Raw genomic sequence first — 72,089 nt, 5'->3', positions numbered from 1 at the left:
ATATTGACTAATATTCTCTGAACTATTCCTGGCTTGAATTCGACGTATATGCATGATTTCCACTGGAAACTAACGCCGGTATTAAAAATGCTAACTCGCACTGAAACTCAATGAGTGCATGTGATAGAAATCTTGCCATTATTTTTATTCAATGAGAAAGTTATTGCTTAATCGCTGGAAAAAATCGTCATGGAGACGTTTAATCGGTCATAAGTACGTACGTACATGAAGCAATAGCCTTAATTTATAAACACTTCTCAAATAAGTTAATCAGTACCATTAGAAGTAGGCTTTGAGTTGTCATAACTGTTTGTAGGATCATTCTTTAATTGAGATCTTCTATTCACATTCTCATCTATCTCATCTAGTTCTGAAACCTCTTTACCAACGTTGGTCTTTTTAGAGAGCTACAAAAGGCAGGACGGAGCTTAAAACAGGATCTTATTTGGTGCCGAGAATCTCTAAAGTGTCTTCGCATGACATGTATTAGTTCATTTGGAGTGCTCGAAGTAAAAAAAGCAAATTTTGACATTACGTACGCGTATACTGGAACTGAAACTTTATGTATTACTTTCAAACCACAAAACATTGTTGTTCAATTTTTTTATTATTGTTGTGTTGTTGCGAGTTGATGTTGAAAATTGTTAGGTGTAGCAGGAAGCGAGCCCACTTTTCGCGGCAATTTCAGATTCGCAAACCGATCCCATCAGCGGATTTCGCCTACTGGGAAACGGGCTTCAGGCCATTTTTAAATTCCCGGGCCCAATGCGCGAAATCAGCTGCACATTATCAAGGGAAATTATTGAATTAAGAGTTGTAATATATCTGCTATGATTTTGTTTTAAGATTTTATTTCGTGGTCAAAAATCATAACCGAAGGCCGCTGCTCTCGTGAAACGAAGGTTCAAACCGCCGAAATTGATCTTCAGTCGCTCCGAATAACGTTTTTTTTTGTGGTTATCTGAAGTCTAATTTTTATTCGAGATTAACATGTTTTTTGTTATGCTTTTCTAGTTTTCTTTGCTGTTTCGCTGAAGTTCTAGCTTTTCGAATTTATAGAAGATGGTTACAATACAAAAGTTTTTACAAAACAAAAAATTTCCTCAATCTGATATCCATGCATCATCATCACCATATCGAATGCATAGCTGCATACTTACTTCTGAGTCTGAGTGCGAGGAATCATCAAATGAACGACGGATATTTTCACCTTTCAGCTTAATAGGTGCTAAAAAAGACATGTTTTGTATTACACCGCGCCTCGGGCAACAACGGCGGTCCCGGGTCAACAACTACTGTTTCCCTTGGCGTCAGTAAAAAAGTAACTTATATCTAGTGTCAAATATATCTGGTGTCAGTATCTTATATCTATAGTGTCCAGTATTATATCTAGTGTTAAAATGAAAATAAACCATAGGCCAAAGAAGAGCCAATTTCTAAACATCATAGACATGTATAGACGGGAATACGAAGCAAAGTTGTATGGATCAAAATATGAAAAAACATAAAGTTAACTTAGGCCCTGTTCATATGACCCCGCTTACCGGGACGTCTCGCTTACCTATGATCTCGTCGTGTGTTACTTTTACTAGTAAAACTTACAACGTGCTCATATGAGAAAACGAATTGTCCCGCTAGCTGGGATCTCGCCTTTGAGAGGCGAGATCATAGGTAGACGGGATAAATCGATTCCCATATGAACGCGCTATCCCGCTTGGCGGGATGAAATCTAAACACTATAAATACTCGATTTTAATGCTAATTTGCACGATTTTTAGCAAATTTTACGTTTGGGTTAGTACAAATTATCAAAAATATCGCTTAACTAATGTCCTACGATGCAAAACAATCATTAAAGGCAAAAAAATCGCGTTAGCGATCGTTTTATTCTGTATCGATGAAAATTATTTCCATAAAGTTACATTGGAAACGAAAAATTTTTATCTCGGCAAGCGGGATGAAAACACCATATGAACACATGGAAATTTTCATCTCGCTAGGTGAGACATCTCAGTAAGCGGATCATATGAACAGGGCTTTAAAAAACTAGGGAAAATTTTGAAGTTTGATGACCGCACGTGTCGATTACACGTAATCATGGAGATTTGAAGCCCTCCACGCGTGGACCTCATAACAATAGCAAAGCAGAAAAGATGAATTTTTGACACTAGGTATATAACAAAAAGATTTGAAATAAAAGAACAAGAGCCTAAAGATCAATATCCCGGATTTTTACTTATTTTTAGCTAAGAGAAATAGCACGATCAGATAATCAACCCTCAGTCATTCTACATTTTTTAGCACAAACGGGAACAAACATTGCATTGAATTATTCTCATGCACAATATGGTAGCATTTCATTAGCATAGCATTAGGAGGTGCAGTGTTTGCCTAAAGGTGATTAAACCAACGCGTGCATGGTTTGGAGCGCGAATTGCCGATCAATCTGTCATTAAAATTTAGCCTCCAATTCAAATCGTCTCTATGCTACCAACTTTTTTCATTAGTATAAATTGTGATTATTGGGCTTGAACAAGAGTTTGAAAAACTCAATCTGAGTGGAATACGATACCATTGGAAGTAGGTCTTGGACAATCATCTGTGTTCGGCATATTCGAAATCTTTTCTACAATTTCAACTAGGTCGAGAGTCTGATTCCTTTCAGTACTCTCCCCATCAGCGTGCGTCCTTAGTAAAGGTGGAATCTGCATGTAAAGCAATAATATTATTAGAATTCGTGAAGTGTCGTAATTCGTCGTTTTGCAAAATCACGGCATATGAAAATTGCCGATTTGTCTAAAACGAAATTCCCTCATGTGTGCTGCAGAAAGATCAAAGATGGATGGGTGGGAATGGATGCATTCCAAGGCTCATAATTGCTTAACAAAGCTTAACCGATAGTAATATAATAACCACACCAAAAAACCCAGTCTATATTATCAGGAATTAGAGAGAAAAGTTTATATCTTAACTGTTTTGTAAGTCGTGGTAAGTTCCAATGGAACCAAGTAGCAGCGTGGCAACTCATGGCTTCGAGCCTCACGAGTTTAATTACCTGATCGTATGTGTTATCGTCGTCACGACTAGTTTTGTCATCTGTCGGCACTTTAGGACGCTCTAGATTAACTTATTTAAGATGGTTGGTTAGCGATGGTTGGTTCGCGTTTATCATTAGCATTATTCTAAAATGATTTCAAAATGAATACAATAAAGTGAAAATTGCACTTCGTGTCGTGCAATTTTGGTGTGAAATCAAACTTGTGATTACAAATCGCACTCCTGCTTCGCGGTCGTGCGATTTTGTAATCACGCGTTTGATTTGATACCAAATTGCACTTCACACTTACCATTGCAATTACCATTATTTTAAATTATATAAATTTTTTTGTAATCTGTAATCGTTACTAAATACTGTAAATCTGTAATCGATCGCAATTACTTGAGTTTCATTTCAAGAGGAGTGTGATATGAGCATTAATCCCAACCCTTGATGATTTTGGCATTAATTTCACTCATATTCGTTCTATTAACCATTTTTAATTGTATATGCCTGAAAAGTTCGCGATAAAGCGCGACAAAATGTACTGTTTATGTACAATTACAGTCCTCTCGTGTTATTTATAGTAAAAATTATAATGATTTTTCCAAATAACAAAATGGTGGAAAGTATTTTGCATCATTGCATGCAAACTAATTAAACAGCCCTAGAGGAACTAAAAAGGCCAGAAAGGTAAGCGAATGTAGATAAACGTCTGAAAGGAATTTTATAACAAGAAAATATCGGATTCCTGTTTGCGTTGAGAATTATGCCTGAAAGTTCGAGATAAAGCGCTAAAAAATCAGTTTATCATGCTTATAGTAAACAAACTTTGGTGTAAACTTTTTCTTTGAGTAACTAAATTGTAGTTCTCTAAAAAATGACAGTTTTAATTGCTTAATTCTGTCACTGATTATGAATAGTAAAACTAGTAAAAAAACTTATTAGCTATTTACTTAAGATAGAGCAGTGGCCAATGGCCTCCATGGCAGAGATGAAACTGAAAACCTCGAATACCCGTCGATAATAGGCAGGTAGAGGTATAGTGTTTACTGGATGACATTTTGTTAATGATGAAAATTTTCGATCAACTGAGTACAGCGGTCATGCAACGATGCAAATTATCCGTGTCATTCTATTATTCGTTTTGCCGCATATATAAGAAACTGAAAACCGGCCCGGCAACAGTTGAAGAAGAGCAGTGGCGTAGCCAGCTTAACGATTTTGTCCCGCTATATAATTATAATTTAACAACATAAATGTCTTTAGTTTCTTCACCATACATTGCTCATTTTCTATACTTTTTCAAATACTGTAAAAGGTAATTCAGTTTGATCATTTCACGACGTCCTGTTTTATATAAACTTTCATATAATATGGCCTGGTCGGCCTGATCTGTCCTTTTTATTTGACATTGTATTCTCAACTTTTTTAATAACTATTCTTTTAACTTCGGTCCTGACGAGAAACTTATCAAGACTAATTATCCATTGAATTCCCAAATTCAATGTTCTTGAACTTTAGACTTTCCTACCATACAGCGCATGCGTTCGAGAAGCTAATACTATATAAAACAAGTTATAACTAACCATCTTCATCTTTACTTTCGGCCATATTTCCTGCAAAGAGATTTTCACAATAAGCGTTTTAGTTTGGGAAGATAGTATCGCGATATGATTCTTTTACTCTCTTCTAGCATTATTATATACACTTAATGTATGCTCCCGAAATACGGAGTTTTATTTTCCCAAGAGTCTGAATGTTTGAAACATCGAGTCTCGCGGAAAAACAAAACTCACTATTTCCCGAGATAGTGTACATTAAGTGCTTTGTTACATAGGAACAAAGACATACATGTTACAAACCAATTTCATTTAAAAAAACGCTTTATTTTGTTATGACAATATGCGGGCAACAATTCTTCACTTGTTTCCCTGGCAAGGGAAACATTGCATTTATTTAAAGTCATGCGCATAGCCGGACAGCCCGGACTAACCATATGGCAGAAGGGGCGTCCGCTCACGGGCCCAGCGCTTTTGAGGCCCCGCGCTTTACTCTACTCTCAGTAATTTTTTTTTTCGGTGCGTGAAGGAAAAAGGGCCCCAAAGCCGCATGGCCACAAAATAAAATAACGTCACTCTAAAAAGAGAGGCCCATTAAATATAAATAAATGCCTTTAAAGCTTATATTAAGCTATCGGAGCAAAAAAAATTACGCGAGGCCAATAAGGCACCCCTGCAACCAGATTCTCCAAGAAAATTTTAGGGTAATGGGAAAATTTACTGAATTGAAGACTTGAAGTAAAGACAGGGCTGCACAGAGAGCAGGTCAAAGGGGGAATTTGTTCCGGGCCCAGGGTTGCAAGGGCCCCCAAAAACCTACAAGAACTAAAATTAAACAGTTGTTGGAAATAAATAGTCCTCTTTCAGAAAACCTTTTATTTTATTTATAGTTTAGGTAATGCAATATATATTCGATGTCACAGAAATCTCACCCCCAAAACGCAGGGAATCGCATTTGCTGCACTATAAAACGGAAAATTTTCTTCCCAGGGGAGATACCCCCAACCCCCCCTGACACTGCTATAGTTAATAGAAATTCACTTTTCTTACACCTCTCAATGTTCTGCATGGTCATGCATTATCGCCGAACGGTTAATCCGGCCCTGGTCACGTAACTACGAATGAACCAATCACATTTAAAATACACAGCACCTATATAACAATATCTAATATATCTTCAATTATACTCGTTTAAGTATGCACAGCACAAACAAGAGGAATCTTTAGCTTGAGCTAACAATCAATAACACTTGTCGATAATCAATGGCATCATTCATTGGTGATGCAAAACAGTTGCATGGGCTCATTTATACATTCAATATCAAGAAACCAACACTAAAACTAAAACTCGAGGAGGGTAAATGGAGACAGCATGCAGAACACATATTTTCAGTATTTTCTTTGAATATTATGCAAATATTGTTGAAAACGCAATAAAGATTAAGGGGATACAGGCGCAACAGAAAATTATTCAATTATGTAAATATTGAAAACGCCTTCTTTTTGTTGCTGCTACATGGGCGGAGCATGGAAACCATGCATAAACGTAGCGATGTCTAATGCGTCATTCATACATAAATTATTCAAACTTATTCGCTGCGTAATTGTCTGAACGGATAACCTTTTTGAGGGATAAAGTTTGACGTGTTAATATTTTAGAAATATTTTAATTTTATTTGTGTGATCATGAACAGATGTTTGAAGCTCACGAACAGGTTAGGACGAATATCGTTGACAATTAGAGAAATTTAGCAAACACGACGTGGCGTCTAAGACGTCGCGAAAATGGCGTGGCATTGGATATTTCACTTCCGGTTTAATCCAGGACGGCAGTCGTGTCACAGATTAGCTATATACAGATATGAAACTGAAGCCAAATCGAGTCACACGGTTTTCTGCCCAACGTGCGCATGCTTTACTTGCTTGGCAAGTGTCATGTCGAAATTTAATGAGTAAATCGATAGAAAAATCGAATTTTTGACAAACAAATGCTGATTTAAACAAAACCTTTAGGGCTATGTCCCATTTGACTTAAAATTTTTAAAAAGATGGATGAAGTGGATCTTCTGAGCTAAGAAATGGTTTCTGAAATTATTTATTGCTGGCAAAAACAGTGGAAAATATAGCTGAGGAGTGCAGGGCTTGCCGTATGGAAAGCCGTGCAATAGTTTAGCACTGGCTGAGCTATTTTTGAGTTTAGAAAACATGTAATACATGCTTTAGATGCAATATATCTCCTGGAGATAAGACGAAATGAATTAATAAATATCTAGGATTAATAGAAATGTGAAAACGAAATGATAGGAGCTTAAAAAGAACTTTGTGTACTTGAAATGAACAACAACAACATGGCATGTAAATACGACGAGCAATTCAGCGTATTTAGCGATTTTAGGCGTTTGGCTATACAAACAACTTCATCACCCTAGCCTTGGACTATTTTTCACACAAAGTTTACAAATTGCTGCTTATGTACGACTATTATGACCATACACGAGTCTTTTTGGCGGAACTCTGAAGACAAAAAATAAAGACATGGCCATATTATGTTTTGAGTTTCGGGTTTAAAATTAGCAATCAGACACTCTATGCTTTGATATTATTAAAAAAAATAGATTTAAAAGACGGTTAGCAACTTGAAAAATCCAGATAAATAATATTTACGTGTAAATATGGGATTTCGTTGCGAAGAATTCAGCCAGAGTACATATATTCCATAGTGCCAATGCAGATATCTTTCGAAATCAATTGGACCAGCTTTTTTGATTTTCAAAAGTCAATTCTGAGCTATAGATATGTTCAATTGCCTTTCCTGAATTAACAAAGGATACATATACCGATACTCTTTAAGAATTTATTCCAGAATGAGCCATAGGTAGCGTGGGTTTTTTAAAAAAGCAATTTTTCGTCTTAAAAACGGCGTTTTACTCATTAAATTCCCTCATGACACTTGCCAAGCTCGCCGGAAGTCATCACGCGCTGGCTGCGCGTGGGACACAAAACAATGAGCAAAAACACAGAAGTTTCATATCTGTATATAGCTAATCTGTGGTCGTGTTAAGTCCACGACGTGAAATCATACATTTTGACGTCGCGTCTACGACGGTGAATTGAAAGCTAATTTTTTTAAAAAAATTGAGGTAAGAAACCTTATTACTTGTTCCCGGATTACATATATTTATGTATATTTTTCTTTACCCTTAAATTGGTTAATTTTTGTCTTCTGAAAATCCCGGAAGTAAATAAAAAGGAAATGCGTAACACGGGTTGGCTCATTACGGGGGTTTTCCCGGAGTCAAAACAAAACAAGTTAAAAAGCAGTAGTGCATTACACTTTATGTGTTTTATTTTCTCGCTTAAAATAGCTAGAAAATATACAATATTTCACCTTAAGATATAATTAATATTTCTTTGCAATACTTTCAATAAAAGCTATGCCAGAAGTGATATCAAGCAGTTTATATTCAGTACATATCTATCGCAGTATCATTTTAGCTTAACTGTGCTTCGTTATTTACCTACATTTTATCACTAAATTTTAGGTGAAAATGACAGAAAACCAGGCAGTAAGCAGCGAGAAATCCCAAATTAAGTGCCGGTATGCCTTTCAACATAATTTCAATGCATCGGTTCTGCACATAAGTCTTAACTTCGTAAATCTTAACTTCAAGTCATAACAATGCACGACCCGCAAATTTGAAAATTGCCAATATTTTACATGTGTCTACACACGGACTCTAGTTCATATTCATTTAAAATTATAGCGAACCAATAATGTGTGAAATACGCTGACAGTTCGTTGCATTTCAAAAAATAAAACAAAATGTGTTCTAAATGTAAACATTTAAACGTTTGTTTACATTACGACTAGATCTCATCTTCACAAATTAAATAATCATAATAACACAATATTTTAAAATTAATATATATTTCATGTGTAAGTACAGAGCATGGAGAACGAATTGACCCCACCGAAATGAATATATGAATGCTCATTATAACAGCTATGAAAATAATCTAAATAAAAAACTTATAGAGTACAAATGGTGTGGAATAACGAAAAAGACAAAACACTCTTGAAGGAGATGGCTGCAGAAGGGGTGATGAGAAAAAAACCCAAGTCAAGGGACAGAGGAACATCATGGGAAAAGGTTGTCAGCAACTTGAATTCTTCTGCAGAGTTTGAGGTGTCACAAAAGTCACTTCGTGATCGTTATAAGCTCCTGGCAAAAAAATATAAAAATAAGATGAGAAAGGAAGAGAGTTCTACAGGTGGTGGGGGTGATGGGCCAAATGAGCTAGAAAGTTTATTGCAAGATTTAATAGAGATGGAGGAGGATGCAGAACAACGAGTGACAGATGAGAATGCAGAAAAGCAAAATACTATCGAAGCTGATAGAGCAAAGGCCATGGAGATGCGACAAAGGGCGATGGAGAGCTTTGGCGAAACAAGAGAAAGGCTTCAGGAGAATGACATACATGTACCAAAAAAGAAACGAAGATCAAACAGAGAAGGCATGCATGCTTTGGAGAAAGCCATCGAGTGGAAACAAAAAAATGATGAGGAGGAACGCAAAGCAAAGGCTGAAGAACGACAGCAGCAATTGGTTATGCAAGAGGCATTTATGCGACAGCTGGAGGCAACCCAACAACAACAAACCGTTCAGTTTAAATTAACTGAACAGCAGCTGCTCAGTACAATACATCAGCAACAGCAACAACAACAACAACAAGTACAGCAATTTGCTGCAATGCAGGAAAACATGGTACGGATGATGGAACAGCAGCAAAGACAGACTGAGCTAATTCTTGAGCTTTTCAGACAGTCAAACAACAATTAAAATAATTTTTGAAAATATCTTTGCAAAGTTCAGTTTTATTATAAGGTGTAAATTATTTTTTAAATTGTTAAATAATTGAATGATAACAACATATTCTCACTAATTCTGCATCACACTTATATGTGGATGAAATGTTTCCAATGTTATACTATTTTTAAAAGTAATTTGTAACATATTAAAATTTGTAAAATATTGCTTTAAGAAAAATTAAAGCAGAATACCACTTTTTAACAATTCATATACATCAATGTCTATAATGATATGTTCTTTTTACGAAAAATATTGTTCCAAACTTGGTGGTGAAAGCTCAAAATAACTTGAAATAATGTTTCCATATAAGCAAGTATGTGCATTTTGTAGCAATGCACACACAATATACATCTTGCCAATGGCACTCATGTTAATTTTTTGCTGTTTTTTCATGTCAATGAATGAAAAGTAATTGCTGATGCTCCCAAACATCCACTCTACTGACACACGAACAGTGCTCATGGCTTTGTTAAACATTTGCATATAGGGAGTTAGCTGTCGGTCTTTAAATGGACCTTGAAGGTGAACGCCCAAAGGATACGCTGGGTCACCATAAAGACAGAGTGGCAGATCACCATGAAATGCATGTTGATCTAGTGACTGTAGAAGTCCAGACTGGTACAACATTGTGCTGTCATGCCATCTGCCCTCATAAGGCCCAGAAAGATTGGCAATCAAGCCATTTGGCACCACAACACTCTGAAATTTCATGCCATGGGTTCGCTTGTGGCCATTATACATGCCTCGTTGATTTACAATCGGCCTAGCTATCCTTCGTACTGTTCCATCAACAAATCCGAAACAGTTTGGAAGTGGGGACCCATGGGTATGAATGCTATCAGCATAAGCAGAAAGATTTTCAGGTGATAGAAATGGTTGCTCCCAGCTTTCAAGGCGATGATGATGTGTGTTATACACAAAATTTAGTACCGTGTTGAAAATAAGGCAAATTTCAGTTGGGTTTCGTCCAAACATGCCAACCATATCTGTATACCGACAAGGATAAGCCAATCTCTTCAAAAGGATGCACAAACCTTCCAAACCAGTGCATGTTGTTCTTTGGCAGCAAACAATTTTTTCGGGGATGTTGAGGCAATTTAAGCGGATTGGGATATCACTCTTTCTGAAGCGCAATTCTGTATGACACTGTGTGTCATCTAGATTCTCCAAATTAAAGTTATTAAACTCATCAAATTTCCAATACGGATAAATTGATTTTGATTGGTTTGCGATATGCAAATAAATAAAATCGTCAAAGTCCACCAAGTCGTTAATGTAAGCAAGATTTAAGTATTCGCGAAAGCTTTGCAAACCATAGCCAGACATTTTACAAATATTAAAGCAATTTTTGACTGCGATTTTCACTGCAATAAAACATACGTGATATTCGCGAAATTTGAGTTTGAAAATTAAACAACCGTCTTTGAGCATTCGAAGTTGAAAATAATCTATTGCCTTCACCCTGAGAGCAACCTTTCTATTTCACGTCTTAATCTAGATCTAAAAAAGATGAAGAAACTCACCTGATAAATACATATTCCAAAGTTGTGAATAAAAAGTTCCAAAGGAATATTCCAAACCGACTAAACGCGTATATCAACCTCTTGCTAAATCACAAATAGTTTACGACGTGGTGGCGTCCTAGTCCCAGATCGCTCGCGCTAAAACGGCGACGTCTTAGACGCCACGTCGTGTTTGCTAAATTTCTCTAATATTAGTGCGCAACGTCGAATTCATGTATTTCATGACCAAATGTGACTTGTGCGTACATTTTGATTATATTAATTCCTTTATTTACATTGATTCCCCTTAATTGATAGTTTGCATTGGTATTGATAGTTATTTAGTAGTCACTCCATCAATTATTTTTGTTGTAGAACGTAAAAATATTTATGGAGACATTACACGCGTATAGTCTAGTAACTCGATATGTCAGTAATATACCTGATGGCAAATTTATTAGAATGATTGGATGCATATTTCTTCGTTAGTAGTTTGTGGAGTTATTGTCTAAATGCGATTAAATATTGGGTAGACCTAACTAAATTACCTGGTGGTTTAAAGCGTAGGAACTTTAAGAGCCATCGATTTTGATCGCTTGATGGCGATGATTAAAGACGATAAATATGGCAGTGGTGACCTTCAGCCTTTCTGAAAATTAAGCTTTTCATTTCGGGCCCGGGTGAATACAATAAATATGATGTATGTGAAATGCAATGGTATAGATATAGAAAGCTGCGATAAAAACAGAATTAAAGTGAACTTAACGGAGACATGCAATGACTAGCTTATTCTGTTAATTAATTTACCGACGGGCAATCTTCCTGATAGGCAAGATGAGAAATCTATGAATTACCACTTTATATTTAAGCTTTGGTTTCAACTGCGTTTTTATATAAAAAAATATTAATGCGACAAGCATATCAAGAAAAAATAACGTTCCGATAATTAAGCCGGTTAGTAACCAATCTCCACATTAGAGTTTACTGTAAGCACAGCCGTAAGGTACACATATGTAGCTAATATCAAAGACCAGTTTGAAATTATACACCTAGCCGCGAAGGACTTGTCTTGTTGAATATCATGAACCATGAAACAAGCCATATTGAGTGTACAACGTACGCCTAAGAATCAGATTAGACCTTTAGTGTAAATTAGTTCAAAGTGCAGATTATATTATTGCTCTCCTTTATGCAGGGTTTCACAATGTACTGTCTTTCACAGAATACACCAAAGCAATTAACGTCAGAGTTCATCGCTCTGAGATATGAATCCTGAAGTTTTACTCCTGTTACGTAATAGAATTTTTAACCCACTTACCCGCAGTAGGTAACGATTCACCTGAACTAGATCAAAGATGCGTGTTTTTAAACGTCTCTCCGTTTCAAACAGATAACCAAAGTTGCTGCAGATAAAGAAATTCACAAAGCAGCTTTTTACAGTGAAATTTAATTGAAGATAATTATGATCGATTTAGGTTGCAAGGCATTTCCGCATTTTTGCATTGCGCACGTTTCCTACGCATCTACCTATCCTTGGGCAATATACCTATGAAATACTTCAGTCATATAAATGGCTTGCAATTAAGACGAAATAGAACTGATTTGAAAATAAATTGTTACGCCTGTGATCTTATAAAGCTGTATGGATGAATAACTTTACAGACCTGCCTTTTTTTCACCTTACTGACTCAAAGATAAACATGTGTGTGTGTGTTTGTGTAATGCGCTGTACGGGAGAGTTGCCTCGCATGGGTCCCGTTCGCACTCTTGCCGCTTGGGTATTGTTATGCAATAAAGTTGTGACTATAAAAAAATAAAAAAATTTATCAACAAATGTATACACCTCTTTGAATTTATTCGTCAATTTCGTTGAAATTATTTTTATTGGGAAAGCATTTATTTTTAAAGGTGAATCTGTTCAAAAAGTAATTGAAATTTGGCTAAAAATTTTAGTAGTAAAACTGTTCGTAGCATAATTAATATATTATAGTTATACTTAAATTTGATAGCTCGAGTCGACTTTATAATTGTACTTGATATAGAATTTTACTTATACGCCTTCGATCATTAGCAGAAACAAGTATTACATTATTTCAATGATGGAAATATATTTTTCTTGCTTCAGTATTTGCATGCACGTGTTTCTAGTAAAATTATTTGGTATATGTGGGGCAGTACGGGGGCCTATTTGCCGGTAATCATAAAGTAAGTAAAGTAAAGTGTTAGTACCGAACTTCTATCGAGCGAGAAAAAAGTGATTTATACATTCGAAGTCAGCCTTAATCACCGGATGTTAATACCAGCATACTGTATGTAGCTATGATTACTAATAATATGACGAAAAGCTTTACAAGGAAAGTAAGCGTATAGAAAGGCTAATATTTGCAGCCGTTTTAGTCTCACGAGGCACCTGCATGTGTACAATATAAATACATGATGCATACCCTCATCTGTGAGCCGGTGATTTGCTGTCTCCGCGATTCGGTGTTTTGCTTTTAGCGATCATTAGCGTTCGTGAAAATGAAAGTCTCAGATTCTTCCATCGTAACATGCGTCGTCTTTGGAAGGACGCAATGGTTTGCAACAGGATTTTCATCCTGTGAATACGAAATGAGCCGCGTAGCAGCCATTGTCATCAATCAATGGCCTGTTAGTGATCTCAACCGTCTTATACTGAACCTGATAGCAATGGTGCACCAAATCTTCTTGTCATGACAATTCTTAAATCAACTCAACTGAAGAACAAGATTTGTTATTTTCTCATACTCATTCAATCTGTCGTTCATTTAGGAGTTGATTGTATAGGAGCACCGTTATCACTCTTTACTGCTGCGAACATTCCTTGGTCTCAGGGATTGCTTTTCGAGCTTCATAATTTCTTAATTATCGATTCTACAACTTATTGTGCTACATTACGATGCGATAATGCTATCAAATTCGTGTCCATAATAAATCCCAATAACGAATAGTACATTTTGAATTTGTTACAATGTTTGGAAACATTACTATTTACAATTTAATTAGCATAATGGGGCCATTTCTTTTGGGTTGGTTGGTTGGTGCGTATTGTTCTTGAAAGACGAGTTGTGAAAAGATGACGGTAAAACGTGGCGGTTGCCAGTTAAGATATAGTCACACTTCGCCCCTGCATGGCATGTAAAAAAATTGCCTCTAAATTCATCAAAATCGGCAAACGAATAGGTTTTAATACTATATAGGTAAATCAACATGCAGTTATATGTATGCGTAAATGTAAAACAGTATGGCTTGCCATTCGTTTATTGAAAAAAATACTCGATCCCCATGGCGGCAATTATAGAAGTCAGGCTAGACAACAAAGATTGTAGACTCAATTTATACCAATTGTTCAAGTGTTCTTTGTGTCACTTTTCTCTATAAAAGAAAATATTTACGAATTAAGATCATACCTACTCAAAAACCCATACTCAAAAATACAGAAAGCAAGAGGTCCTGCAGAGGTCCTGCAGACCCCTACAATTCCCCATCTTTAAATTACCAATTTCCAGTTAGGACCATTTTTATCATGCCTCCCCTCTCCACTATACTATTGTGATGATATGTGCAGTGATAAAAAATTCTTAAAATTAGCTATGATTAAGATTGTTCCACGGAGGGCATGCACATTTCATCTTATTAGATACAGATCGACGAGCAGGGCCGAGGGCAAAGAATGCCAAGCTAGAATTTCCGAATGGAATATTGGAAGCGAGAATCTTCCCGACAAGCAAACAAAATCTATTATTACATACCACTTGTCAAAGTTTGGTGTTTGTAGCATTTCATTGGTCGAGAGCGAATCATGCGAGAGTGACGAAATTTTGATGTCGCCAGCGCGACCCCCTGCAGAGTGAGATAACGTGTTATCTCATGGGAAATAACAACTTTAATCACGCGCGGCGCACCTGGACGTGCGACTTTTTGACTATTTATCCATTTGAAATTATGTCTTTTATGAATAGATATTTCGTTGTTCATGCACCTTAATTGTAGTTTGGTTTTTCTTTGACAAGTGGTATATAATAAAAAAACGTATTTATCGAGAACCCAGCTAGAAAACGTTATGTTTTGTGGACCCTCATTTCAGGCCTCGGGTCCACAAAACATAATGTTTCCTTCGTTAGCAGTAAATAAGTGAAATTTTGCCTATAGCAGTGCGATTAATTAGATTTTAAGGATTTAGATCTGTGAAACTAGTTTCTTGTAACGGACGTTTATGACTGGTCGGATGGTGCGAGAGAAAGCTAGATACATATTTGTCCGCATTGGTGGGTTTACGGAAAACAGCAGTTTCTGATTTCCCTTCGAATAATCTATGGAAATGCGTATCTACAGCGAGTTGGACGAGTGATGGGTAATTGCTACAAAACATCCATCCTATTCTAAGAAACAGCAGAGGACACAGAGTGACACTTATTTTACTTGGATTAAAACAACTTATAACACATCATGATCCTAAAATATTAAACGATATCTTCCACTGGCTAAGAATGATGTCTTTGTGGTAATAGGAATCTAGTCTGAATTTTTTGCAGCGACTATATATATGCTGTGAAAAAAGTGTACCGTGCGGTGATAACGGTACGAAACAGTTTGTATACGCAAGCTCGCTAGAAAGTTAAGATGAGATTTATGCAAGAGAAGTAGACGTTTATTCTTTTCTATTGTCGATTTTCCAGCGGGATAAGACGGTATAGCCATTTATATCATCTATAAAAACAACACAATTTCCTCCATCTACAGAGAGTTTCAGAACCACAAAATTAGTTGCTAACTATAAGCGCGACCATTCAAAGCCCAAACGTTATAAATGGAATAGTGACAGGCGGCAATCTTAGGAAGAAAAAAAGCCGGTATTTTCCAAAAGTTTTTTTTATATCTTTTTACTCCGAATTGCATACAGGTTGATGGAATCTCAAACCATTTTGCAATACTTAATTTATCTTACACCGTTGATTGAGATACAGAGATGTAATATCGATTACAGGTTAATGCCTTTTATATAATGATGAATGAAACCCAGATGTTGGCATAATTATGATATCTGCAATTGTCTGGGGCCGGTTGTATGAAAGCCAGATACCGCTATCCACTGCGGATAGTGATTTTTTTAACCGTTCCAAAAATGGCAATGTTATAGCAAACAACGGGCGATTTTAAAGCTATTGAAAAAACAGTATATCCTGTTTTCATCCAACTGGCCCCAGGTCTTTTAGCAACATACTGATTTCATGGCGGAGGTCGGGACGATATAAAATTACAGTTGTCATGTAAATAAGATTAGCAAGTGCGTTCGGTGGTCGGCTATAGTTATCCTTGATGTGGATCTAAATCCTCAAGGCAATGCGAATTAAAGTCTGCTGTGAAATTCTTCAAGAAGTAAACGTTGTTTACTTTGTGAACAAATAATATTCCGGATTTCTCATGGTTAAAACATCGCTAGATAGATTCCTGGGGCCGGTTGTATGCAAGCCGGATAGCGCTATCCACCGGATGGTGATTTTTTCAACCGTTCTAAAAATGCTTGAAAAGCTATAAAATCTCAGCTTTGGAACTAAATATTATTAAAGAGGATCATCGACTTAGGAATACTAAGATTTAATCAAAGTTATACCTAACAACAGGTGATTTAAAAGCGATTGAAAAAAACACTATCCGGTGGATAGCGCTATCCGGCTTTCATACAACCGGCCCCTGATGCTTCGATAAGAATCCTCACTCATATTGCAAACATATAATTCCGACAACTTCTAATAAACAGGTGAATATCAAAGCCGAAAGCCCGGTCCTAAACAAAAGCGCATTATCGCAAAATACGGAAAGCACGTGAAATTAGGAGACGGCACAAAACCCGAAAGTCGGAGCATACGCAAAAAGACGAAAGCGAGGCAAATGTTACATCCAAAAATCTCGAAATGACATAACATCAATTACATCATTGAACTCATAACATCCAGCCGTGACGTCACGATTAGGAGGCGTTCTCCTTCCTCGAATTCAATTATGAGCTAGGGTTTTTTTAATAAAAAGGAATATCCAAAAATACTTACCACGTACACGAAATGAGGCGCGAGGTAATTTTCTGTAGTGGGCCGGATACATGTATGTACCTTTAAATAATAATGTAATGGAATTATTTTACTGAAAGGAATAATAATAGGAGAATTCTTAAAAAAAATTCTATTTAAAAAGTCCCCATTACAGATTTTTTTAATCGATAAAGCATCTATAATAAACTCTGTTTCGCGGCCATTTTGAAACGTCTCTGTTGCCACGATAACGGGTGCCAGACACAAGTTCTGAATACATTTGCGCTCTAGATATGTTTCCTGCAAAGTATATTAACTTTTAGCCTTAATCCTTCTATATCAAAACATTTAGACGCTTCTTATCCCTTTCTAAAATAAGCATCTAAAAATTTCGAGAAACTGTATCGGCACACCTTAATTCAAATTTGGAAGTTACTATAAATCATAATTATTCATTTGAAAACTCATTGTTATCGCAGTCAATATACACCAAAATATTAGCATAACCATGCAGGATAGGTTTTCAGGCGATTTTACTGTGTGAATAAGACTAATTAAATGCGCCTTTTCATACATCGCGCCATGTTGTATCTAATTTTCAAGGTGTTTCTGCCAAGCAAAATTAATAAGTTAAAAAAATATTTCATCAAATGTAACCCCAGTTTCATTAAATTCGATCGAGTCAATTTCAATACCCCAGATTACATTCGTTAGATTGCTTTCGGAGTGAGTAGAATGTGCAGAATATTAAAAAGTTGCAAGGATTTTCAACGTCAGAGACCTAACATACCAAGTCTGCCAAACTAGCAGGCATTTGCTACTGACCATTGCAAACGACAATTTCGTCCCCAGTGAATCCAGAATAGTGCAATCGGGGTTAATCTTATATATAGCCGCATTTCAGAGGAAGCCCCGCGGGGAATTGTGAAATGCAGGCAGCCATCTTAATTAAGGTGGCATTTTGTTACATTTTTAGATTTAAAAGAATTATTAATTATTAGAATTTTTTAATATTTTTTTAAATCTAACCTACTTCTTCAAGAAAATAAGAACATACCATCATCAAATCTCATTTCCTTGAGACCGGTTTTCAATTCAAAAAACGTTGGTCTGTGATCTTTCTTTTTCATTGTGGACTGAATCATTTTTCGAATTGAATCAGGGATTTTTGAATCAAGTTCAATTCTATTGCCATCAAGGACCTGCAAGAAGGAGGCGTGTACGTTTTTAAGAAGTTTTTAATTAATCCTGTCGCACCCAGGGTTTTCCATTCCAGACTTAGGCGTGCAGATGAACTAGCTGTGAATTCAGTTTCAAGTTTGACAAATATATTTCTCAACTTATAATTCCACCCCTGTTTGAATGTTGGCTTATGTTTCCGAAGAAGTGTAGAGAGGTAGTTGTTGGACATCGTGCTAATATAAGGTACTTACATGTAGTCGAAAGTCCTCGTCATTATCCGAGGCCTTGCCGTCAGGCATATTGATATATGGTTCAGAACCAAATGTGAAAATCTCAAACAATAGGACACCAAAAGACCATACATCAGATGCAACGCTGAATTCGCCGTCTCCAAGTACTTCAACAGCCATCCAACGAACAGCAAATTGAATTTGAGAATCTTTATCTTGAGGCGAATCGGAAAATGCTGCAAAGCGAAAGTCGCCAAGTTTGACAAGGACGTTTCCGCTTGTTTCTTTATCAAATACAAAACAGCTTCTGGCACACAGGCCACGATGGATTATATTGTTTTCACCGAGGAAGATCATAGCTTTGCAAATATTTTGGGCAATGTGAAGCAGAACATCAACTTTAAGTGGTTGCGTGAAACCGTGAAGGTACGTCAATAGGTCGCCTTTCGTTGGTCTCTCTATTATCATGTGCATTGGAGAATCAGTGCTTAAGCCAAGCAGGCGAACTATGTTTTCGCACGGTTCTTTGACAGCATGCAAGTGATCAAGGATTTCGATTTCTTCTCGCAGAGGGGCAGCAACAGGTTTCGTTTCCAACATTTCTTCCTTTGAATGCAGGTGCAATTTCAACAGGCATTTTTGGCCACTCATCAAGGCATCATAAATACTGACGCGTTGCTCCAATTGCAGAATTCGTGATATTTGTAAAATCTCCAATATTTCATCTCTATACCTCAAACATAAATGAAGAATGGATAAGTGTTCGATGCACCTACCATCAAGAAATTCTTTGATATTCTGGGGCGTTGAGAAGAAGACCGCTCTCTCGCACAATTGCTCACAAAGGTTTGCCACAAATTCACCCAGGGGCGATGTCATTGATTTATCGCCTTCCCAGTTTCTAAAAACTCCACGGCAGCCTTGATCTCCGGTTAAGACTTGTTCAATTATTGCTGTAAAATTGAAAAAGAATACCGAGATATATAATTGGAATAAATCAGTCTAATGTATCCATCAGGCTATTGTTTTAAGGTTTCAGGTTTGTTTAAACCAATCTGCTAGGATTTTCAGAAAACGTAATAAATGCTAATACTACCTTTGCTTTTTGATGTTGTAATCAACCTAAGCATCACCCGATAAACCAACAGCTCAAACAGACAATCAGATCTTGGATTTCGTATGAAATTCTTGAATTTGCTTGAGCTGGAACGCTCGCGATAGTCTGCAACCAACATCTGCATTAAGATCACAGGTCTTGGGTTGTCTTTGAAATGATAATGCTGCATTGTAAAAAAAATACATGTCGCATATAGCCTTTATTTCAATTCGTAGCTGCTAAATAAAATTATGAATTAATCATAACCAGAAATTCAGAACATTAATTACCATAAAAGTTCATAATGGCAGGATTTCGCAATCAAAGATGGCTGCCTTTTTATAATAGAATTATATAAGCCAGGAGACAAAAATTAAAAATTAAAGCAACTTCTATTTTACATATTGCAGTTGCGGAGTTCGATTTAAGACGGACAGAAACTCAGTACTGTTATGACAATTTTTTCATTTTTAATCTTACCTTTAACAGGTTCCCCAGTAATGTCATTTCGGCAACTTGCTAACCATTATATTTCAAGGAGCTAAAGCGTTGCTGAGATGACATTACTGTGAGCTGAATATATGAAAAAATTGTCATAAAAGTACTGAGTTTCTGCCCATCATAAATCGAACTCCGCAACTGCAATATTTACGATAGAAGTTTCTTTATTTCAAATTTTGTCTCGTAATTCTATTATAACAAGGCAGCCATCTTTGATTGCAAAATCCTGGTATTATGATAATTAATGATTTAATGTCCTGAATTTCTGGTGATGTTTAGAACAATTTAAAAGGTAAATTTTCTAAATACATGGCTTTAAATGAAGATAACCTTTATTATAGAACAAATACTTTGAGAATCTTGTTTCAAAACTCAGGAAAATAAGATACGGGGCATATAAAATTTACGCGACAATTAGTGAGAAACGGTAACACATTCGTAAAATCGCATGCAGATATTGTTTTCTATAGTCGAAATTTATTTAGCTCTACGTTTATACAAGAAGTGATATATATGCCTCTTATCTATTAAGCAGAAGAAAGTAGCTAGGTTTATCAACCTATACCTTGGGTAAATCTTGCAGAAATACAAGGCATACATGAATATTCAACCAGCTGTCTGCATCATTGAGTTCTTTTCCGAGCTTCGTCACTTCATCCTTGTCTAATTTGCCCTTCAGAAGGTTCGCACACTTTGCAATGTTAAGTAAGATTAGATTCCTTCACGTTCCGTTTTGGAGAAGACTGAAGAATTCGCTTGATACTTTCTCTTGCAAGACAAATGCCATACCGGTAAAGATTTTGTTCGTTCTTGCCTGTTTGCTTCATGAGAGTAACTAAACTTTGGTCAAATATTTTTATCTTTGGTTTGAGTTTGGCAAATTCCTGTTCGTCAAACTTCAGAAGGACTAACGTGATTAGCCAAGCGTATGTCGTCATCCTATGGCACTTTGCTTTAAATCGATCCACTCTCATGAACTCTAAAAACTTCGAACGAAGAGCTTCTTCCGCTTGCAATATGTTTTTACAACGATCTACCGATAAATCTGAAATGTTTAAAAATATTTCATTTAGCAGAACATCAAGCGCCCTTTTCACTACGCGAGAGCTGTCACAGCAGGCCAACATTGCCAGCTCATCAAGTTGTCCATCCAACATTGGAGATTCAGTATCAGATTTCCTCAAAAGGTCATTTATGATGTAGGTTTCCTTTGCATCTCGTTCCTCGCATTTTAACATTGTAAATTCCTCGATTAACTTTTCTGTGCTGCTTTTACTGCTTCTGACCTCTAAAGCAAAAGATTAAGATTAGAAGTCATTTGATATCATTAAAGAGGATGTCCTTAAATTGGTCTGCTTTCCACTGTCGCGTGTTTTGCACTTACCAAAAAGCGCGTAAAAGCTTAAAACTTTCTGTGATATAATTGTTATATAATTAATTTTACGCCAGAAAAAAACACACGAAATCATCAACAGAATCCAACCCTATGCATCTATTCAATCCTTGATTTCAGAAGTATCATATGTTTTTAAATTTTTACGTGCTATAGTACGTAGAAAAAATTGTTAGCAATCCAGTTTTAATTAGATTTACATACAGCTCTGATCTTGTTTACCAAATGAAATTTTTTCCATTTTTTTTAAGCAGAGCGAAGAGGGTTCACTATATTATACAGCAAAATTATACAGCAAAATTATACAGCCTAGTTAATACCATTTCGTGCTGGAATCGAAAGCCAATAATTTATTTATTCTTTTGTATGGCGAGCATTCATTGGTGTAGAATATTAAATTTTTAAAATATAAAACACTACAACATAGGTTAATCAGTGAATCTGTGTAAAATATATATATCTACGATATGTGTAAACACCTTATGGGTTTTCGACTCACCCCTTTTTGTTTGACGCCCGCTTGTGACATAAAGGTCTAATGAACTCTCTTGCCCAACGTAGCTCCGACTTGTTTTCTACAAAAAAGCACCAATTAGGCATCTATCTATACACAGTCACCATATATTGGTCTAACAATTTTTCTGAGGGCGAATGAAGGATGTCTGACTGCCTAGTGGTACGCTTTATTATTGCAATGGATACTTAAATCAAATATAAAAATTTAAAAAAGTGACACCGGCTATGCTTTCATTGATAGCGGATTATAGTTATCCAGATGTTTGATCATTAAGGGAACTGTAACTAGGTTATAAGTCAATTCAGCCATATGTTCGTACTCTAGTATTACCAACCAAGTACTCGTGCAGTTTTTCTACATATCGTGTCATCCTCATGGATGATGTAACTAAATGAATGTAAATCTTAACTGTTTATCTTTTATGATTTTACTTAAAGACAAAGCAGAGAGAAAATCTGTGAAAACGCTCGATCTTGAAGTTTCGCATACCAGCAATACTTTAATTAGTTCAAATTCTAACAGATACACAACAATGAAAACAACGAGAATTCCTCAAATAAATTATCAAAAATTAATTTTAGATACTCTAACAACATTATTGCATAAAAAATATTTTAAGAACCAAATGAAAAGGTAGAAAAAATGTGCAAAACTTTTGCTTATTTTTGCCGAAAAATATCGTGGCACAATGCGAAAAAAGAAATGTGGTTTTGGGAACGAATCTGATTGGTAAAAAAAAATAAACAAACGGCGTGTAGGTACTTACTTCATATGTATGGTATGACGGATTATCAGAATTAGGAGTAGTATATATGTGGGGATGTCTTGATTGTGAAGTATGACGACGATCACCTACATAATAATCCAATATAGGACAAATGTTGACAGACAGTGTTTTCAAATCGGTTAGTTTTTCATTGGACGTTCAACTGGACAAGAAATGGAACAATTGCAAATTGGTCATATTCTTTAATAAACTCTTTAGTTATATTAGGTAAAATATACTGTTATCGTGCATTCTCAATTAAATCGTTACAGGAGTATTTACATTTGAGGTATAAAAATTGGTGTAATATTAATCCCTTTTGGTTTCTACTCCCCTTTAACGTTAGAGGAAAATCACCTAGCTCAACGTATCGAACTGTTAAGCCAGGGTTCGATTAGGCCAATTTACTCCCTCGACGCAAAGCCAAATCTGATATCTGGTGATGTGATTGGTTAGGGTAAAACCAATCGCGCAAAAGTAGGATAGCTTCCTACCTTTAACTCAGTTCGGGCTAAATAATTTGCTCAGTGGAAAACGGGTTTTGAATAGGAAATAAAATAGCGAACAAAATGAATGAAAGAAAAATTAACTATAAATTATCAGTTTTCAGCACATTACCTTGGCGTTGTCCTAAGTGGGAGGCTTCACACTAAAAGGCAGTATTATATATGACACTGATTAATTACTCTTATACTTTTAAAAGAACAAAGGAAACCTTAAAATACAAAACGCACTCACCTCCGCGTAGCTATTTATGTTGTGAGAAAGATGACCGGTATTGCTATCTTCAGATGCAAAATATACTGAAGGTAAAAATATACTGAAGTTTATTGTTTTCTAAGGGGTTGTTTACATGAGCCCGGTTACCCGAGATTCAACGAAGCGTGAGAGAACTTTGAGGTATTGAAATAAGTCTTTGTTACACCAAACGAGCACATGCTATTGTTGTGCTGATTATATGACTGCCAAGATCATGTTATCTGCTCATTTCAATACCTCAAAATTATCTCACGCTTCGTTGAATCCCGGGTAGCCCCGGGCTCATGTAAACAGCCCCTAAAGCTGGTTTTCCACTAGCGATATTTTTCGCGCGAAGCGACTTTATTCTTTTGTATTTGGTCAATTTGTTCCAGATGGTTGCAGTTGAGAGCTCTTAAACAAAAGTAAAATGTCGCTTCGCGCAAAAATATCGCCAGACACTTTAAATGGAGGTCTTTCCTGAAGAGCTGACAAAATCGCGTTACTGCCTGGCCAGTCAGGGAAAGTTTCGACAATAGGGAGATTTAGCATGAGGACGTAAACGTCAAAGTCTGGGAGAATATGCCGAATAAATGGCGTGGCATGCATGTCTATATAATTATAAACGCATCACGCCATTTATATTCGACATTTTTACGTCCTCTTTGACGTTCTCGTCGATCCTCGTGCTAAATCTTCGCAATGTTTTGTGCAGCGAAAGCATTTGTATTTTTTCAAATATTGTAGCGAAGGCGTCAAAGGGGACAAATCTTTTCAGTTTCAAAATAAGTATTGGCTATAGGCCTGCGGCAGATAGTTGTTTTAAATCTGAGACACAGAGTTTTGTATAAAAGCTATCAGGCAAGACATTGTACAGCATATTCGTTCATTTAATATGATAACGGGTTTAGAAACATGAACATAAATAAAATTTAGAATTGGGAGTTGTCTTTCTCCCTGTTTTGGGGATAATTGCTACGGAATACAAGACTAAATACAAGCCGAAAAAATCAGATTCCCCTAAAACTCAACAAACAAATGAAACAATAGCTTTTTTAATATATATAGTAGTATGAAGTTCTACAAAAAGACAACTAGGCCTATGTCTTATGCCATCAATCTTTCCGTAATAAACAAAAAATGCTGTATCGATCGCTGAAATCATAGCTGAAATTCGCTGCATGTGAAAATATAAATAACAAAACACGCTCTCTGCTATGAATTTTTAGTTGGTTGCAAAATGCTTTACAAGCTTGGTGCGAGATCACCTGGCTTAAGTTCTAAAAAATCTCTCCCCAAACAAATTTCAATTTGACGGGTTTCAAGGCATTTTCAGCAAAAACCGGCCCCGTTACAATGTACACGTAAAGCTTGTGCTCTTGTGAACATAATCAGGCACTTGGCATCTAAAACAGGCCTTCTGAAACATGAAAGTGGCATTTATATTTCCAATAATCACCGAAATAATTCATATAATTACCAATTGTCAAGTAAATAATTATAATAATCAGTATAGAGGGGGGGGGGGGTGAATATTCATTTATTTTTTGAAAACACGTATGCGTACAAAAGAAATTCGTCGGACAGAACAGAATAATTATATGAATATTCAATCTCTCCGAATCCTCCAATTATCGCACGAGGCTCCCCCTCTGGATCAGAAGTCAGAATAATACTTACGTGGGAGAGATTCTATAAAGGGGGAATTATGTAATTATACGGAAACGGCTTTTCATAATGACCGAAAAAGGTTATTGATTGATTATTTTTCGACTGACATAACCTGTATTAAAGTAATCGAGCTCCCTCATAGTAAAAATATATTCACCTGTTTCATTCGACTCGGCCATAATTTCTGTAAAGAAATATTAAAGTTTATACTGGTCAGTATTTCAGAGCGATACTTAAGTAGGGAGAGTAACGGTGTTCCACAATTAATATTACTGATAGTGCATCTGTGCATGCATATGCCGCAGGTGTGTCAGTTAGCAACCGTTCAAGCTTAAAAATTAGCTTGGCCACGGTAGGATTCAATCGCCCGCGATCTTTCGTTTGCTAGTCATAAGAAAAATTGTTCGAGTTACCGGGGTTTCGAGTTAACCGGGGTTGGTGTTACGTTACGTTTATATTTACGTATATTGGATTGCCGCAGTTAATGCGTTTATTTGCTAAAAAATCCAGCTTGATATAACAATGAAATACTGATTCTTTAATCAGCGACACCATAAAAGTTAACTGGACATTAAAGTTAACTGAAGTTTATGTGTGCAGAGAAACTAAAGTTTATGTGTAGAGATGTTACTGAAAAAGCTAGATCAATAACGATCGTGTCATCGTGGCACTATAGATAATCTTTCAAAATTTATAATTATGCATTTATGCAACTATACCCCGATTAAATTGTTACTATTTCGATAGTTTCTATAGTAATGTGTACGGTGTACTTTTTCTATACGGTGTATTGGCGAACATTATACTGAAGTTTGCTGTTATATTTGAAATTTGCTGATCTATGATTTGAAACCAAAGTTCAAGTTAACCGGATATATTCGATCAAGGGAAAACAAAATTTATTCGAATTAGCGAGGAGTTCGAGTTAAGCGGAGTAAATACTATAAAGAACATCACCTAATCCAAGGGGAATTGAATTAAGTTCGAGTTAGTGAGAAGTTCGATGAAGCGAGTTCGAGTTGGCGAGGGACTATTGTATTTCGGAACTTGATCTAGTACCTTCCTTATCTTAAAGTGGACGAGTGATAATGGCCATATATGTTTATGTTATGTTCACATACCGTTAAAACCATCGCTTTTAAAAGAAATCAGTAGGAAAGAACATAATAAATGCAAATGCACTCCTTCAATTTAGTATCAGTTTAGCATCTTGTTAGTTCGGTCTTGATGTTGACAAAACGGAATTGGTAACTATTTCTTTATTAAACAAAATCCTTCTAGAATTTCATGCTTAACCAAAGCCAACGAAGTTTTGCTCAAGGGCGCAAGACTTCATTATGAATTTAACTATTTTATTGACTCCCTAAAGTTTTTACAGTTAATACAGTTATTACAGTTATTACTGTTGGTACAGTATGCATGATGAGGCTGGTAGCCGTATCCTTGAATTCCTACATGAAAGCTTATGGGAAATCAAATTTCCACAGTGAAATGGCACATTTTAAGTATCTCAATCAAAAAGTCTGCGGGTCATATATTTACGTTTATTTACTTCCAGGTTTCCACTAAGGTTATCATTACACTTTTGCTGCTGCTATATGTTCTGCAGTATAATGTTCTGCTGTGAAGCCACATTCAAGTAATATTAGACTCTAGTCGGTTTTAAAGTATGTACACAGAATGATTTTTTCGTGTACATAATATTCTTATGTTCGAATTCAAATTCCTTTGAAGGTGTGCTTGAGGAACTTGCATGTATACAAAATTGAATTCTGCGTAGAATATGCATGAAACCCGTATTTTATTGTAACACAAAGTGCACGGTTTAAGTAACAGATATGGTAAAATCAGCACACTTACTTTCTCCTTGAGGCACTTCTTAAACCACAAAGAAGAGATGAAAAAGAAGTATTTTGCGAATAAGCGCTGTTAGCGACCAAAATATGACAACAATGTATAGTCCAAACAGACAGATACCGCGGAAAACAATCGCTATCACTGAGGAATACACGTACACTCACTCAAGTCGGTGTCCAACAAGTTCATGCCCCGCTAATTTTTATCATCACTGTGAAGTTAGCTGCGGATTCGGCCTCAGATTTGACCTCTTTTTTAACCTCACATTCAACTGTTTTCAATCATTCAAAAGTAGAATTTAGTTATTTAATGGGGCACGTGCCCCCCAACTTTCAAGAAGATAAGAAAAAGCAGGGGTGGATCCAGCACTAGTGCACTAATTTGAATTACAAAACAAAATGGCTATTTTGAGCAGTTTTCTTGTGTCATGCAAATTAGTGCACTAGTGCTGGATCCACCCCTGAGAAAAAGTGTCCTTTTTATAAGGCGGAAAGTGCCCTTTTTCATACCTAACTAATATGCCCTTATGAGAGTTTGTGCCTAAATTAATGAATGTAGTAAGTTTTTTTTAGGATTCCAGCATTCGCTAGCTTTTAAATATTTTTTCGAGGAACCCCGACTTGCCAATTGCGACGTTTATGTCAATAAAAATAGCACAAATACCGAAAGTTTCCAAACCGGAAAATCACGTCTTCTTGTTGCTAAGTTACCGAATACAGATTTTATATGGTCAAAGTTATAACATATTCAAAGTTGCTAAATTTTCTTGTTAAAAATTCATGTTAAAATTTTAAACTCTTCTTATATGATAAGATAGCATACAACATGGTCCAGCGCACCATGCGGCACTTTTTGAAAATACCACGAATTTCCTGTTTCAATGTAGCTTGCATTACAAATGTGAAATGCAGACCCAAACTAAATTCATATTTTTAAGACAAGACAAGAATTGCTCTGTTTGGCAACCGAAAATGAATTACTTTGAGGGTGCCCTTTTTCTATGAGGAAGTGCCCCTGAAAGCATGTGCCCCCCAACTTTAACTTGCTTCCTACGCCAGTTGCGCAAAGTTAAACTTTGCGCAACTTCCACACGCATGCATATATACGATCATCTCAAACGTTATTTAGAACAGCATTTACCCATCTATCCAAAAGTACACATCAGTTGAAGGCGCAGACGTTACACGCTGAATATTTGAGGGCAACAGCATAGACTCATTACAAAAACATCTTACCGAATATTGCATGGCGTTGACATGTATACACATGTTATCACCCTAATTGCAATTTAAACTTATGATAAAAATTCTGTTAATGAAGGTATGATTTAGGATCAGACACATTAGAGACAGACGCATTTAGACAATTATAATATATTATAGTATCAAACTATAGTGTACTTGTAGTACCAAACTGCATTTATAGCCAAATATGCTCAAAATTTAGCTAACTGAAAGGTATATTTCGATAATATTCTCGCTAATGTGATACATAGAAAATTTAATAATAGTAATGGTTTGCGGAAAAGAGGAAGAAAACGGGTGTTTTTAGCTATATGTCGGATTCAATAGAAACGAGGTCACATTATTGACATTACACATTCGCATAAAGGTCATACAATTATTAGCATCAATAATTAAACTCAATTCGATTCGATTAAACTCGATTCGATTAAACTCGATTCTGAAGCACAAATTACAAAATTGAAAGCACTTTCCAATGGAAAAGTGAATATCAAGCCAAAGCCACTTAATTAAAGAATTTTGCTTTTGAATAAATTAATTAGGAATAAATCATATCAGGAGAACATTACAAGCAATGCGGCATTAAACCAGTGCAAGCTGTTACATGTTCGTGATAATTTTTTTTTCTTTTGTTATGCACTGCTTTAATTATAGGCTCAAAGGTGAAAATATGCGATTGCGACTAACATTTTTTATCAGCCTCGTATGTGCTCATTTTTTCACCATTTGGTATTAAAAACATGTCATCCGATAGTTAAAAACCTGATCTTTCCGAATGTGAAAAAAATTCGTTCATAGACTGAGTAGTTCACGTTAAATAGCGTGTTGAAGTTGGATTACCTTTTTTTATACACCCTGTATAAGGCGCATTAATGCTAATGAGAAAAGTACAAAATGCTTATAGAGTTACAAACCAGACCTTAACAAACAGGTTCAGCATTTTAATACTATTTTTCAGTTATGATTTTTGTCTGTCATGTTGTTCTACTTATTATGCATATCTTGTATCCTGTTATGTTGTCAATCATTGTTGTAAATAATTATGTTATTCATCGAGTATCACCTCGCCTGTATCATATTTCTACTTTGTATATTTGATCATACATTTGATAAAGTAAACTAATTCATTCGCATTGAAGATGGCTAATAGTTAAGTCGAAACATGTTTGCTTTATTTCAAATGCTTGATGTATTTTATATTTGGCCGGTTGAAAAAATACGCAGGGTAAAATATTCGGATACGAAAGTGTTTCTAAACAGTTGCTCTACCGATCTAGAGGTCGGCAAACAGCGCACATACACGTTTTGTACTTTCACTCAGTGTATTTTTTAGTAGAATTCGAAGCCATTAGTGAGAAAATGAATCCATATACCATTATGTATGGTGAAATGCAAACTAGTGCACAAGCCACAGCAATTTTGTCACTATTTTCTGATGATGACAAGTAAGTTTGATTATTTTATGTTGACTTTACATTAAAGTCGCCAGCATACGTTTTAAACATCAAGATACATCAACAGAAATCAAAACTATATTTAGCATGGATAAATATAGATTAATGTTAAAAACGTACAGTAAATCCATCATCAAAGTATCATTATACATAGAAGTAAGACGAGCAAGTTTTCTATATGACCAAGTTTTTCTTTGACAAGTTTTATTTGCTCGTATGAACGTGCCACCAAGCTTACTTTGACAATTTAGCGGGGGTTTTGCCCCCCAAAAATTTCATGAAGAATGCCAGAATAGCAGAGCAAATATACAAAGTACGTTATACCATTATACCACTGCGACTTGGTTTTTCATTTATTCATGAGTGTCGTGAACATCAGAACATGTCAAGGTGGCTGTGTGTCAACAATGGCCGATTTGAATACTGAAATAAAGACAAATTTACAACCGGACTATTTCTCGCCGGTGAAAATGACTTAATCACGACAATTACGTCTACAAATGGAAATCAGGCTTTAGTGCGACTTAGGACGATTTGGGGGAATATTTGTGTAAAAATACTTACTGCAACTTAGGTGACCTACTACGACATATATTAGGCAACGTACTGCAACCTTCAGTAAGCCTCAGCTTGCGTTTTGAGTTTAGGAAAGTTTCTTTAAACCAAGTGCTCCTTTCATCTCGTGACGCTTCTTCATGCTTCTTTATTTCAAACTAATATTCAATAAACGATTTGAAAATGCTTTTGAACTTTTATCCCAAATGCATTAGCTCCTGATTAAACTACATGTTCAAACCAGATGCAGTATATTTCGGTAATGTTTATAAACATTCGGATTTCTTGCTTTCACGTGACGTAGTTTTAACAAATCAAATTCTGGAACAGATAAACTTTAAAACTTGCTATATATAATAATCTTCTTGCTAATAATCTGCTTTCTAATTGAAAAGGTTGTTTCACTTTGCATCCCCCATGCCCGTAATATTATCGAATTGCTCATATTGGCACCAAACTTATAAAATAACCTATCTCGATGCATGATTACTATAATTTATATTTAGATAAAGATATGTTGCAAACAAGGCTTCCAAGTGATCTGAAATGGGGTAAAAAACGGGAAGTTGGCTAATAAGAATCCATGATGGCATGCACGATTCGGCTAAAATATACTAATTCATTTCAGTTTTAAATTTATGTCAGAACTATAGTTCTTTTAGCTAAACATAATCTCAAAATTTCGAATAGTTTCATAAAGAATAACAAAAAATAATCGGTTAAAAGACTGCGGAATTAATGGATTTCTATCTCTTCAACCCTTTGGAACGCTGATTAGATAAAACATGAGCACGAGATCATTCAGATCAAATGATGTTGAAAGAAAAAAGGTAAAAACACTTACGCGTACAGTGGATGAGTTGTCATTAGGTATTAAAAAGAAAGTGTAAGACTTGATTCAAATCCTACATCGATCATTCAAAGCCATTTTTACTTAAAAGTACTCAATTTTAAACAAGCTAAATGATTGTTTAACGATTTGCTTCTTACTTGTCCCTCATCCGCGGAGCCACTACTCGATCGGGGGCTTTTTCCCAATCACCCCAAACTTTTACTGAAGGTCAACCATCACATATCCATCAATACCTATCCCCTATCATAAGGTTGGGCGTGATACTGAGAATTATCTTTTTATAAGTACCCATACTTTTCAGTTTCCGTCTTAAAATATTTTGATACATCATGAACATGGATTGCGTATACTGCGTATTTCCTTCGCTGTATACAAAGACAAAACAGTTAGTATTAATTTTGCATGATGAATTGATTATTAAATTATCAATTTGTAGAAAAACAGGCGTACGTGAAATAGTTTAATGCAACGATTTCTGTCTGTTAACTTGTTAACAAGTTGTTCCATGCTCAGTGTCGACAGCTTGGAACAAGCCGTGTTGACAACTTGCTTTCAGACTTGTTACAACATGTGATACACCTCCTTTACATGAGAATAAGACTTTCTAATCATTTTTCCCAATTTGTCCAATAAAAAATTTCCAAGCAAACGTTGTAGTAAATCAATTATCGTAGGATCTGGTTTTGTTAAAAGTATATTGCTATCATATAATTGATACATTTTGAATTTATGTTACTGTTACTATTACTACTACTATTATTAATGCTGTTACTGGAAACATTACTATTTACGATTTAAATTGCATAATGGGGCCATTTCTTTTGGGTTGGTTAGTTTGTGCGTATTGCTCTTATTTACGAGTTGTGAGAAACATGACGGTAAAACGTGGGGGGTGCACCCCCACTCGATCCCCCAGTTAAGATAGTCACAATACGCCCCTGCATGGCACGTAAAAAAATTGTCTCTAAATCAATCAAAATCCCTAAACGAATAAGTTTTAATACTATATAGGTAAATCAACATGCAGTAATATGTATGCGTAAATGTAAAACAGTATGGCTTGCCATTCGTTTATTGAAAAAAATACTCGATCCCCATGGCGGCAATTATAGAAGTCAGGCTAGACAACAAGGATTGTAGACTCAATTTATACCAATTGTTCAGGTGTCCTTTGTGTCACTTTTCTCTATAAAAGAAAATATTTACGAATTAAGAATTATAAGATTGTTCCACGGAGAGCATGCCGGCGCATTTCATTTTATTAGATACTCATTTCATTTTAAGCCAAGCTAAAATTTCCGAATGGAATATTGGAAGTTAGAATCTTCCCGGCAAGCAAAAAAAATCCATTATTATATACCATTTATTAAAGTTTGGTGTTCGTAGCATTTCATTGGTCGAGAGCGAGTCACGCGAGAGTGACGAAATTTTGATGTCGCCAGCGCTACCCCCCTGCAGAGTGAAATCATGTTATCGTGTTATCTAATGGGAAATAACAACTTTAATCTCGCGCGGCGCACCTGGACGTGCGACCTTTTGACTGTTTATCCATTTGAAGCTATGTCTTTTATAAATATTTCGTTGTTTACCTTGTAGTTTGGTTTTTCTTTGACGAGTGGTATGTAATAAAAAACTTATTTACCGAGAACTCAGAAAACATTATGTTTTGTGGACCCTCGACCATCGATATTTCAGGTCTCGGGTCCACAAAACATGTTTCCTTCGTTCGCAGTATATAAGTGTTAATTTTCCCTACAGCAGTGCGATTAATTTGACGTTGAGGATTCAGATCTGTGGAACTAGATTCTTGTATGTAACGGACGTTTATGACTGTTTGGAAGGTGCGAGAGAAAGCTAGATACTAAAGCTAGATATTTGTCCGCATTGGTAAAACACCATTTTTTGATTTCCTTTCGAATAATCTATGCTTATCTACAGCGAATTGAAAGAGTCATGGGTAATTGCAACAAAACATCGAGCCTATTCTCAGAAACAGAAGAAAACACAGTGGGACACTTATTTTACTTGGATCAAAAGGATTATAAAATATTAAAACGGCTTATAACACATCAGGATCCTAAAATATTAAACGATATTTTCCACTGGCTAAGAATTATGTTTTTGTGGAAAAGGAATCTAGTCTGAATCTTTTGCAGCGACTATATATGATGTGAAAAAAAAGTGTTCTGTGCGGTGATAGCGGTACGAAACAGTTTGTATACGCAAGTTCGCTAGAAAGTTAATCTTATGAGATTTAAGCAAGAGAAGTAAAAGTTTGTTCTTTTTTATTTTAGTCGATTTTCAGCGGGATAAGACAGTATAGGCATTTATGTCATCCATAAGAACAACACAATTTCCTTTATATACAGAGAATTTCAGAACCACCAAATTAGTTGCTAACTAATTGCGCGACCATTCAGAGCCCAAACGTTGTATGGAATAGTGACAGGCGCCAATACGCCATCTCAGGAAGAAAAAACCCAGTAATTTTCATAAAAAATTTTTTAATATTTTTTTACTCCGAATTGCATACAGGTTGATGGAATCTCCAAACATTTTGCAATACTTAATTCTTATACCCTTGATTGAAATACAGATATATATATATATATATATATATATATATATATATATATATATATTATATATAATATATATATATATATAATATATATATATATATATTATATATATATATATATATATATATATATATATATATATATATATATATATATATATATGGCCTTGTAGCTCAGACGGTAGAGCATCGTTCTAGAAATGCGAAGGTCGCGGGTTCGATTCCCACCGCGGTCAAGTAGAATTTTCTGCTTGCCCGGTTGGTTATACTTGTGTAGAAAGAACATATAAAACACATATTTTTCTGCTTGCCCGGTTGGTTATACTTGTGTAGAAAGAACATATAAAACACATATCATATATATATATATATATATATATATATATATATATATATATATATATATATATATATATATATATATATATTTATCACATACTTGTGCCTTTATCAGGGCGATAACAGGGTGACATAAAAACGATATCGTCACTGATATCGCTTTTTGTCACTGATATCGCTTTTTGTCACTGATATCGCTTTTTGTCCCGCTGCATTTGCCGCTGTCAAAACAAAGATGGCTGACTCGAGCAGTTCGAGGTTTGTTTCAGTCAATGTCGATTGCTTTATAGATCAAAAAGAAGTATGTGATAAACAGGTTATCACAATCGAGACGAGGTGATATCAGTTTTATCGCTTTCAGGACGATATCATAAATGTCCCTCGTTCGCTGCGCTCACTCGTGACATTTATGATATCGTCCCTCAAGCGATAAAACTGATATCACCTCGCCCCTCATGTGATAACCTATACATATACAGTAGGAGGCAAAAGTTTGAGTCCAGTCGTTGTAGAATTCCAGTATTAAATCCTGGCAGCGTATTGGAGTTAAGACATGCGTGCTAGTGTTTCAGTACTGTAAACTATATTAATTGCACACTGTTTTGGTCCTAATGATCTAAATTATAACAAAATAAAGTTCTCATTCCTTTACACTGCCCAAGATGGGTAGGAAAAAGGGCAAAGTGATGGTGCACAAGGACAAATAGTTCCATTAAGTATTGAAGGATTCTTTCCTCGTAAGATCGCAGAAGAAGTGAGAATTTAAAAAGGTGGTATGCAACTAACCTTGGAGAGGTTCGAAGAAACTAAATCCTACTCAAGCAAACTTTTAGCTGCTTTGGTCATGCTCGGTTTGGCAATATTGAAAGATATAATAGGATCCTAATTAAAGAAAAGTATCATCCAATTCTTCAAGGACATGGAATTTCATCTGGTACAAAGATGATCGCACGTCTAACTACATGATAATCACCCTAAGCACATGCACATCTTCTATGTGCCAGAAATCGTTTAGAAGCAAACTCATTCTGGTGATCTCGTTGTCATGGCTTTCCACCTCATATTCCAGATCTAAAACCTATGGAGCACTTGTAGAACCGTTTTAACCGGAAGAGGGCGAGGCACAGACCCGCCAGCCAGGCTGACTTGAGGCAAGTGGTCAACGAATGCTGGCAAGGTATTGAACGTGTGACATTAAAAAACCTATGGAATCTATGCGAGCAAGAATAAAGGTCATTTCAAGAGCAAAAAAGAGGGAACTAAGCAATGACATGTAAATGCATGTTTGCACATTAAAATACGTAAAAATGAATATCATAACATCTCATAGTTGTTGTACAGCATGTATTTTTCTGTTTACTTGTTTACTTTTTTCTAGTTCACTTATCGGTAAGGTTTTCTGTAGAATATTAATATATGCTGCTGAAACAAAGAAATACAGTCACTGGACTCAAACTTTTGCCTCCTACTGTATATATATATATATATATATATATATATCGATTAAAGGTTAATGCCTTTTATATAATGATGAATGAAACCCAGATGTTGGCATAAATCATGATATTTGCATTTGTCTGGGGCCGGTTGTAAGAAAGCCAGATACCGCTATCTACCGCGGATAGTGATTTTTTATACTAAGATTTAATGAAAGTTATAGCAAACAACGGGCGATTTTGAAGCAATTGAAAAAGTCTGCCGTTAAATTCATGCTGTTAAAAGTTGTTTACTTTGTGAGCAAATAATATTCCAGATTTCTCATGGTTAGAACATCGCGAGATAGATTCCTGATGCTTTGATAAGAATCCTGACTCATATTGCAAACATAAACTCCTACAACTTCTTAATAAACAGGCGAATATCAAAGCCAAAAGCCAAAATACGGAAAGCACGTGAAATTAGAACACGGCACAAAACCCGGAAGTCGGAGCATATGCAAAAAGACGAAAGCGAGGCAAATGTTACATCCAAAAATCTCGAAATGACACAACATCAATTACATCATTAAATGTATAACATCCAGCCGTGACGTCACGGTTCGAAAGCGTTCTCCTTCGTCGAACTCAATTAAGAGTAAGGGTTTTTTAATAAAAAGGAATATGCAAAAATACTTACCACGTACACGGAATGAGGCGCGAAGTAATTTTCTGCAGTGGGCCGGAAACATGTATGTACCTTTAAATAATAATGTATATATGTTATTTACCGGCTAGGAGGTCCGGATAGAAAAATATTTTCCCGAGGTCTCAAAAACGGCCCGAGGCTGAAGGCCGAGGGACGTTTTTGAGGCCGAGGGAAAATATTTTTCTATCCGGTCCGACTTAAACGGTAAATAACGTATTTATTTTTTTGTCAAATTGAGGGGACGTCGTGGGGATAAAACGATTGTGCGATTTTGTCCATAAAACTTTCGTCACTTTCGTCCATGTTTACGTTTTCTTCTACATTTTCGCTAACATTTTCTAGGGTATTTACAAGCTCGTCTAGATAATAAAACTCGCTTTCCGAGTGATAACTATCATCCATTGTTAAAAACCTTTTCCAAAACAAACTAGCTTGACTTTAAAATTTTGCCAGGATTCCGCGGACCGTGGTCAAGATATCGTAAAATTCCGCCCGCTGCTGCAGCCAATCAGATTGCAGGAAATGCTAGGATTCCGCCCGCTGCTGATTTACAAAAAAATAAAATGGAATTATTTTACTGAAAGGAATAATAATAGAAGAATTTTAAAAAAATTCTGTGATGCGCGAATTTTTTTATGTGGACAACGTTATTTTGCCTTGATGAGAAAAAAATCGCCATTACAGAATTTTTTTAAAACTTTTTTTATCGATAAAGCATTTATAATAAACTCTGTTTGCCGGCCATTTTGAAACGTCTCTGTTGCCACGGTAACGGGTGCCATTTGCGCTCTAGATGTGTTTCCTGCAAAGTACATTAACTTTTAGCCTTACTCCTATCGAAACATTTAGATGCTTCTTATAACTGTTTAAAATATGCATCTAAAAATTTCGAGAAACTGTATCGACACACCTTAATGCAAATTTGGAAGTTATCATAAATCATAATTATTCATTTGAAAACTCATTGTTATCGCAATGAATATATACCAAAATGTTAGCATAACCAGGATAAATGCGCCTTTTCATACATCGCGCCATGTTGTATCTAATTTTTGGTCATGAATGTGATTACAAAATATCAACCGATCAGCAAAACGTAAAGGTTTTACGAAGGGTGTTTCTGCCAAGCAAAAATAAAAGGGCAAAAAAATATTTCATCGAATGTAGCCCAAGTTTAGTCAAATTCGATTTAGTCAATTTAAATTCCCCAAATTACACTTGTTTGGATTGCTTTCGGAGTGAGTAGAATGCGCAGAATATTAAAAAGCTTTCTAAAAAGCTCTGTAAGGATTTTCACCGTCGGAGACCTAACATACTAAATCTGCCAAACTAGCAAGCATTTGCTACTGACCATTGCAAACGACAATTTCGTCCCAATGCAGTGAATCCAGAATAGTGCAATCGGGGTTAATCTTATATATAGCCGCATTTCAGAGGAAGCCCCGCGGGGAATTGTGAAACAAAAGATGCAGGCAGCCATCTTAATTATGGTGGCATTTTGTTCCATTTTTAGACTTAAAAGAATTATTAATTATTAGAATTTTTAAATATTTTTTTAAATCTAACCTACTTCTTCAAGAAAATAAGGACATACCATCATCAAATCTCATTTCCTTAAGACGGGTTTTCAATTCTAAAAACGTTGGTCTGTGATCTTTCTTTTTCATTGTGGACTGAATTATTTTTCGAATTGAATCAGGGATTTTTGAATGAAGTTCAATTCTATTGCCGTCAAGGATCTGCAAAAAGGAGGCGTGTACGTTTTTAAGAAGTTTTTTGCTTAATCCTGTCGTACCCAGGATTTTCCACTTCAGACATAGGCGTGCAGATAAACTAGCTGTGAATTACAAGTTTGACAAATATATTTCACAACTTATAATCCCACCCCTGTTTGAATGTTGGCTTATGTCTCCGAAGAAGTGTAGAGAAGTAGTTGTTGGACATCGTGCTAATATAAGGTACTTACATGTTGTCGAAAGTCCTCGTCATTATCCGAGGCCTTGCCGTCAGGCATATTGATATATGGTTCAGAACCAAATGTGAAAATCTCAAACAATAGCACATCAAAAGACCATACATCAGATGCAGTGCTGAATTCGCCGTCTCCAAGTACTTCAACAGCCATCCAACGAACAGCAAATCGATCTTGAGAATCTTGAGTCGAATCGGAAAATGCTGCAAAGTGAAAGTCGCCAAGTTTGACAAGGACGTTTCCGCTTGTTTCTTTATCAAATACAAAACAGCTTCTGGCACACAGGTCACGATGGATTATATTGTTCTCACCGAGGAAGATCATAGCTTCGCAAATATCTTGGGCAATGTGAAGCAGTACATCAACATTAAGTGGTTGCATGAAACCGTGAAGGTACGTCAATAGGTCGCCTTTCGTTGGTCTCTCTATTATCATGTGCATTGGAGAATCAGTGCTTAAGCCAAGCAGGCGAACTATGTTTTCGCATGGTTTTTTGACAGCATGTAGATGATCAAGGATTTCGATTTCTTTTCGCAGAGGGGCAGCAACAGGTTTCGTTTCCAACATCTCTTCCTTTGAATGCAGGTGCAATTTCAACAGGCATTTTTGGCCACTCATCAAGGCATCATAAATACTGACACGTTGCTCCAATTGCTGAACTCGTGATATTTGTAAAATCTCCAATATTTCATCTCTATACCTCGAACACAAATGAAGAATGGATAAGTGTTCCATGCACCTACCATCAAGAAATTCTTTGATATTCTGGGGCTTTGAGAAGAAGACCGCTCTCTCGCACAACTGCTCACAAAGGTTTGCCACAAATTCACCCAGGGGCGATATTATTGATTTATCGCCTTCCCAGTTTCTAAACACTCCACGGCAGCCTTGTTCTCCGGTTAAGACTTGTTCAATTATTGCTGTAAAATTGAAAAAAGAATACCAAGATATATAATTAGAATAAATCAGTCTATAATGTATCTATCAGGCTATTGTTGTAAGGTTTCAGGTAGGTAATGTTTGTATATGAAGTGAATTATTTAGCTCTAATGCAAATGCTATATAGTTATCAAAAAAGAGTAAACTAGCATTTTAAGTCTAATCTTGAACGAACAGGGCTGATTGTTAATACAACTAATTCAAATATTTTTTTCCATTGAGTAGTGAAACATGCCGCGAACAGTTTTGTTTAAACCAATCTGCATGCTTGGATTTTCAGAAAACGTAATAAATGTTTGTTTTGTAATAAACCTTTGCTTTTTGATGTTGTAATCAACCTTAGCATAACCCGATAAACCAACAGCTCAAACAGACAATCAGATCTTGGATTTCGAATGAAATTCTTGAATTTGCTTGAGCTGAAACGCTCGCGATAGTCTGCAACCAACATCTGCATTAAGATTACAGGTCTTGGGTTGTCTTTGAAATGATAATGCTGCATTTTGTAAAAAAAATACATGTCGCATATAGCCTTCATTTCAATTCATAGCTGCTAGATGAAATTATGAATTAATCATACCCAGAAATTCAGAACATTACTGATTACCATAAGACTTCATATTGCCAGGATTTCGCTATCAAAGATGGCTGCCTCGTTATCATAGAATTATGCAAGGCACGACACAAAATTTGAAATTCTTACATATTGCAATTGTGGAGTTGAATTTAAGACGGGCAGAAACTCAGTACTTTTATGACAATTGTTTCATATTTTTATCTTACCTTTAACAGGTTCCCCAGTAATGTCATTTCGGCAACTTGCTAACCATTATATTTCAAGGAGCTAAAGCGTTGCTGAGATGACATTACTGTGAGCTGAATATATGAAAAAATTGTCATAAAAGTACTGAGTTTCTGCCCGTCTTAAATCGAACTCCGCAACTGAAATATGTAAAACAGAAGTTGCTTTAATTTCAAATTTGGCTCTGGTCCTCGCTAAATAATTCTATTATAACAAGGCAGCCATCTTTGATTGCAAATCCTGGTATTATGATAATTAATGTCCTGAATTTCTGGTGACGTTTAGAACAACTTAAAAGGTAAATTTTCTAAATACATGGCCCTAAATGAAGAAAACCTTTATCATAGAACAAATACTTGAGAATCTTGTTTCGAAACTCATAGGAGGATATATAAGGAACGGGGCATATGAAATTTACGCGACAATTCGTGAGAAACGGTAACATATTCGTAAAATAACAGATATAGTTTTCTGTAGTCGAAATTTATTTAGCTTTACGTTTATACAAGAAGTGATATATATGCCTCTTATCTATTAAGCAGAAGAAAGTAGGTTTATCAACCTATACCTTGGGTAAATCTTGCAGAAATACAAGGCATACATGAATATTCAACCAGCTGTCTGCATCATGGAGTTCTTTTCCGAGCTTCGTCACTTCATCCTTGTCTAATTTGCCCTTCAGAAGGTTCGCACACTTTGCAATGTTAAGTAAGAGAGATTCCTTCACGTTCCGTTTTGGAGAAGACTGAAGAATTCGCTTGATACTTTCTCTTGCAAGACAAATGCCATACCGGTAAAGATTTTGTTCGTTCTTGCTTGTTTGCTTCATGAGAGTAACTAAACTTTGGTCAAATATTTTTATCTTCGGTTTGAGTTTGGCAAATTCCTGTTCGCCAAACTTCAGAAGGACTAACGTGATTAGCCAAGCGTATGTCGTCATCCTATGGCACTTTGCTTTAAATCGATCCACTCTCATGAACTCTAAAAACTTCGAGCGAAGAGCTTCTTCCGCTTGCAATATGTTTTTGCAACGATCTACCGATAAATCTGAAATGTTTAAAAATATTTCATTTAGCAGAACATCAAGCGCCCTTTTCACTACGCGAGAGCTGTCACAGCAGGCCAACATTGCCAGCTCATCAAGTTGTCCATCTAATATTGGAGATTCAGTATCAGATTTCTTCAAAAGATCATTAATGATGTGGGTTTCCTTTGCATCTCGTTCCTCGCATTTTAACTTTGCAAATTCCTCGATTAACTTTTCTGTGCTGCTTTTACTGCTTCTGACCTCTAAAACAAAAGATTAAGATTAGAAGACATTTGATATCATTAAAGAGGGCGGATGTCCTTAAATTGGGCTGCTTTCCACTGTCGCGTGTATTGCACTTACCCAAAAGCGCGTAAAAGCTTAAAACTTTCTGTTATAAAGTTTTTATATATAATTAATTTTATGCCAGAAAAAAACACATCAAATCATCAACAGAATCCAACCCTATGCATCTATTCAATCCTTGATTTCATAAGTATCATATGTTTTTAAATTTTTACGTGCTATAGTACGTAGAAAAAATTATTAGCAATCCAGATTTACACACTGTCTGATCTTGCTTACCAAAAGGATTTTTACCAGTTTTTTTTTAACCAGAGCGAAGAGGGTTTGTTATACTATACAGCAAAATAGTACAACCTAGTTAATACCATTTCGTGCCGGAATCGAAAGCCAATAATTTATCTATTCTTTTGTATGGCGAGCTTTCATTGGTGTAGAATATTAAATTTTTAAAATATAAAACACTACAACATGAGTTAATCAGTGTATCTGTGTATAATATTATCTACGATATGTGTAAACACCTTATGGGTTCTCGACTCACCCCTTTTTGTTCGACGCCCGCTTGTGACATAAAGGTCTAATGAACTCTCTTGCCCAACGTAGCTCCGACTTGTATTCTACAAAAAAGCACCAATTAGGCAATTATCTATACACAGTCACCATATTGGTGTAACAATTTTTCTGAGGGCGAATCAAGGATGTCTGACCGCCTAGTGGTACGCTTTATTGTTGCAATGGACACATAAACCAAATATAAAAATTTGAAAAAGTGACACCGGCTATGCTTTCATTGATAGCGGATTGTAGTTATCCAGATGTTTGATCATTAAGGGAACTATAACTAGGTTATAAGTCAATTCAGCCATATGTTCGTACTATATAGTATTATCAATCAAGCACTTGTGGAGTTTTTCTACATTTCGTGTCATCCTCATGGTCTATGATTTTACTTAAAGGCAAAGAAGCGAGAAAATCTGTGAAACCGCTTGATCTTGCAGTTTCGCATACAAGCAATACTTTAATTAGTTCAAATTCTAATAGACACGATGACAAGAATAGTAAACAACATGACCAAAATTGCTGGTCGTGTAAAATGGTTTAGTCCTGTTTTAGTGTTTCGAAGACAAAATGTATAGAAAGAGGGGCGTGGCGACCAAAGCGTGTGACATCCCCTGTAATTTAGAAAAAAGTGGTCAAAATAAAGTGGTAAAAGTGGTCACTCATTTCTTAGAAAAATGGAACATAAAGTTTGAAAAAAAAATGTATTGAAGGGCACACATTAAAAATAACAATGTTCAGTAAAATGCGCTCATAGTTATAATCTCTTGAAAGCTCATAGTTATAATCTCTTGAATATAAATATGGTATGAAATAAAAACTGTGAGCTAGAAAGATTTTTTGATTGTTCAAACATATTTCATACGCGGTTTTTGATTGGCTTGTGAATATGATATTGTTATGCATATTAGTGCAATTATGTAAATATTGAAACCGTAGGCGTGTACAAAAGTCAGGACATTAACTTTTAGGTGTGGTTTTTACTTTTTCGATTGATTGTGAATAGCAGACAAATATAGCTCTTTTAAACAAATTACTTGTTCCTTTGGCACAACATTTGGTGGCAGCGGTGGAATTTTATACCGAAAGATATGCCTATGGAAACGAGATCTCGAGTTGGAGTAAGCGAGGAAGAGAACATTCATTATCGAAGATACGGCTGAACGAAAACCACAACAACCTTAGATGGGTGATGCGAATTTTGCTGATTTGGCGTCAATGTTGGGGAAGCAGATGGATCTCGTGGTGGAACAGAAAGTGGTGCAAGCAGAGCTAATGCACCAAATAAGACATTTGATCGGTGGTTTGATGAGAAACTAGGTGAAATTAGCAAACGACAGGATCGCTTAGAAGTCAGACAGGAGGAATATTTCGAAGCTCGATCAGTGCACAGTTAATAGAATATACATGGTTTGGAGACCACATAGAACTACAATACAACTCATTAATTATGTTGAGGTAGATTTATGCAAAAATCGTTCCTTTCTCATCACGTGCCTATTGTATTTTACACAAATAAACCAATAGCAAACTTATAATTAACATATTTTTCAAGTCAAGGTTGAGGAACGTAGCAAGACGAATGCCATTGGTACGTTTGGCTAAAATACAATAGACACGTGACGAGAAAGGAACCTTTTTTGCATAAACCTGGACAATAACAGAGTTAATGAGTTGTATTGTACTTTTATTTAGTCTCCAAACCATGCATATTCTATTAACTGTGATCAGTGGTGTAGCCAGCCTGACGACTTTGTCTCGCTGTGTAAATTTCGAGTTATTATAATTATTCATATCTTTAGAAATTCATTGTTTTCGCACTCAATGAACATCAAAATATTAGCATAGCGGGACAAATTGTCAGGCTGGCTACGCTACTAAGCTCGATTAGACGTTCTGGAAAATCGCGTTGAAATATTTGGGAGAGGTTACGGCGAATGCAGAAAGAAATTATATAGAGTTTTACGCCACCGAGAAAAATCGCATTTAAACACACGTTAAAATACAATATTTTTAAAACTACGATATTTTTACGTGTAGAAATAATGTTATGCATATTAGTGAAATTATGTAAATATTAAAACTGTAGGCGTGTACAAAAGTCAGGACATTAACTTTTAGGTGTGGTTTTTACTTTTTCGATCGATTGTGAATAGCTAAACCATTTTCCAACGTCTGGTTGAACCGTCGTTCTACCATCCCGCCAGATTCATAGTGATACGGAGTCGTTCGTGTCTTATGAAGTGCTTCCTAGCAATCCGAAGCTACGATTCTACCCAAGGTCTACGATTCTACCCATCCGAAAGACGACGCATTCTACCCAAGATTCCTGCAGTCCAGCAAACCGAATTTGCGAGCCACCTTAGTTCAACGAACGTGCAATCACTGAACGTCGGAAACTCCAGTAAACGTGTGCAGAAACCAACTTCATTTGACGGTACGGGCTTGTGGGAGTCTCATTATGCGCAGTTCGAAATAGTGGCTACCTTAAATAACTAGAACGATAATCAAAAGGCGGCTTTTTTAGCTACCAGTTTAAAAGGCGCTGCCTTGGCTGTGTTGGGGAATTTGGTTCCGGAAGATCGCCAGTACCTTGACGTTGTACTGGTGGCTTTGAAAAATCGGTTTAGAACAAGTCATCAAACGGAACTTTCGACGAATCATTACCGGAATTGGCCGAGGACATAGAACGGTTGAGTAGGCTCTCTTACCTTGATGCTACACCAACGTTGCGTGACGTGCTTGCGCGGGATCAGTCCGTTGATGCTTTGCCTGACGAAGATACCCGGCAACAAATAAAGCAAGAGAGACCACGAACATTACGAAGAGCTCGGGGAGCTGCCCTTGAGCTTAAATCCTTTAACATCCCGGCCCGCCAACGGCAGAGAGTGGCTAGAGAGACCGAGCTTATTATAGTGCACCAAGCACCGATCTACGATCGTAGACGGCAGGCCCCACCCACAACAATTAGTCAGCTAGAGGAAAGGAATATTCCGTCCCTGGACGGAGGATTTACCCACTGCAAGGCTTTTTCGAGTAAAAAAAAGTTCGACAGCGTTTTTACAGGATGAAATTAAGATGGAAAATAGAGAACTGGTGTAGACGGTGCGAAAAATGCGCGTCCTGCAAAGGATATCCAAGAAGAGGGAGGGTCTGTTGAAATTTTATTACGTTGGTTTTCCGATGGAAAGGATGGCGATAGATGTGCTGGGTCCGCTCCCAAAAAATGATTTTGAAAATCAGTATATTCTAATAGCTCATGACTATTTTACAAAATGGCCGGAAGTATTCCTAATTCCTCACCATCGAGCCGTAACGGTCGCAGAGGTTTTGATGAATTCTTTGCTCGATTTGGAATTCCAATGGAACTACATTCTGATCAAGGGAGAAATTTTGAATCGGAAACATTTCAAGAAGTCTGCCGATTGCTAGGAAGCACTTCATAAGACACGAACGACTCCGTATCACTATGAATCTGGCGGGATGGTAGAACGACGGTTCAACCAGACGTTGGAAAATGGTTTAGCTATTCACAATCGATCGAAAAAGTAAAAACCACACCTAAAAGTTAATGTCCTGACTTTTGTACACGCCTACAGTTTTAATATTTACATAATTTCACTAATATGCATAACATTATTTCTACACGTAAAAATATCGCAGTTTCAAAAATATCGTATTTTAACGTGTGTTTAAATGCGATTTTTCTCGGTGGCGTAAAACTCTATACAACACTCATGCTCATATAATTATAAAACTTAGTCCAGTTGCGTTGTGAGTTCAGTGACGTCAGTGATCGCGAAGCATAGGATATAGTCATTGAGAAGGATGGAAAGCACTGACCTATACCAGATATCTAGTATAAGTCAGTGATGGAAACATACATACGAAATTCACTAGCAATATTTTAAATGGAAACGAAAACATACTCGAACAACATTATTGCATAAAAAATATTTTAAAAAACAAATTAAAATGTACAAAAAATGTGCAAAACTTTTGCTTATTTGCCGAAACATATCGTGGCACAATGCGGAACATGAAATGCGGTTTGAGGAACGAATCTGATTGGTCAAAAAAATAAACAAACTGCGTGTAGGTACTTACTTCATGTGCATGGCCATGGTATGAAGGATTATCAGAATTAGGAGTAGTATATATGTGGGGATGTCTTGATTGTGAAGTATGACGACGATGACCTACATAATAATCCAATATAGGACAAATGTTGACAGACAGAGATATACTGTTAACGTGTATTGTCAATTAAATTGTTAGAGGAGTATTTACATTAGAGGTTGATATTAATCCCTTTTGGTTACTACTTCCCTTTAACGTTAGGGGAAAATCACCTTACTTAACGTATGGATATGTTAAGCTAGTTTTCGACTAGGCAAATTTATTTGACGCAAAGCCAAATTTGATATCCAGTGATGTGGTTAGTTAGGGTAAAACCAATGGCACAAAAGGAGGATAGCTTCCTACCTTTAACTCAGTTCGGGCTAAATAATTTGCTGAGTGGAAAACGAGCTTTAAATAGGAGATGAAATAGCGAACAAAACGAATGAAAGAAAAATTAAATATAAATTACCAGTTTTCAGCACATTACCTTGGCGTTGTCCTAAGTGGGAGGCTTCACGCTAAAATACAGTATTATATGTGACACTAATTAACTACTCTTACTTTCAAAAGAACAAAGGAACACCTTAGAATACAAAACGCACTCACCTCCGCGTAGCTATTTATGTCGTGAGAAAAATGACCGGTGTTGCTATCTTCAGATGCTTCTGGACGCTCTAGGTAAGGGTTAAATAGAATTAGCAAAAATCCGTTGTCTCATATATTTTGCATTACAATTTGGCATTGCACCACTTTAGGTAAAATAGCGTCCGCTGCTAAAAATTAAAACAAAAAAAATATTTCATTTATCCACTAATACTTTAGCTATTTCGCGATCTGAGTCGCGCGAAGCGGCTATTCTTTTGTAATTGGTCAATTTGTTCCATAATGCATGGTTGCACTTGAGAGCTCTGAAAAAAAAGTAAAATGTCGCTTCGCGCAAAAAAGATTGCTAGACACTTTACACGGAAACTCTTTTCTGAAGAGCTGACGAAATCGCGTTACTACCTGGACAGTCATGGAAAGTTTCGACAATGTAGGGAGATTTAGCATGAGGACGTAAACGTCAAGGTCGGGGTGAATATGCCAAATAAATGGCGTGGCATGTCTATATATAATTATCAACGCATCACGCGATTTATATTCGACATTTTCACGTCCTCTTTGACGTTCACGTCCTCGTGCTAAATCTCGGTAATGATTTGGGCAGCGAAAGCATTTGTATTTTCTCAAGTATTGTAGCGAAGGCGTGACATTGTACAGCATATTCGTTCATTTAATATAATATAACGGGTTTAGAAACATGAACATAAACAAAATTTAGAATTGGTAGTTTTCTTTCTCTCACAAGCCAAATATCTGACACCAAATACAAGACGAAAAAATCAGATTCCCGTAAAACCCAACAAATGAAACAATAGCTTTTCTAGTATATAGTGAAGATCTACAAAAAGACAACTATGTCTTATCCCATCAATCTTTCACCGTAATTAACAAAAAATGCCAAAACGATCGCTGAAATTTGCTGTGAAAATATAAGTAACAAAATCCGCTCTCTGGTATGGATTTCTAGTTGGTTGCAAAATGCTTTACGAGCTTGGCGCAAGATTACCTGGCTTAAGTTCTAAAAAATATCTCCTCAACAAATTTCAATGTGACGGGTTTTAAGGCATTTTCAGCAAAAAACCCGCCACAATGTAGGCGAAAAGCTTGCGTTTCTTGAAATAATTAGGCACTTGGCATCTGAAACAGGCCTTCTGAAACATGAAGGTGGCACTTTGAAATAATTTATATTGCCAATAATTACCGAAAAAAATTATATAATCGCCAATTGACAAGTAAATAATAATACTAATCAGTATACAAGAGGGGGCTGCGAATATTCACATATATTTTTGAAAACACGTATAAGCGTACAAAAGAAATTCGTCGGACAGAACAGATATGAATATTCACCCCCCCCCTCCAATTATCGCGCGAGTCTCCCCCTCTGGATCAGAAGTCAGGATAATACTTGCGTGGGAGAGACTCTATAAAGGAAGAATTATGTAATTATACGGAAACGACTTTTCACGATGGCCTAAAAATGTTATTGATTGATTAGTTTTCGACTGACATAACCTGTATCAAAGTATTTGAGCTCTCTCATAGTAAAAAGATATTCACCTGTTTCATTCGACTCCGCCATAATTTCTGTAATGAAATAATAAATTTTATACTGGTCAGTATTTTAGAGCGATACTTAAGCAGGGAGAGTAACTGTGTACCACGATATTAGTGATAATGCAGAAGCTGAAACGGTGAGATTCCAACCCGCGATCTTCCGTTTGCAAGTCGTAAGCTCTTATATAGGTGATATTTCGGAACTTAATCTAGTACCTTCCTTATATCTGTTTCTTAAAGTGGACGAGTGATAATTGCCACATAAATTATGTTTATGTTATGTTCACATACCTTTAAAACAATCGCTTTTAAATAAGTCAGCAGGGAAGAACACGATGAATGCCAATGCAGTCCTTCAATTTAACATTTTGTTAGCTCGGTCTTGATGTTGACAAAACGGAATTGGTAACTATTTTTTATGCGGAATTGGTTAACTATGCTTCTAGGATTTCATGCTTACCAAAAGCCGCTCATGAGCGCAAGACTTCATTATTTAACTATTCTATTGACTCCCTAAAGTTTTTACAGTTAATACAGTTGGTACAGTATACATGATGCTGATAGCCGTATCCTTGAATTCCTGCATGAAAGCTTATGGGAAATCAAATTTCCACAGTGAAATGGTACATTTTAAGTATGTCCTTTAAGTATGTATCTCAATCAAGAAGTCTGCGGGTCATATATTTACGTTTATTTACTCCCAGGTTTCCACTAAGGTTATCATTACACTTTTGCTGCTGCTATACTGAGGTAATGTTCTGCTGTGATACACATTGAAGTAATATTAGACTCTTTCAAATTCCTTTGAAGGTGTGTTTGAGGTAACTTGCATGCATACAAAATTGAATTCTGCGTAGAATATGCATGAAACCCGTATTTTATTGTAACACAAAGTGCACGGTTTAGGTAACAGGTAACGTAAAATCAACACACTTACTTTCTCCTTGAGATACTTCTTAAACCACAAGGAAGAGAAGAAAAAGAAGTATTTTGCGAATAAGAGCTGTTAGCGACCAAAATATGACAACAATCTATAGTGCAAAGAGAGATACCACGGAAAACAATCGCTATCACTGAGGAATACACAGTACACCCACTCAAGTCGGTGTCTTCCAAGTTTACGCCCCGCTATTTTTATCATACATCATTGCCTGCTATTATTCTGACTAATTAGTGACATGTTAGTTGAATTCCTAACTGAAAACCGGCCTAATAGCTTAGTTTGCTATTACTCCTATACTTCAATTCAAACTAATACCTAAATTTTCGAAAAACGTTTTCTATAACTGTAATTATTAACTATTAACATACCTAAACTAGACAGGTTTAAAGGGTCTTAATTTCGAGTGGAAATTATACACACTTCAAATTCAAGCCAGGGACAGTTGATGGAAAAATGAGTCAACTAAAGGTCCTCCGGCAGGAATCGAACCTACGCTTTTGCGATGCCGGTGCAATGCTCTTGGTAGATTAGCGTAGGTTCGATTCCTGCCGGAGGACCTTTAGGTGACTCATTTTTCCATCAACTGTTCCTGGCTTGAATTTGAAGTGGGTATAATTTAAATCAGTAATAGCTACAGAAGAATAACATTTTAAACAAAGTTTTTGGTTACACGTCAATTCATCGACTATCCGAATCAAAATGTTCGTATGAATGTGAACGATTTATAAGTTCGTTGAGACAACACGGCGAAAAGGATGAGCAATGTATTTTATATTTGGCCGGTTGGAGAAATACCCATGCAGGGTAAAATATTCGGATACCATGCAAAACCTTTCTAAAAAGCTGCTCTTCCGATCTAGAGATCGTCAAACAGCGCGCAGACACGTTTTATACTTTCACTCAGAGTATTTTTTAGTAAAATTCGAAGTCCATTAGTGAAAAAATGAATCATTATGTATGGTGAAATGCAAATTAGTGCACAAGCGACAGACATTTTGTCAGTAATTTCTGATTATGACAATTAAGTAAGTTTGATTATTTTATGTTGACTTTACATTGAATCCAATTATTCAGTGATACGTTTTAAACACCAAGATACATCAATAAAAATCAGAACTATATATAAAGCATGGATACATATAGATTAATGTTATACTGTTCCTACGGTTTTCCCGAATTTCTGGGAGAAATTTTGATCTGTTGCAAGATCATGGAAAGTTTCCAGAACTCGAAACTATGTTTTAAACTTGAATCCGCAATCGTATAATCACGTAATCGTCAGTATATCGTTACTGGACGTTATCGTAACTAGACTAAAAACGTACGGTAAATCCATATAATCAAGGTATCATTATACATAGTAATAGTAAAAGTCTGGAGCCCGAAAACATCATAAATATAAGGATTCCTACTACATAATAGGCTTAATAGCTAACTCCAGACTCCAGTGTCGTCATTCTTTTTATATTATTGTTGTATTATCGAGTCAGTTATACTTATTATGATCACTGTGGTCAATCATTCCAGAAATATGACTTCCAACTTTCTATTCCGTTGTCACTATCAAATGAGAGATAAAGAACATAAGCTGAATGTCTTTTGACCTGGCCGCCGCTAAAAATTGCGCACGTCTAACCTAGCTGCGATGTATACCCTGTTTGTCGAACGTACTCTTTTTTGCATTGCTATGGAAACCCTTTGTATAATAGTGTATATGTTATACTTGGCGTCAAAAAAGCCACTTACCACGTAAACTGGACAAGCTGTGATGTAGTTTTTTGTAGTGGACCGGATCCATGTATATCTCTGTAAATTTTTTTTATAAAAGAGAAAATCGTTTAACGTAGGCCAATTGAGATTTATATCTATCGCATTATCAACGAGAAAAATTATTCTTGTTCGTAAATCTATAGGGTCTCTTCATTTCAAAGATTTCCTTAGTCTACAGGATGAACGACTGAGCTTAAATTTATACTTTCCAACTTTGCAAAAAAATTTCATTTTGTATGGCTTGTAAGCGACGTTTGTATAGATTCGATATTGATTTTTTAGAAAATGAAAATGGATTGCAAAATATGCAAATGAAACCAGCTGCTTTCGGCCCGATAGCATTATATCAGATTGCTATCTGAGCATTTAAAATAGCAGGGCTTCGTATAAAAATTATCAGATACCGAAGTAACCAAAAGAAAATGTCGTGACTGGTATAGTGTAATCATTACAGGGTTGAGTTTACAATAAATTGCACAGTCGCGCCTTGAGGGAAGTTGTTCATTATAATATGAAGTGAGAAATTAGTCGAAAGCTCTTACCTGCATAATAATTATTATATTAATTAAGAATTAAAAAACGAGTCGCGTGCCTTTATGGTGTAATAATGCACGATGGGGAATGTTGGGAGAATACGAGAGAAGCTTGTAAAACACGAGGCGTAGCCGAGTGTTTTACAAGCTTCTCGAGTAATCTTCCAACATTTCCCCGAGTGCATTATTACACCATAAAGGCACGCGACGAGCTTTTTTAATTCTTTTAATATAAGAAGAAATTATAGGGCAACAACAAAATTTATTTATTTGATCAATAATGAAATTCTCCTTACATGTTATTTAAGATGTTGCCTAGCAACAAAAACTTCAAAGCCAGAAGCGTGCATTATGGCCTCACAATGCACGCGCGGTAGCCAATCAAATTGCTCGTTATATCATACTTATATTATAATTAGTCATATTTACCCATAAGATTCTTTTTCGTAAAATACTGCACTGCAGAATTCATATGCATAGTTTGAAGTGTTAATTGGGCTATGCACCATCTCAATCATTAATTTATATCTTAATAAATTACCCTGACAAATGTGGTACTATACGGTATAGAGTGTTGTGGCCTTAACATCATCACTAATCAAGTGACGGGTCCAGCGAGGAGAGGTGGGGAGTGGCAGGGGGTAGGGGGTGACATTTGAGTTTTCTCTGTGTTTCCCAAATGCACTTGATTGAACTAATTAAAGACATACCATCATCAAAAGTAATTTCCCTCAAATGGGAGTTCAGTTCTGAAAATGTTGGTCTGTCATCTTTTTTTGTAAATGTGGACTGGATAACATTCTGAATTGAGTCAGGGATTTTTGGATGAAGTTCAAGTTTATTCCCCTCAAGGACCTACAGAAGGGAAGTGATATGTTTTTATGAAATGTTTCTTCACATAACCCAGTAATATGGATTTTAGTTGTTTTTATTCAGAATACAAAAGTTTTTTGACTGAAGTGCATGCAAGTATGACTTTAGTTCTTCAACTTCTATAATATTCAAGAGATGACAGGACAGAGATATTTAGAATTAATTGTAGTTTATTTTCATGTTTCAAAATACTTACATATTCTCGCACTTCCTCGTCAATATCCAAAGACATTCCGTTTGGCATATTGACGTATGGTTTCGAACCAAAGGTGAAAATCTCATACAATAACACACCAAATGACCATACATCAGATGCAAAACTGAATTCACCGTCTCGAAGTGCTTCAACAGCCATCCAACGCACAGCAAACTGATTTTCCGAATAACCTTTGATGGATGATCTCATAGAACTAGACTGAGAATCGGTATCAGTTTGAGACCGCGAAAGAGAAGAAGAAAGATGAAAGTTGCCAAGTTTGATGACAAGACTTCCGTTTGGATCAAAAACAAAACAGCTCTTGGCACACAGATCGCGATGGATTACATTGTTTTCACCGAGAAATATCATTGCATTGCAAATATCTAGAGCAATGTAAAGCAGCAATTCACCTTGAGGAGGTTTCGTGAAATCGTGAAGATACGTCAACAGATCATTTTTGGATGCTTTCTCTATTATCATGTGCATAGGAGCTTCAACGGTGGAACCAAGCAAGCGGACTATGTTTTGGCACGGTTCTGGAACAGCATTCAAAATACTAAGGATTTCGATTTCGTCTCGTAAAGAAGAAACACCGGGCTCTGTTTCAGGTATTTCTTCTTTTGAGTGCAGGTGCAATTTTAACAAACATTTTCTGCCACTCATCAAGGCATCATAAGTACTGACTCTCTGCTCCAAAAGCTGAATTCGCGACTCTTGTAAAATCTCCAATATTGCATATCTATATTTTGAAGATAAATGAAGAATGGACAAATCTTCGATGCATCTATCCTCAAGAAATTGCTTGATAATCTGTGGTGTTGAAATGAATACCACTCTCTCGCACAGTTTTTCATGAAGCTTTGCCACAAATTCATCCTTGCTCGGTTTCGAGGAATTATCATTCTCTAGTTGCCCGAGAACTCCTCCACAACCTTGTTCGCCTGTCAAAACTTGGTCAATTATTGCTGCAAATTGAAAAATATACAAGAAATGTGATATTATGAAATATCTTCACATCGCACTATTGTTGCAACTTTGGGGTTTGAGGTGATGAATTTTTTAATTTTAACAAACAAGAAATTTACCAAAAGCCTTATAATGACGTGAAACGCAGAAAGACTGCATGTTACACGTAGTTTTGTATATTGAATGCCGCTTTTTATAAAATTGAAATAACATTACATTATAAACACTTCAAGTCTATAGAACCTCCATAGTCTACAAAACATTAATTAAAGTATACCTTTGTGTTTTGACGTTCTAACCAGCCTAAGCATCAACCGATAGACTAACACCTCAAACAACCAACTTTCCGTTGAAACTCTTGTAAATAACCGTTTCCCACCGCAGCGCTCGCGATAATCTGCGATCAACATCTGTAGTAAAATTACCGGTCTTAGGTCGCCTTGGTACTGATAAAACTATATTAAATATAAATAAACAAGATTCTCAGAATAGGTTAGGTGGTTTAATCTAACCATGCAATCTATATCTTAGACACTTATTGAGCTCTTTCACATGGCTCTCTACTACATATATAATGGTTCAAGAATGCAAGGTGAGAGTTTATGAAAATATACAATATATACTAGGTACTCATCCAGCCTGCGAATGCAGCCGCCCTATTTTAACTTATTATATTCCTAAAAATCGGGGAAATTAACATTCGCACGTTTTTCTTAAATCAAATTGAACAGGATGTGCTTAAAAATGATTAGGCAGGGGCCACCTAACTAATATAGCTGTAGGCATAATAACAACATAATGGCGGATTATTTTTTGTATGCCGTAAAATTTCAGCTAGGGCACTAATGCATGAGCGCCCTGGGCCGGAAGAAAGTAGATAACTTTAAGTGATTATTGAGGACGTTTAGGAGGATGATTGTGGACGATAAATTTGTATCACAGTGTGATAAATTTAAATGCCTTGTTCGGAGATAGGAAATAAGATGAAAAATCGCCTCGTCACTTGCTAAAAGTAATGTATTTTGATTGGACAATTTAAATTTCAGGTGTTCTTTTCTTGATTAAAAATCAGGCGTTGTTGAAAATTTTTTCAGAGGTTTGGAGGTTTTAAAAAGAAAAACCAATTCAGTTTACAACCCAAAGAGCATAAAACCCACAATACGATGTCACTGCACACGAAAAGACACAATCTGAGATTATAATCAAATTGAAACATGCGCCATTTCGAAGTTCGCATTATTAATTTTATTGAAGAACTGACTGACTGCAGTAGTTTCTATGTATCTGGTAAATAACGTGTGGACTGATACACCTACCTTCGGCAAATCTTGCATAAAGACAAGGCATACATGAATATCTAACCAACTATTTGCATCACTGAGCTCCCTACCAAGTTTCATTACTTCATCCTTGTCCAGCTCGCCATTCAAAAAGTATTTACACTTTTTAATGTTAAGTATGAGGGATTCCTTTCTGTCCGGTTTCTTACACGATTGAATAATCCGTTCAATGCTCTCCCTGGCGAGATATAGGCCGTACCGAAACAGATTTCGGTCTTTGTTGTCCTTGCTGTTTAAGAGTGTGCTTAGCTCTCGGTCAAATTCTTTGATTTTTGATTGGATTTTCGTAAATTCCTTCTCGTCACACTTCAGAAGGAATAACGTGATTAGCCAAGCATACGTTGTCATCCTGTGGCACTTGGGCTTAAAACGGTCAACCTTTAGGAACTCGAAAAATGATGAACGAAGAATCTCTTCCGCTTCTAATATATTATGACAGCGAGTTTCTGATGAATCTGAGATGCTTAAGAATATTTCATTCAGGAGAACATCAAGCGCTCTTTTCACTACTCGAGGGCTGTTACAGCAGGCCAACATCGCCAGCTGGTCAAGTTGTCCATTCAAAACTGGAGATTTAGGATCAGAACTAGTTAAAAGATGGATAATGAGAAAGGTTTCCTCTGCTGTCCTGGTTTCGTCTTTAGTACTTTCAAATTTATCGATGAACTCTTTTGGTTTGTTATTAAATTCGTACACTTTCTTTCTCATTTCTAAAAAGATTACATTGAGATTATGTACATAATAATAAATTGTTTAGAAATAATATCGATGAACATTGTTTGACAGAGCTGAGCAAAAACCTCAAGAAAGTCTTTCGATTCTTTCTACCACAAAATACTGGGCAAGTACTAGTATTGCAGTTGAGTAGGAAATTTATCTGCAAGTAGGAAATTTACATTGCTACCTGAGCGAACAGATAATCTCATGCAATTAAAAATTCTCTATACAGACTGTTGAATGAAAATTTCCAGTGAACTGTCTAACTATACAAATTTTTCTCTTCGTTACATGCTCTTTTTTTTAATTGTACGCACGGCGAACGCGCGCATGCATTTGCGATTTAATACATAAGATGTTGGTTCAGTCACTCACAAGTATTTTTAAACTTTGGCTTGTCAATGGTTTAAGCTTAACAACCGACGTCAGACTCGAAAGTGGCGATTTAAAAGCTTTTGGAGTTGAGAAGGGGTTCCTTTCTAGCTCCCCCCCCCCTTCCTGGAAAATGTTTTGTATTTTTAACGCTTAATTAGGCCTCTGGGATTTGACTATGTTCATTTCGGAAGACCTTTTTTGATGAGTACCATCAAAACAGAGCGAGTTTGTTGCGGTGTGTAATGTTAATACGTTTTTCTGGACATGGTTATGTTTTGCTAGTATTTGTATGCACTCAAAAGGGATATTATATATCACGAAAAAAAAATGAAGCTGTAAACCGGACAATAAACTGTATATTGCTGCAATTAGGTCTTTAACATCATCCAATTAAAAAATGTTCACCCATTCTAGTGACATATAAAACAAACAAATGTTGCATTCATGCATGTAATGATAAGAAAATTTTTCATCCGTGAAAGACGAATTTACCTATCTAACTCTGTTTCGATCAAGTGCGGATCTGGGGTGTGCAGAATAAATTACACAGCTTAATTTTAAATTCAAAACAACAACGCTATTTGTTATAGATTTGAACCTATCCTTACACTCATGTATACTTGACCGTTTGCCATTTCGATTACAAACATTAGCGGTTCAACAACACATTTTTTATATAAAATCAGGACAATCGGATTTAGAAAAAACTAAAATAAGTATATAATGGATACAATACCATAGAAAGTAAGGCTTTGGACATGATCATCAGCGGCAATGTTTGGCACATCTCTCTTTACTTGATACTTGCTTTTGACATCAATTTGTTCTCTGGGAAGCTACAACGTATAACATCGAACTATTTTTAAACTATATTGACAAAATAAAGATTTAAAATTGCTACATACCTATCCAGGATTTTCACAAGACTGAATTAGATAACAAAGAGAATAGACATTAATAGGAAAGTATGAGGGTACTAATTCCGGCCTAAGATTAGGAATTACACCCGGGTATTGTGCATTGACATTTATTTACCTGGATTGCCTGCCTGGACATAACTCAAAATGGCGGCGATTATGAGAGTGTTTGCTCATGAAGTCGACCACTGACCAGTAATTTAATCTCATATTCGTCAGCATTGATGGCACTTAATCTCATATTTTTCAGCAGATATGACGTGTATATATATATATATAAATATATAAATATATATACATATATATATATATATATATATATATATATATTAATATATATATATATATATATATATATATATATATTTCAATGGCATTGTGACATAAACGTGAACATGACGGAATCTAAAGCCGTCCAAATTCTACGTTATGGACCGTGGACAATCGACGTTCGACCGTTTTGTTAGTTATGCCCATGCGCAAAATATGAAAGAGACTGTGGTAATGAACAAATTAACAGGTAACTACGAAGGAGCATGGATACAGTTCAAGACTAAGCGGTGAAACAATTTAACATCTGTCTTAAAAGTACTTTGTGTGTTTACTTTGGTTATTGCATATTTGCTACCCGGTAAGGATCGATGCATTTAATTTGTACAGTTTTTAGCTTAGAAGGACATAAACAAGTGTGGAAGCTGGGTTGTTGCTCCATCGCCTTAATTAACTTTAAAAAGTTTTTTAAAACTGTAAAGAACTTTAGACTTTAAGAAAGTTAAAAAATTTTAACTGATTTTGATAAAACCAATGTCACCGGTTGGATGCAATCACAGAATAAACATTCAAAGATAATATTTCACGATTGGTCTTTATCTTTAAATATATTCTACTCATGGCTTAGAGCTTGAAGCTTGGTTTGGATTTGCGAGAGGTTGCTGCATGCATGTGTTCAGTTCGCATGTGCTTTATATTCCATATAAGCAACCAATGTACTCACCTCGTAATGCGTATTTTTCCTGGACGGTGGGGTAGATTGGTAATCTCTGGCTGGTAACATTGGAGGAGGAGAACCTAAATAATTGTTATTAGTATAAATTCCAAGCTGACTATTGCTTTTCATGCATTTTGATTGGTCAAAATTTACTGTCCCTGAAGTGATAGTTACTGGTCGGTGACTATAACTTTTTGTTGCCGTTTTGCAAATAAGAAATTTGAAGTAATTATAAACTTTTATGAAATTTTGTTGATTATTATTTGTAAAGACCTCGAAATTTATACTATATTTATAATTTATACTAATTGTTTAGTCGCCTCAGGCTCGATGGTTACAAGCCTATATAGCTATACTTAAGTTGTTCAAAGTATTATTAAATTTGCCACTGAAAAAGACGTACATTACATATACAAATAATTACTAAATTACCCTAGTAAATAAAATGGCAGGGTCACCACAACAGCGGTTGCCAATTACCGTGGGCCCCAGTTGAAATTGCAATCAAAAACGAGGCTAATATTTTTGTATGTTTGCATGGTGACAGTCGATAGGTAAATTTAGCTTGTAGGTAAGCATTGCACTTATGAAGGCCCGGGTTAACGGACCGAAAGCTTTGAGGTATTAAATACTTACGTGGTGTTCTTACAAGCTAAATTACTTAAAAACGAGGCTGTCAATAACTAAACTTCATCATGTAAATTCCAATATTCCAAAAAGGCGAACAAATTACTTGTTTCGCTCAAAATGGAACGTTAATGGAAAGGAATCATATTCATATATTATGCTATGCCAGGTTGATTTATATTGGAAGTGAATTTTTTTTTCAAAAGAAATTAGCTAGGTGTGTCGTACACTGCTGCATTAGCTAGTTTCTATCATTATAAGGTGAAAAAAGGCGTTCGCAAGAAATGTTATTAGTTACACTGTTAATTTCATGGTGCCAATCACCAATGCTGGTGTTGAACAAAAGGTACAAAATGACACCTTTTTTAGGCCTAGCTATGGGTGATGTCACACTGCATGCCGAAATGTTCACCGAATATATAGTTATATGAATGGATTCTGATACAATATATGTTCGGTTTAGTTTGACTTCACTATAAGCGCCATACATGCTTTCCAGCTGCCGCCACAACATATTTCCAAGCGTTTACATTATAAGCTTATACGCTCGCCACTGTAGCTATATACGGGCCGTTTAAAAATTCGTTACTCTTTGAAGGCTGTGAGGGTGTCTATGGGGGAGTCACAGAGAGTTTTTTCACTGATGGGGGAGTCACAGAGGAAATTTCACTGATGACGTCAAACGACGCAAGGTGAGAATTGGTTATTGGTAAAGTTACAAAAGGAAATTACTTTGCACATGATTCGTCTTTGTCTTCAAAAAACGCCAAAACAAATTCATTAATTGTGAAACATCGTACATTGTACATCTTCACGTAGGAATCACTGATGATGATCTAACGGTCTACTATTAGAACAGTCAACAGTGGTGAGAGGGGGCTATGTCGTTTAGCGTCGCGTAATTTTTGATATAGTGTATAAAAATTATTGGTATTCGCTAGATAACGTCAGAGAGGGTTGGGAAATGTATACAATACCATTGGAAGGAATGTTTTGGTCGTCTTCAGCGTTTGGTACAGCGATCGTTGAATCAAATCTGCTACTGACATTCTCACTCACTTCTAAATTCTCTCTGACAACGCTGGTCTGATTGGGGAGCTACAAAGTGCAGAATAGAGATTTTTCAGTGTCTTCGTCCTTGTCGTTTTATGTGAAAGGCTTTCCCTTAAAAATAAAACCTAGAAACAGCATGGCAGCGTCTTTTAACAACTTCGCATCACGTAAATATGGCATAACAGGGAGTTAGCATGACCTAGCTGTAAGGCCAATTTTTTTGGCAGTTATTTGTCAAATTTGATGTAAAGATGTTGCTTGAAAATCCTGGACAAAGGTGCGTGCGCGTATTTTGACAATTGAACAAATTAGCTTTCTGCTTGACTGGTGTTATGTAATAGATATACATAACTTATGCACTTCCTGATACGTTTACTCACTTCCGATTATGTGTAACATCGTAAATGATTTTATAGTCGCGGAAATAGAAGCGTTCCGAAAATATCAAGCGACTCATTTGCTCAAATTTATCAGTTGGCCTACAGAGTTCATCAAATATTTGGAAAACTCCTAACTTCCGGTTTCGAATTGAATAATCATATGCGTATTTATTTTATTGTCCGATAGGATTAGAGATTAGTCAATTTTAAACTGGGAGTTAGGAGTTTTTCAAGGAATTTTTCAAATATTTGAACACCGTAAGCCAATTAACTGATAAATTTGAGCAAATTAATTACTCGATATTTTTCGAAACGCCTCTCTTGCCGCGATTGTAACATCGAGCATCGCACATAGGTTTAAATTTCAATATCACGACAATAAAAAACAGCTCAATATTTATGAAGGCCAAACGCTTTTGAAAAGCTGCATATACTTACCTGTAAGTATGCGGGATCGTTAGATGAACGACTGGTTATTTCACCTCTTGGTTGTTCATGAAGGGATCTACGTCCAATGTCAACATTACCAAATGCTAAATTGTGCAGGAGTGTTTGAAAGATAAAAGCAAGAACAGCGGTTTTGCAAAGCGTTTTGGCAATCGGATTACGGTACGCAATTTGGCAATGCTATATTTCGTCAATTAATTTTAACCAGGGAGCAGCGTGGCAGCGTCTTCAAACAACTTAGCATCAAATGTGGTGTAACAACTGCCTAAAATAGACAAAACACTTCTCGACGTTTCGACCTGAGGGGCTTCATCAGGAGAGTTAGTATGAAAATGAATAGGGGAGAATACATTATACATGTTTGTATGGGGGCAAAACACATGTAAAAATGTGCCAATAGAAAACCAAAAAATCAAAACAAATTGGAATACATTACGTTGCCAAAGAGAAGCCTGATGGTGGGCTAAGAGTAGCCCGCAATGAGGGAAGCCTGATAACCCACGAAAATATGCAAAATATTTTTTGTTGATCGGGCTTCCCTCATTGCATTCCCTATTCTTAGCCCACAATCTTTGGCAACGTAATGTCTTCCAATTTATTTTGATTTTTTGAACGAAATATGTAATATCTTTTCGATATTTTGATCAGGCTTCCGTCATCACGTGTTTTGCTCCCATACAAAACATGTATTCTCCCCTATTTATTTTCATACTAACTCTCCTGATGAAGGCACTCAGGTTGAAACGTCGAGAAGTGTTTTGTCTATTTTAGACAGTTGCTATACCACATTTGATGCTAAGTCAATTGATTTTGTTTAATTATGTACCGGGTGGCGCAAAAAAAGTTAACCTGTTTGATTGAGCATAACTTAATTAAAGAGCTATTAAACTAAAGTTACGTTTTTTAAATTTTCTAATATCTAAATTAAATTTTGATATATAGCATAAGGTTTTTCATGCAGTTTTGACCGAGATATCGGGGGTTCAATTTAAGTATGCCTTTTCGTAAAGTGTAAAAAGTAACTAAAAATGGCATTTAAAGTGAGTTGACAAATCCTAGTATTTTATCGCACGTATTCCTCTGTTTCAATGAAGTTTAAATAGAAACATTTGACAGATGGATGAGGTTTTTTTTTTATTTTCTGTGTTACGGCATGCAGAAAAGCATTAAAACAAAAATTGGTTATTTAGGTTTAGACTTTGTTCCAAATATTTCATGTTCCATGTGGCACAAAATTCGTTCCGTAGCGCACAAATTTAATTACTCTCATGAATTCTACTTGTTTTTTCTTAATATGCCTCGTTTAACGATACAACATTATTATCTTTTCTTATTCAATATGCATTTTTGACTAAATTATTGCACATTTAAATGATATGTATTAAAAGTAAAACGCCGATATCTCGAAGAATACTGTATCAAAATACCCGTGATGTTTACCAAATTTTAAGTTACACATTCACGAATCTAAAGAAAGTTATTTTAGTGTAACAGGGCTTTTAGTTTTGAAGTTATACTCAATCAAACAGGTTAACTTTTTTTGCGCGGCTCGGTGTAGGCGGTAGGCCTCGTTAATTGCGTGATAATTTTAAGAGATTGAACACTCGAAATGTTCTTGTTCTGAAGGTGGCTGCCTAGGGTTATCGCCGCGATAGGGTTGTTGAATAAATTTGATTCCTAAACTCCATGAGTTCAATTGAACATTTTTTCCATTTTTTTTAGAGGAATTTTATTTAAACTCGTCAATCGGGGAGTAATTTTTTCATATACGTTTAACATACATTTTTCAGTAATGAACATGCAGATACATTATAAATTGATAGTAAAAGCATTCCTTTGACTTACTGTTTTTTTAATTTTGTGTTTTGGTTATACGGGTAAATAAAAGCAACCGCATTGAATGGCATTAGAATTTATTTATGGCCACGAGGCTATATAAATAATTCGAAATGATAGATACGATACCATTGGAAGTAGGATTTGGGTCCGTTGTGTTTGTTTTAGAATTTTTTTCATCACCATTGGTCCGTAGGGGAAGCTATAAAATTACAGTTATTATTATTAGACATTGCCCATCCAGGTGATAATTCAGGAGTGCTTTCACTGACGAATACAGTTTTTTGTGTTCCAAAGTCGAAATATGAGCTTTAAAGTGTTTTTTTTTCTTGCGGTCCGAATTCATATTTTAGAGTTTCCTGCAATCTGATTGGCTACGCAAGCGGTCCGTATGAGGCCGTACGGACCGCGCGAGATCTAAAAGCACAGTTTATTACTATACTTTATCGTGAAGTAGAGATTATAAAAGAATTAATAACAAACAAATACGCAGGGCTAATAATATAATGTTATAGGATGAGTCATGTCATAATTTTTTGCGTCGGACTCTTTACTTTGCAATCTTCAATTTTTAATCTCCGGAGTGTCCTACATCCTAGTTTGTGTCTAAAAGTCTATTGTAGCAAGTATTTTCAAAAATTTCATGGTTCTTATGATTTAACATTCGATTGTTAGCTAGCCATAATAATGGAACGATTTAATTAATAAGTGCATGGTATGCACTCCAACTTGCCAATTTGGAAAACTAACGGAAATCGAAAAGAAAGTACTGTTTGGAGGAGGCTCGAGCTCTTGGTTGTATTAGTTTTCTTACCTCTTCGTATGGATGATAGTCAGGTTCATTGCTGGTGTTGTCATCTCTTGGTATTTTAGAGCGTTCTAAATAGTTAATTCATAAATGATTGGTCGATTGTTATAGCAAGTTAATCAATTATATATATTTTTAAGAGGAAACGGGGAACATTAACAACAGTGTTTTAATATTGTATATCGAGGGCTGTTTGTATTTAAACCATCAACTACATTTTGGGTACTGATTAAATTATAGTTAACTAATTTCAATGTTTGCGATTACTTTTATCTAATGTCGGCACAAACAACTGTATTGTGAACATTTAATTACAGTGACAGTGACGGTGACAACTCTCTCACTTACCGGCCATTTTATTTCTTAATTGTTCTTTTTTTCTGATGCACTCTGTAAAACAATAAAGTCACACAATTAAATACATCACCTTGGACACCTTCATCATTATTTTCAGCCATAAAAGTGTGGTTTTGCATATAAGCATATATATAAGTGCATGGCAATGGTATTGTGTCATCAATTTTTACTAACTTTTAGTCTTTAACATGAAACTAGCTTCTATAAATAGCTATAATAAATTAAAGCGAGAAGCAACGCGTGTCAAGCTACCGAATTGAGTAATATACCGAGTACCAGCAAATTGACAAGTATAATATGATTTGTATTTTTGGTTCCGAAATTTGTTCGGGTTTTAATATTTGAGTAACATTTATATTAAGAAATAAAAAAGATGCAATATTAATCGGGTTTTATATAAAGTTTCTGCCTAATACAGTTTGGCACAAACCAGGGCCGTAGTTAGAAGCTGAGAATTAGGGGGTGTATATTCATATATTCATCTTATGGCCGACTGTTTTCTTTTGTACGCTATATTTCCTACGGTGTATACCGTGTGTATAAATGACATCCATGTTGTATTTCGAATGACATCCATGTTGTATTGCGTCATTCCGTTAAAAAATGAACGAATATTGGTTTGACAAAAAAGTCAATAAAAAATTACATTTTTCCGCGGATGGGAATTGGACATTTCTCTTTTCAAAATATGTCAAACAAGGCTTTGAAATGCTAATTATCACTGAGAATATGCAGAAACGCAAATTTATCGCAAACTTCTTCTTGTGCAAAACAAGTGCTTCGTTCATTGAATTAAGTTTGCATTATCTTTTGTCTTTAGGTGTCACTTCGAATTCACATCAGCTGAAAATTTTGATTTCAAACAAGTAACTACCATTTCTGGTTATTAACCATTTCTAGACTTATTTCTGGTTGTATTGATATACGAAAGATATGGTGTGAAAATGATATGAAAACCTAATAGGCTAGGCTCTTTATTGCCACAAAAAAATATCATATTCGAATTTTTTTATACACCCTGTATAAACATGAATACATACATATACACCCCTCCCCTAATAAAGCGGTCTGTCTGCGGCCATTGTAAAAATATATGCATGTTCATAAAAACAATAAGGAAAAACATATTGATATCTGCCGATCTACGAAACTTTGCCGCTAGGTATGATGTGTAAACGAATTAAAGCATGTATGAATTACAGCTTTTAGTTTTTGCATTTATTTTTTTAAAAAAAATCTGTCAAGTATATCCGAAAAAATTAGGGGAATTCTCAAAGGTGGTGCATTATCAGAGAAAACAGTAACCAATTTTGAGCGCAATGAAAGTACATAATTATAAGGTAGACATATGTAACCTATATCGCAGACTAGAATGAAATTGGACACCTCGGTGACGGCTCCCTTTTGTCATGAACCATGAAATAAACCATATTGAAGTAATTGAATACACAATAATCAAGAATATCTTAGGCTTTATCTGTGGAAAATAGCGCAGATTAGTTCGAAGTACAGATTATTGCTTTCGCTCTAGCATCGGTTTCATAACGTGCAACTAATCGCCGGATAAATATAACGGTGTTGCACGTATCACGTCCGTAGAAAGCATCAGAAAGTCATACTATTATTGCGTAATGAAACATACCTGTGTTATATTAAACGATTTATCCAAACTCATATCACCACACATGTACGCATTCTAAGCAAATCATCAAAGGTTCTGCAAATAAGGTAAAGCAAGCACAAACACGCATAAATTGCATTGCATAGACTTACGAATAAATGTTATGAAGCAACCACTGCGAGCCTTTGTGGTCACTCACTTCTTGCGAGCCAGTTAAACAATAGGCCCAGCCTGCTTTGCGCGCTTTGATAGCCCGCAATACCGGGCTTTAAGAAGCAGAAATCGGGTTGGATGCTAGATTAACTTCGGATTTTCGATTCAAGTTATTGTATCTGCGCTTCAGTGAATAATATACACACGAGTTCATTACTTAAAAAAACTTAGGAATACACAGCTATGAATTGAAGCTACACGTTTGAATAAATAAACCTACGCTTTTAAACTTTTTAAAGTCCACATCAGAGACGGCGAAAGATCCTTAATTGGGAGGGGGAGGCTAATATATTCATATATTCGTGTTTGCATTATTAGTTCTTTTCATATTGATTGTTTTACGGGCTTTTGACACGAATATATGAATATTAGCTACCAATATACATGAATTTTGAAATACAATAAAAAAGCCAGGTTTTGTGGCTTTCCGTTTTGACTATCCCAGAACCTTTGTTTTCTCGTAAGAGGAAATCGCTGGCTCGGGAACTAGATTGAAACCATAAGAACCGGCAAAAATCTGTGTGTTGTTGCCCGGGATACATTTTAACAATGCACTTTATAGCTTAATTCGTTATTGTTGAAAACATTACGAACAGTAACGGGGATACGATTTTAACTAGACAGGCTTATTCAGATGCTCAGCTATGTAGTTTTAACATACGTAATGCGCTTAATAAAACGTGTGAATAAAGCTCTAAACGGCAGATTAGGTATAACAAGTGATTATGCACTTTTTTATTTATGATTATAATTTAGATTTTTAGATTTTTAAATTTGTATATTAGGATTCGTCTTTCTTATAGATTTATTTGACTATCACTGTACTGATTTCTACTGAAGAAGGACGAAGTGGGAAACGTTTTATCATCAAATAAATGGAGAAGTGAGAAGTTGCCTGCTTTTTTGAATTCTTTGGAATATTTTTGGTTCCAGATTTTGAACACCAAACTGCTCATGCATCTTCCCAAGTAGCTAAGATTTAAGTCGAAGGTTTTCCTAATATAAACAGAGATTAATATGTGTGTTTCTCCATTATCCATATTTTCAATCAAGTTATCAATCAAACCTTTGGCCAACCCCACACTTTTACCAAGGTCCTGATATCACACGTCTCGTCATTAGCAAACGTCTGCGAGTTCAACGCGCGAGACTGGGCTCGTCTAACCCACCAGTCCATCTGCGGCTCCAGAACGGCAACAGAAACAGGAATCCCACGACATTTGTCAATAAACCTCTTGATCCAAGCGCAAACTCTTAATGTTTTCTTCAAATCCCACCGGTCTAGCAGATCATCAAATTCATCTGTTTCGTTCACCATCACGTTGGCTATCGTCTCGCGAATAAACCTGCTCTCTGCGGCCGATTCCGCCGTAGGCTCTCTAGCAGGATTGATGGGCCGAGCGTTTGGACTAGACAACCACGGAGGGCCGTTCCACCACAAATCATTGTCCACCACTGACCCGCCACGACTTGCTAGGTCTACAGGATTCTCGGAGGAAGAAACGTACCGCCAGGCATCGATTTTGTGCTCGGTAATTTTCCGCACCCTATTTGCTACGAGCTGGCGATACTCCCCGGTTCCGCCTATCCAGTGTAATCGCGAAATAAGATCGTCATGTAGAGATCTCGCGAGATTTGGTCAATTCGGTTTGGTAACCTAGGTTTCTAACCAGCCAAATGCTGCTCGATCACTTCGCCCAGCAGAAACGGGGAACATACCAAACCAAACCAAACAGTGCTCTGGTGAATCTTACCGTCACGATCTCGTCCGATGTAACATTTTTTAACCAGTGGAAACTGAGCGCATCTCGATCGTCTTCTTTGGCACGCATCTGGAGGAACGCCTTCTTAATTCATGTCAGCAACAAGAATCATGGGGCGGAATCTACCGCAAACAAGAACATCCCATAGTTTGTTTTGTAAAGATGGACCAGTTTCTAGGCAAGCGTTAAGCGATGGACTTCCTTTCTCGGCACTAGCGGAACAATCATACACAATACGCATCTTAGTGCTTTGGTTATCTCTGATGACAGCTCGATGAGGCATATAATACTCGCGACCTACGACTTTCAATGGCGTCTTTTCGACGATTCCTTTCTCGAGCTGCTCGTCAATTGCAATGCTACTGTTGTACTCTTCGATTTTACCAGTGTCTCGCAATCGTTTGACGACAGACCTCAGACGGCGAAGACTGGCGTTTCGGTTATCGGGAAGGGAAGGATGATTTTCTGTCCAAGGCAAACTGGTTTCGTACAACCCGGCATGGGGATCACGTGTAAGCTGCTCACGGAAGAGTTCGTTAAACCAAGAACGTCCAGGGCAGATAAACGTTCGTAGTCTGCCGAAGAATTGACCGCGAGAAATCCGGGAACGTCATTGCTATCTAGCCCCGGGGCCATTATAACCAAGCCGAAGCGAGTGTGCTCGCTCGGCGATTGGCTCCTCTTGTCTACCGATACGAGATTTAACTGAGGTACGTATTTTGGGGTACTCGTTTGCACCCCCTCTATATCTCCCAGGTGGGCATAGTTCTTAATGAGCGTCGCTCATTGTGCAAGTTTTCTAGGTTTAGAAGCCCAACTTTCTCTATTTTTGTGACACGTGCATATAGACCAAAGTTTCCTTTTACTGATTCGAAGCGGATATCATACTGTGAAACTTTGAAGTGGAAGTACCCATTACGGTAGCGATTCGTCGCGTTTCCCTTTTGACTTCACTTGCTTGCGTGAAATCGACTAACTTGGCGGAAACGTACGAGTGACTGGCGCTGCTATCTACAATGCACGGAATTTTATGCCGCCCACTTTAACCACCACGATTGGGTGAACAACTGGGTCAGATTTTGCGTATCGACGTTAGATGTCATAGCCGGTTCATCCTCTTTTTTCGGTCTTGTGGACATATGAATGCATGTTACCTTTTCTTGCATTTTTGCATGGCAGGAAATTTACTTTGCATGCACTGACAACGTGCTGCCCCGCGGCGCAGTTAAAACATATTTATTATCACCAAATATTTCTTGCGTGCTTCGGGTGATGAATTTCTGTCACATTGCGTAACTTTGTGATCATTTAATCTTTTTGTCACAACACAATACAATTATTACGCATATACATGTATATTTACACCTCGGAGAGGTGAGGAAAAGAGACAGCCCTGTGTCTTAATTGTTTTTTTTTCAAGTCACATATTTTCAATGTACCGTATATTTCGCAAAGTTGCAAAAGGTTTTCCCATGCATTTTTTTGTCGCTATGAATGAGCAGAAAAACAAGTGGTTTTAAGCAGGTAAATATCTTGCTCTCGTGACACTTTAAAAACCTTAATTCCGAAAGACGGCCGTGTTCAATAATTCACTTCAATAATTAACCTTTCATTGGACTTACTTTATAGCACTATGGGCATTTAGGCATCCAATGCTTATTGTAGTTTAAATTAATTTGGGAATTCTTTAATTATGAGGCCTATATCAACAAGGAGGAGTTTCCTTTTGAACAGTTTATTGATTGGCAATTTATTTTTCAAGCAAAACAAATCAATGACTAAATTTTGAATACTTCATGCAAAATGATAGATAATAAATAGTACACCTTGCTTGCAGATTGTTTGATATATTAACATTGTTATGGTGCGAAAAACCTAATTATAATTTTTGAAATGTCATTCAGCAATCACCCGTATAGTATTCCAGCTATATTCCTGCATTTTCATATTTGATGATTTAGCTTTACAGACAGGGGCACTATATTTTAAAGTCGAGATCGAGTGTATAGCGCGATAATTGTTTAGTCGTTTTATGTAAAATGCGAAAATCACAAACTAAATCGGCGTTCCCTTCCATATCAACATATAAACTTCTCAAGAGTCGTCACTGTCAGTGAGTGAGCTCGAATGGGTGAGTGAGTGATGAGATTGATACATTTATTTCATTTGTAACTGCATGTGTAATATAGTATTTATCATCCATAAATAGTCATAGAGAAATTAAATTAGCGAGTTCTAGGAATTACTACGACTTGAGACGCTGTTTGTTGTTCACTTAAGCCATCATGCAAACCTTCATTCACGATTTCATTATCAATTTCGATGTCAAAAGCTCAAACTATAACTTTTGTGAAACAGGTAAACAACAGCAAGAACACTGGCACAAAAGGACAAATTCCGTACTTATAAATTCCGTCATTGCACGCTGAGGCTCACGACATACATATATAAAATTATGTGAATTTCTAAACAAGCCACATTCAAAACGTATATACACTTTATCAAAGAACTGAAAGAAGTAAAGATTACTTACCAACGCGATTTCGTTTTCAGTACTACATACATCACGAATTGATTAATGTCATTCAGCGATATATTTTTTCTTTTTAGTAAACAGCAGTTTTCCTAATTCCGTGTATCACTCATGTATTGACGAACTATAATCACCTCGATCAATTCAAAGAAATCTCAAAATGAAACTAAAATTGCAAAATAACAGGAACTTCATAAATATTAAATGCGACCGCGATGGTTACCTTAGAGACGCCATTCGACCGTAACATATAGCTAACAACAATCCATATGCAACAATTAATATGCAACAATGTGGGATAAGAGGCCAATGGTATGGAATAATAATAACTGTAATCAAACGTTGGCTAGATTTACAGTGTTATTTCCCTATTACAGAATACATTTACAATTCACTCTCAGCCAAAAACATTGAAAATAAACCGGCTGTTAATTTATAAAAAAGATAGGGCTACTCATACTTCATGCTTCATGTCCATCAGACGCAAACTTTTTGCACTTTCTCAGTCTAGTAAATAAGTAATGTCACTTTCTGGCATTCTCGCCTTCCAATCGTGGTACAGGTAGTTTATTGCTTCGTTCAACGGAAATCCTAAGATCACGGAAGCCAGGAGGCGACAGGAATAAAATTACCTTCATGTCTTACTTTCCGTGTTCCATGCTCTATATAGACTATATACTTTATGTTTTGTCGATAGGCTTATTCTATTGTTTCATTGTTCTATTGTTCTATTGTATTGTTCTCTATACTATGCTAAACTTGTCGCTTTTCTTGGCAAACTAAAATTCTCACTCCCCTTGATTTCACCGTGCACGATAACTCAAAAAGTAATAAAGCTAACTTGATAAAATTTTCGTTGTCGACTTTAAAGACAATTGGCTCGGGGGTGAACTAAAAGTTTTGTATTCCGTTCAGTCGAAGTAAAATAGCGACTGAATATATCAGATATTTATAGCCTGTAAAACGTTTAATGCTGGAGAAGTTTCGTTTATTCTAGTTCAGCTCCGACGCAAAAATATTTAGAACAAAATAAAACCAATTCCGTCGTTCTAGAGTTAAAACCTAGTTTGTTATATCGTGCTTACAAAAATCGTCTATTTTCCACCATTGGGTGTGTCTGGTCTGGTTAACTATAGTGATGGAAGATTCCTACAAGTCTTTTTTTCACTCAGAGCAACTTGGCTTGCAACATGGCATGAACAGATTTTTATATTTTTCAAAATTAAAGAAAAAAGTTTTTCAGTAGTGGCCACTTTAGCATGTTGGTCCGTTATAATTTGCATTTCACTCTGTGTAAAATATATATTATATTATGGTTGGCAGACTCTCGCTGTATACAAACAATATATTGAAAAACCTAAATTCCTTTGTAAAACACCTTACACTACACTGGACTTATTTGCACGGCCTTGCTACATTTAGCCTGCATGGCAGGCGTTTCTTAAAATCGGGCAAAGCGACGACGGCGAAAGACCACCTGCTGTGTTTGGCTATGTATTTTAAAACTCTGTCAACTGGTGGACGGGAATTGATGATTGGATGCGAGCCTAAGCCGCTGCCAATCAAAAGTAAATGTTTTTAATTGTAACGTTCAAATATATACATTTTCCACGCGTCTAGTCTAAATAATTTTCGAAAGTCGAAACACGAACTAATTCTTAACGATATGACTTTTTTAATGGCCAAAAAATTAGGACAACTGTCTTGATAGTGCTTACCTATTTACATTGGGAATTTCTATTGGGGCCTAGGATTCTTATTAATTATATTATTTTCAATATATTATCTTCAATTCCTGGAAAGTCATATACCGCGTATTTATAAATATATAAATATATAAAGAATAGATGATATACAAATTCTTCGACTATATATAAAACAGACATCTATTCTGTTGCCTCATAACAAACGACAGTGGTCATGTCCTGGTTTAGACTTTTTTTGTGTTCCTTTAGACATCTTAAATAATTATATATTGCAACTTCGAGAACCAGACTTCGATTGATAAATAAACTTACAGCAGTTCGGCGTTGGTTTCTATCGGGTTTTTTTTGTTTTTTTCTAAAATATATCCCATCTCCCAATTCTCCACGAGGCATAAACATATTTAAGTCAGATATTATATCATCCACTTCGAATTTCTATAGGACGGGAAGTATGTCATCCTCGACAATAGATTTTCATCATTTCACCTGTAGAATAGCATTCAATTTAGCCTAGCTAGGGTCTAAAAACACACGCGAAACTCGGAATTTCCCCAAGAGACTGTAAAATCTTGCATGATGGATGTCCTGGGCATTTACGGAAAATACCAAAATTTAAAATTTTCTAGAGAAGAGGAACATGTATGGAAGGTCATGTTGTTTGAGTTGTAAATATTTAAATATTTTTTATCCACATTTGTAAAGTAGAAATATTGTTAATAAAATTTTTTTGCAGGTGCAAAATTTGACTGTCATCATACATAAAAATGTGTATGTCAATTTTGTGTTCCCGACAGGGTACTCAGGCATTTAACTCCAACCATTATATTGTTAATAATATACGAGGAAATGTTCTCGACCCTGATTGGTTGATTTCAGTGCATTTAATCCCAAACAATAGTGCAAAAATGTGTAACAACAGTGCAAATTTCTGTAACAACAGTGCAAAATCCTGTTACAAATATATCTGCCGATTTGCAGAAAAAAATGAAATTACCCAATCAAAACGTAGCAAAATGCCCGCGCAAAGACAAAGTTCAAAAACTTTTAAAAGAAATAAACATGGCCGGCGCTAGCGGTGGGCAAAGATTCCCCAATCTCGAACAGTCTTCAATACTGGA

The 72,089-nt window shown here is 36.1% G+C and overlaps 6 protein-coding genes and 2 long non-coding RNA genes across 8 annotated transcripts in view; 1 reads left to right on the top strand and 7 right to left on the bottom strand.

The window, feature by feature from the left end:
• Positions 1–1,241, bottom strand: part of LOC114539395 — a 6,833-nt gene extending 5,592 nt beyond the window's left edge. The window contains exons 1-2 of the mRNA XM_028560021.1: positions 1,161–1,241; positions 278–407 (exon numbers count right to left, since the gene is read on the bottom strand). Of these exons, the coding sequence (XP_028415822.1) occupies positions 278–407; positions 1,161–1,241 (211 nt within the window). The remainder of the gene's footprint in view (positions 1–277; positions 408–1,160) is intronic.
• A 6,912-nt stretch (positions 1,242–8,153) lies between these two features.
• LOC114539394 (UPF0746 protein DDB_G0281095-like) lies at positions 8,154–9,440 on the top strand. Its single transcript, XM_028560020.1, has 2 exons — positions 8,154–8,197; positions 8,636–9,440. The coding sequence occupies exon 2, from the start codon at positions 8,643–8,645 to the stop codon at positions 9,438–9,440; it is 798 nt and encodes a 265-aa protein (XP_028415821.1). The 5' UTR covers positions 8,154–8,197; positions 8,636–8,642.
• A 4,837-nt stretch (positions 9,441–14,277) lies between these two features.
• Positions 14,278–18,218, bottom strand: LOC114539371. Its single transcript, XR_003688871.1, has 3 exons — positions 18,077–18,218; positions 17,041–17,100; positions 14,278–14,365 (listed from the first exon to the last, which is right to left on the bottom strand). It is a non-coding gene; the product is annotated as an uncharacterized LOC114539371 (long non-coding RNA).
• A 216-nt stretch (positions 18,219–18,434) lies between these two features.
• Positions 18,435–20,726, bottom strand: LOC114539393 (insulin receptor-related protein-like). The gene is made up of 3 exons (XM_028560019.1): positions 20,594–20,726; positions 19,528–19,711; positions 18,435–19,384 (listed from the first exon to the last, which is right to left on the bottom strand). The coding sequence occupies exons 2-3, from the start codon at positions 19,670–19,672 to the stop codon at positions 18,435–18,437; spliced, it is 1,095 nt and encodes a 364-aa protein (XP_028415820.1). The 5' UTR covers positions 19,673–19,711; positions 20,594–20,726.
• A 3-nt stretch (positions 20,727–20,729) lies between these two features.
• Positions 20,730–27,098, bottom strand: LOC114539392. Its single transcript, XM_028560018.1, has 7 exons — positions 26,974–27,098; positions 25,271–25,297; positions 23,443–23,507; positions 23,323–23,353; positions 22,705–22,790; positions 21,921–21,996; positions 20,730–21,316 (listed from the first exon to the last, which is right to left on the bottom strand). The coding sequence occupies exons 2-7, from the start codon at positions 25,290–25,292 to the stop codon at positions 20,730–20,732; spliced, it is 867 nt and encodes a 288-aa protein (XP_028415819.1). The 5' UTR covers positions 25,293–25,297; positions 26,974–27,098.
• Positions 27,099–31,818: 4,720 nt separating this feature from the next.
• Positions 31,819–37,799, bottom strand: LOC114539374. The gene is made up of 3 exons (XR_003688872.1): positions 37,715–37,799; positions 36,112–36,171; positions 31,819–32,262 (listed from the first exon to the last, which is right to left on the bottom strand). It is a non-coding gene; the product is annotated as an uncharacterized LOC114539374 (long non-coding RNA).
• A 269-nt stretch (positions 37,800–38,068) lies between these two features.
• LOC114539391 lies at positions 38,069–48,071 on the bottom strand. Its single transcript, XM_028560017.1, has 8 exons — positions 48,010–48,071; positions 46,453–46,520; positions 46,334–46,364; positions 45,832–45,923; positions 41,708–41,783; positions 40,402–41,123; positions 39,407–39,527; positions 38,069–39,012 (listed from the first exon to the last, which is right to left on the bottom strand). Exons 1-8 carry the CDS (start codon positions 48,029–48,031, stop codon positions 38,069–38,071), a joined length of 2,076 nt encoding a protein of 691 aa, XP_028415818.1. The 5' UTR covers positions 48,032–48,071.
• Positions 48,072–50,422: 2,351 nt separating this feature from the next.
• LOC114539382 lies at positions 50,423–69,361 on the bottom strand. The gene is made up of 15 exons (XM_028560007.1): positions 69,266–69,361; positions 64,778–64,852; positions 63,127–63,168; positions 62,785–62,849; positions 62,100–62,172; positions 60,126–60,220; positions 59,232–59,352; positions 57,634–57,707; positions 56,459–56,558; positions 54,607–55,340; positions 53,568–53,745; positions 52,322–53,289; positions 51,963–52,107; positions 50,696–50,755; positions 50,423–50,509 (listed from the first exon to the last, which is right to left on the bottom strand). Exons 3-15 carry the CDS (start codon positions 63,131–63,133, stop codon positions 50,496–50,498), a joined length of 2,634 nt encoding a protein of 877 aa, XP_028415808.1. The 5' UTR covers positions 63,134–63,168; positions 64,778–64,852; positions 69,266–69,361; the 3' UTR covers positions 50,423–50,495.
• Between the last annotated feature and the right edge of the window lie 2,728 nt (positions 69,362–72,089).

This window comes from Dendronephthya gigantea, unplaced genomic scaffold (assembly GCF_004324835.1).
Source record: "Dendronephthya gigantea isolate DGI-Jeju-01 unplaced genomic scaffold, DenGig_1.0 000201F, whole genome shotgun sequence".
Classification (NCBI taxonomy): Eukaryota; Metazoa; Cnidaria; class Anthozoa; order Malacalcyonacea; family Nephtheidae; genus Dendronephthya; species Dendronephthya gigantea.
Note: the sequence above shows the minus strand (reverse complement) of the source record. Positions and strands in the feature narration are given on the sequence as shown.

Bases quoted from the DNA above. Each gene is read 5' to 3' on its own strand.
- LOC114539394 (XM_028560020.1), top strand. From the start codon at position 8,643: ATGGTGTGGAATAACGAAAAAGACAAAACACTCTTGAAGGAGATGGCT.
- LOC114539393 (XM_028560019.1), bottom strand. From the start codon at position 19,672: ATGCAGATGTTGGTTGCAGACTATCGCGAGCGTTCCAGCTCAAGCAAA. The intron at 19,385-19,527 runs GTAGTATTAGCA...TCAATTTTACAG, and splicing joins TACAACATCAAAAAGCAAAG to CAATAATTGAACAAGTCTTA.
- LOC114539382 (XM_028560007.1), bottom strand. The intron at 60,221-62,099 runs GTATCGTATCTA...TGCACAATTTAG, and splicing joins CCCAAATCCTACTTCCAATG to CATTTGGTAATGTTGACATT. The intron at 52,108-52,321 runs GTAAGTATTTTG...TCCCTTCTGTAG, and splicing joins ACGAGGAAGTGCGAGAATAT to GTCCTTGAGGGGAATAAACT.
- LOC114539391 (XM_028560017.1), bottom strand. From the start codon at position 48,031: ATGGCGGAGTCGAATGAAACAG. The intron at 41,124-41,707 runs GTGAGTCGAGAA...CTTTTGTTTTAG, and splicing joins CGGGCGTCGAACAAAAAGGG to AGGTCAGAAGCAGTAAAAGC. The intron at 39,528-40,401 runs GTATAGGTTGAT...TACAAAATGCAG, and splicing joins TTCTGCAAGATTTACCCAAG to CATTATCATTTCAAAGACAA.
- LOC114539392 (XM_028560018.1), bottom strand. From the start codon at position 25,292: ATGGCCGAGTCGAATGAAACAG. The intron at 22,791-23,322 runs GTAATGTGCTGA...ATTATTATGTAG, and splicing joins CCACTTAGGACAACGCCAAG to GTGATCGTCGTCATACTTCA. The intron at 21,317-21,920 runs GTGAGTCGAAAA...CTTTTGCTTTAG, and splicing joins CGGGCGTCAAACAAAAAGGG to AGGTCAGAAGCAGTAAAAGC.